The sequence below is a fragment of the Bidens hawaiensis genome, unplaced genomic scaffold (genome assembly GCF_021521415.1).
Source record: "Bidens hawaiensis isolate Kalapana, Puna unplaced genomic scaffold, B.hawaiensis_p1.1 tig00025597_1, whole genome shotgun sequence".
Lineage (NCBI taxonomy): Eukaryota > Viridiplantae > Streptophyta > Magnoliopsida > Asterales > Asteraceae > Bidens > Bidens hawaiensis.
In genome coordinates, this window is record NW_027494096.1 from 102,973 (window position 1) to 175,061 (window position 72,089).

Sequence of the window (72,089 nt, forward strand, 5' to 3'; positions counted from 1 at the left end):
AAACCGAACACTACTCGTTTTACCCGAAACGAACCAACTAACCCGTTTATTATCAAGTTTATTACTTTATCAATAATCATGACCCGATCTATCATCCTACCAATTTTCATGTAAATCTGTTAATGAAAAGTTAGCATTTTTAACAAAAACGTACATTTGAGATTTTTGTATAAATCACTCAAGATGCTCAAAACCATATCAAACGAACTCCGATTTGAGTAATTCAAGCGGCCACGGAACCGTCTCACCCCGATCTACAAATCCATCAGCTCACCTTCGCTGGAAACCGCTGCTACAGTTGCCGGAACAGCTGAACAGTTGCCCGAATCTTCACTTTTGAGCTGCTATGGTTTTGCTGATATAAATCGGGCTTCCCGACCTCTGATCGAAGATCTAATCGGTGGAAATCTTCATTTATATACCATGAACAATCAGTTAAAATTTGAGACCGATCCGACGGCTAGATCTCCGGGAATCTTTGTGTCTTTATGGGTGGTTTTCTCAAAAACGGGAATTGGGTTAAGTGTGTGTTTTGATGGTGTAGGCTATGGTGTAGAGATGTATGAAAATGGAAAAGATTAGGGTTTTAAGGGGTATTTATACTTCCTTAAGCCCATGGACCTTATGCACATCTTTCCTTTTTGATCTATAATTAATTGCATCTAATTAGCCTACTTATCCTTCCATCTTTATTATTTTACTATTTATCTATTAACTCAAGTAAACTTTTTCATCTTAAATAAATAATATATTAATTATTTATTCTTAGAAATTTCGGGATGTTACATAAAAACCCAAATCAATTACTCCTATTTCACGCATCCATCCTCTTCCACGGATCTCTACCTTCAATTCATTTATCCAGCAAAGTCCACCATCGATGAAGCTGTTCACCAGCCGGATGTTTTATCTACAATATATCGTCCTACATATGACTGTCTTCACAATCCATCAACGTTACTATCGGTTAATTAAATCATCATGTTTTATTTTTTGTATTTTGATTTAATTGAAAATATATTCTTTTTTTATTTCATACCGGTCAACATTACTACAGATTTAATTTTACTAAAATTGGTTTTAATTATATATTTATGAAATTTGGAAATAATTAAAATCATATAACAATTAAAATAAATATAAAACCCTATCGGAAAACCGTAATAACTTCACTATATCAATTCAATATTGGATTTTGATATAGAATCTAAAGATATTATAACAAAGTAATATAAAATACAAAACCTTACCGGAAAACGTTACCGAAAACCGTAATAACTTCCACATATCAATTCAATCTTGGATTTTGATTTAAAATCTAAAGAGATTATAAAAAAATCACATAAAATTAAAATAAATATAAAACATTAGTGGAAAACTTTACCGGAAAACAATAGAACCTTACCAGCAAAACATATAACAAAATCGGCCATTACCGGAATATAGGATACGGTGGAGGAATAAGCTGAAAGAGGGAGGAAACGATGATATATATATATATATATATATATATATATATAAATGGTTATGGTTTTCAACATTGAGATTTATATAATGTAAATGAGATGATTTAGTAAGTTTTTGAATTCTTATAATAATTAGAATAATTAATATCATAATTACATTAATAGGTTAATTATGATATTTGACCGGATTTTAAAAATATTTAATAATTATTAATAATCATTGATTGTCTAGTATTTTAATTTATTTTGAATTTTTTCACATGAACTATTAATAATCACTGATTGTCTAGTATTTTAATATATTTTAAAAAAAAATTATTCACATGAAAAATAGAGAAGTGGTAGATAAAAATAGAAAGTTTAAGAATATTCCAATAGGAAAAGGCCATGTTGAGTTAAAGTCTATTGTTTTAATAGTATAGTTAGATTTTCCCACAAGTAGGCAACGGCTGTAAATGGTGACAAAAGCATTCACATCAAGAAAGATTAGCAAATACAATCACCATTAAACATTTTAAAACTTAAATAACTAGAAGATACAAAGCAACTAATATCAAATTGGACATGGAATAATTAATTTTATGATACAAAATTCCAATTACAAATTACACCCGTTACAAAGAATATAAAGAACATAGCCATAAATAATCAGGCAGAAGTTGGTGGTAGATTAAGACTGTTTAATCCTGATTACATCCCCTTCACCTCCCAACTTACTTATAAATGCTCAGCTTCACCTCCCAATTGCACTCATATTTTCTTTCCATCCCTTCTTCCTCTGTAATATTCAAACACCCAAATGACAAGTCCGTCCGATGCTCAATCCGCCATTGAGGCAGTTAACACTTCAAAAAACATTCCGAATATCGTCGAAGCCATGAGAGCTTTGATCATTTTTCCATATGTTCACACAAGTAACACTTTTAGAAAGGTCAAATGCACTAACTTATTTAAATTAATTTTTTTTGGAACGACCAACTATTTTAAATTATGTTGAATTAAATTGAGTTCTCATCTTAGAAAATTTAAAACACTTTGAACTCGAGATTTCTATCTTTTTTTGAATGAAGTTACACAAAATCCGTTTTTGACCGAATCTTCAACCCGTGATCTTAAAGGGAGCAACACTACACTAGCACCTAACTCTAAAAAGTAAAAACTGGAATCGTCTCATGTGTAATTTCCATGTTTAAGTTCGAATCATTTGTTATTTTTATTTATTGTTTAAATCTTCCTATTCATTTATTTAGTCATGTTTATATATTTTTTTAATAACAGTGATTTTCATATATTTGCAATTAGTTATAGCATAATATATAGTTTTATGTTCTTTTAATCATAGCTATATATTATAGCAACTTACTATGTATTACATGGCATTTAGACTCACAACATAATCAAGCTTGAAATGTTAAACTTAAACTCGACCTTCTTTACTAAACGAGCTCGGCTTGTTTATAGTTTAAACTAGTCGATTTGAACCTTTACGCTCTGTCCCCGAGTTCAATATATAAGAGAAAATAAAAGAGAGGAAAAAAAATTCTTTTATTTTCTTCTCTTTTACCTTTCCTTTCTTCCTATTTTCTTTCCAAATTGAAAAGAAAACAATTCATTTCAATTTACTCTTTATTTCTCCTTATTTTCCTTCCATCTGTTTTCTTTTCTTTCATTTAATGAAACACGGGAACACAATTTTCTCTCATCTCCTTTCTTTTCCTTTTTTAAAAAAAAACCTCTGAACACGATAATTTTTTTCTTTCCCCTTATTTCATTTCTTTTCCATCAATAAATAACTCAGAAACACAACGTTAGTGAGTCAATTCTAAAAAGCCTATAAGTATAGCTTGGTGAGCAATAAATGTTACATTTATAACATCATTAATTGTTCATAAAACAATATTTCTTTTCATACTAAGGTAGCGTTTGGTATGTATGAATGGAGGGCGGAATGGATTGATGCATTGCGAGGGAATAAAGAAAAAGTGTGTTTTGTTGATTAAAGGAATGGAATGACCTATTACCTAGTCCATTCCATTCCTTCTAAAACACCCCAATTTCATTCCATCCATACCCCCATGTTTTTTTTCATTCATTCCCTCTTTCACCCTACATCACCTCCACCACCCTCCCGCCACCACCACCCACCACCTTCAACATCCACCACCACTTCCCACCACCACAACCACCACCAACCATCACAGTCGTTCACCGCCGCCGTTACTGCCACCACCAACCACCACAGTCGTTCACTGCCGCCGTTACCGCCACCACCAACCACCACAGTCGTTCACCGCCGCCGTTACCACCACCACTACTCACTGCCACCCGCCCGCCGCCACCATCAACCGTTGCCCTCACCACCACCACCCGCCGCCCACTCCCAACACCGCTTGCCACCTCCACCACTATCGCCACCACACACCCCCAACACCACCACCACCACCAACCACCATTATCTCCCGTCGCCCACTACCAACCACCAATGCCACGACCGCCACCTACCTCCCACCACCACCGCCACTCACTACCATTTTAATTTAATTTAATTTTTTTTCCTACCTATCAAACAATGCAAAGTAATCATTTCATTATCATGTGGTAACCAAACATCTCATTAGAATGGTAATAACCAATTCCATTCCTTTGTTCATTCCATTACCACGTTCATTCCATTCCATCATCCATTCTATTACCTCATACTAAACAGACCCTAATAAAAAAATCTAACTATACTATTAAACCAAAAGAGTTTAAGTCAACTTAGCATATTCCTATTGGTTGTTTTATAAAGTTTCCATGTATATCTATCACTTCTTTAATTTCCATATGAATAAAAAAATCAAAAACAGATTAAAATTATATACAATCAATTCTTTGTAATCTCTTTAATGATTAAAATTATTGATTCAAATGCAGTTTATAATTATTAATATCAATTTCTATTATTTATATTATTTCTATTATTCTGTATACAAAGTCATAGTTTAACTTAAAAACCCAAATCAATTATCTCCTCTTTCACGCATCCATCCTCTTCCACGGATCTCTACCTTCAATTCATTTATCCAGCAAAGTTCACCATCGATGAAGCTGTTCACCAGCCGGACGTTTTATCTACAATATATCGTCCTACATATGACTATCTTCACAATCCATCAACGTTACTACCGGTTAATTAAATCATCAGGTTTTATTTTTTGTATTTTGATTCAATTGAAAATATATTCTTTTTTTTTATTTCATACCGGTCAGCGTTACTACGGATTTAATTTTACTAAAATTGGTTTTAATTATATATTTATGAAATTTGGAAATAATAAAAATCATATAACGATTAAAATAAATATAAAACCCTATCGAAAAACCGTAATAACTTCACTATATCAATTCAATATTGGATTTTGTAGGTTCCTAGCCGGATCTACACGGAAGTATCTCGTATTACGTAGGTGCGGAATCCCTACGTACGATGATACGAGCGATAGATTCGATATACGTTAAAACCATGCACAAATACACGTTACAATACTCAAAAGACACGTTGTATTGCAACCCTTCAACACGTGATGTTCAATCACAATTACACGTTATCTCCAAAAAAACTGCTCAATACAACCCGTAACATATGTATATATATGTTACGACAACTTCGCCTAACAGACTAGGCGAAGTTGTCAATAACTTCGCTTGTCCACAAGTTCGCTTATATCAGGCGAACTTGTGAGACAACCTATCTAAATCAAACCAAAACAAACTAACACGATTACAGACACAAACATAACACTAGATACTGAACTACTGACATCATGTACCAACAGACTCCCCCTTGGCAGTAGCTTCATATCTCTATCTTTAATCACGTGTCTGGTAATCCCAAAATCTTGTATCTCCCGTCTTCAAGCATGAACTCCCTGTCTTACACAGACAGAGACAACTCTTTGGTATTTCTTGGCTTCTTCTTTCCATGTAGGAATATAGAATATCTTTTTCTCGTTCAGCACCTGCTAATCAGCTTTAGACAACTTCACCAAGTGCATAGGATCATACACTCTCAGCACCTCTTGTTCATCTTCATCCTCCATGACCGCTTCAGCTGTTTGACTATCGACATACCACCATTTCAGATTCTTTAAGACATCCTTGGGCATTTGTTTCATCGGCACTTCTTTTAAACACCGGATAGGCTTATACTTCATTACCATCCAAGGTTTGCCATCAGCTCTCATTCCTCTGTCTTTATCTTCAACAAGCTTCCCTTTCTGCGGCTTTAATAACTCGAACTTTTTCTCTTTTATACTTTCTTTCCACACGATCTTTCCAATAATCCTAGCCATATTATCATCACTCCTGTTTATCAACCCCAACTTGGCTAAATCCTTCACCTCACACTCCGGCAAGGTATTCAATGATCTCAACAACCTTTTGAAGTACTGAACTCCGTCAAAACGTTTAATCACAAACAGCCTCAACTGGTCATCATACAACCAGCATATTATCCCCTTCTTTGATTCAGCATACCCTTTGATATTATAACTCTTTTTAAACATAGTTGGAACCGCTGGCTTCTTTGTCTTTACGAACCATTGAGCGTAGCCTTCTTTCCATCTCGGCTGCTCTTCCCATTCAGTCTCATCGCTTCCCATATCTTGACCCACATTTGACTTATCAACTTCTGGAATTTCATGCTCAACATTATCCTCCACAATCTCTCCCTCTTCAACCTCACTGTCAATCACAATCTCAGCTCCTATTTTCTCAATCTCTTCAACCGGTAACACATCGTCGTCGCCCACGGTATCATCATCCAACATCTCCTCATCATCCACTACCACCACATCATCACCCCCTGATCCACCTGTTGCACTAGTTGACTCCCCCTGAGATGTGGAAGTCCCAAGAGTTTGTTCAGTTCTTGGAAACTCACCACCTGCACCTTTCGATGCATTGGGATCATCGTCTCTATCATTACTCTTCTTCATCCTCAACTCATCGCCCTTGCAGCTCGTCTCCCCCTGAGATGCTAAGAACTGTTTTAAAGCATCAAAAAGTTTACCGTGCTCAACGAGGAGGGACGACTGAATCTGATTTTCTGCAACAAGGCGCTGGATAGCGTGAGTCTGGATCAGGTTGATTCTTGACTGTTCTGCCACGACCCTTTCAAGAGCTGCTATCCTGTCTGAGTCAGATAAAGTTGCATCAAAATCAAACCTCATATGAGAAGTGTCTTGAGCATACGGGGGAGAAATTCCCAAGGTAGCCGGAACATCAGAAACAGGCTGAAAAGTAACCGCATGTGGTATTGTAACAGATAACCCTGCAGTGGCAACAAGTGTCGACTCAACGAATCTTGCAACAACCTCCGATGGAGTAAGTATAGGAGGTGGTAAGGAAACAATTTCTGGAGCCGAAAGCTGAAAGGTAGTGGGTGGAATGCCAAAGGAAGATGATGTAGTTATCACGGGAACACCCGAGGTGATCGGTCCTGTCACAATCATCGATGCAGGGACCATAGTCATACCCGATAAGGCGGGTGGAGAGAAACGAACCACCCTCGAGCTTTCACCAGCTCCCAATCCTTCACTAGTTCTAACCCTTTTAGATCGACAAATAAACCGATCTAACTCCTCCTCAAAATCAGATTCACTGTCATTTGTATCTTTCTTTCTTTTTCCATGAATCCTTTCTTGGGCGACCAGAATCTGTCTTGCTTCAGCAACATCATCGGCTGAGGAGTCAGAGTCTGTTCTCTCAGAATCAGCCACAGATGTAGCTACCATTGACACATCAACACCAGAAACCTCTGCTACTGAGACATGAATCTCTACCTCAGGATCAACTCGTTCCATATCAAAGAACCCTTGTCCACCAAACGCAGATTCAAGGTCTACTTGTTCCTCCGGTGCCACAACTGGAGCAGCAGGCAATGCTTGCTGTACCACTGGTGGTGGTTGAGAAACAACAGCCCGTTGCGGTGCCGGATCCCGAAACTCGTCTCCACGAGGAGCAACATACGCCGGGTTTATCAAATACCCAAATAACGGAGTATGCCGAGGACGGAGCTCTGGTTTACTTCGAGCACTCGACGCCCTGCGTTGTGCGAATATTCTCTTAATGACACTCTCTACATATCGAATGGGACGGCGCTGAGGTAGCGAAGGAGCCACATGATTCAGGATCATTTGTAAGAATCTTGGATACATCAAGAATCTTTCACGAGCTGCCACACGTCTCTGACGGTCTATTTCATAAAACACCATCTGACTGAAGCTGTAACGCTTGTTGTAAGTCAGTGCTGTCATTGCCGATTGCATCGTGGCACCCATACCGTCCGTACCAGCCTTACGACCCGACATGCATACGATCATCACATGCATGAGAAAACGCCATTGATCCAACAAAAATCCCTTACGCTTCTGAGTGTCACCCAATGGACCGGAATAGCCCATTCGTAAAAATGCACCATCTCTGAATGGAGCAGTAAAGTCTGTAGGATCATCTCTAGTTTCATTCCCGAACTGCAAGGCGACCCTTATCTGCTCAGATGAGAACTGCACCTCCTGATTGTTAACGGTGGCACGCATGACTGGGGGCTCGACTCTACAATCATACTCTACCGTTTGCCAGAAGTCTTCAATGTTCGGCAGAGATGGGCAGAGTTGTAGTAATAGCATGGAAGATACGCGAGCGAATAAGGAAAGTGATGATCTCGCGATAATCATCAACACCGCTAGCATCCGGATCCAGAGTGATGTACATATTGTGACCCGGAAAGAATTGACGGTTGTTATCACCACCTTCGTCACCACCAGCACCACCGGCTCCTGCTACAGCTGCCATATCTGCATAACAAACGGTCTAAGTTAGAAAATCGTCAAAGCAGATCACAACTTCGCCTATTACCATGAGTGAAGTTATGATAGCTTCTGGTGTATAGGCGAAGTTAGGGAAAGGGAGAAGTTGAGTACAACTTCGCCTTTACTATAACTTCGCCTGATAACAGATAAGCTTTTAAATAATATAAAGAACCAGGCGAAGTTAGGTATAAGGCGAAGTTAATGATAACTTCGCCTAACCATAACTTCGCCCCTTGAACAACTTCGCCCCTGATTAGTTAAAGATTAAAGCAGCAGGCGAAGTTAAGCCTAAAGCGAAGTTGAGAACAACTTCGCCTAAACCTAACTTCGCCTGAACTGAAACGGCGAATGTTCAGAAGGCCAGACGATGCTTGTTTGGTATTTGGTGATTGTGGACAATAAAAACATGTTACTAAAGAGATCTAGACGATCACATTGGTTACGAACACGTTAAAAGGAGTTTGAAAAGTGGGTGTTTAAAGGTTTGCATGAACGAGATCTCAAATCGGACCGAAACGACATCTGATTAACATCATTGACAAGAATTATAAGTCATCCCGACCCTACACACCTTTAACACGGATTGAAGCTGAGATTAATAACAAGGTTTGATTCGAGAGTTAACTTCGCTGAGGTTTATAAAGTAATAAGTTCGCTTAGTTTGAAAGAATATGCACAGTGTCTGACCAAAAATCTCTTTATATACGGTTTAAATTATACAGGCGAAGTTAGGGTTAACTTCGCTTACCCCGTAACTTCGCCTGTTAACAAGTTCGCCTCTTAGACAACTTCGCTTAGTATTAAAATTTACACAACAGTCCCTTATAATTTTGAACATTATGCAATTGTCTTTTAAAACTTCCGTTTAAGATTTAAACGTTACGATCAAAGAACCATGTAACCAAGTTTTCAACCATAAAACAAAATATGTAATGAAAAATTTTAGTACTTAAGTAAACGGGATCAAATTTCAGTCTTGACAGGGACTAGCATGTTTTAGAAAAGATCCGAACGGGAATCATACTAATTAAGTGACTGTCACATAGATCCATGTTCAGCGGTATTATGACATAAAGAAACAGGTTGTAAGCAGGTAAACAACTTAGTATGGTTTTCATCGCTTCTGTGATATGGATTAGGTTCAATTAAGCTCAAAATTTAAACAGACAAACATCAGAGATTGTGATGTCTCCCATCTATTCTCAAAGCTTATTTGACTTTCCCCGAGTCACCCCGAGTTGACCTCGACCCGTAGTGTCTGATTAAACAGTAAGAACATCTTGAACTTTAGAGTCTTCTTCCCGTTCTCTTTCTTGCCTCTTGATTGATAAGTATAACGTAATAGGCTTCAGAAGGCTTAACATCATCATCATTTTTTTTAAATAATAAAGATTTACATAGCTTCAAACAGTAGACTACTGCAAGTCCCGAATCTGGATCACTGCAGGTACTTGACATACTATCTTCTCGGAAATCAGAACACTCACGGGCTCGTGTATGACTGGGTAATCACTTTTCTGCCTATCATTCGGAAAGATGTATATGGAGACATACACAACTCTGAATGAGTCTCCACTTTAAATCGAGAAGATTTAGTTAGTATCACTTCTACCTTTACGCACCATAAAAAGCTACCATAACATACAATGACTGTTCTAGAGTCTTTTAGGCCTAATAACTTCACTAGTTAAGAACACAGAATTAGTTTGTGTATCACTTTCCAAGGTTGGATCAACTTTCTTAGAAACATTGTATTGAAACTTCTTACGAAGTTATAGACTTGAAAAATTATATCATCTCCCCAAAAAAAATTTAAATTCTATCGCCCCGATCAAGTCAAAGTCTTCAGGTAAACGGTTTTCCTGAAGATCCAATGGATCAGCTGGACCGACCACATACGAGTATGTGTCCTTCTAACTAAGTATGAACGACTGTTTTTCAGCGAAAGAACAAAACCCATCATAAACCGCCCCGGTCACTTTCAGTCATCTGGTCAATGGCTATCCTCATAATCTACTAGTAGAAGTAAGGACCAAACATATCCGAAGATGTGTCCTTCAAACTGAAGCAACCGACATAATTCTAAGCGATAGTGATGGTTTTTTTTTATTTGAAACGAGAAACACAGTTACTCGGGATTGATCATCCCATTAAGCTCACCGAGATTTTGAAAACGAGTTCGGTCAAACGCTTTAGTAAAAAAATCGGCGAAATTATCCAATGAATCAACCTTTTCTAGCACTATTAATTTCTTCTCGGCACAATCCCGTATAAAATGATGACGAATGTCAATGTGTTTAGTTTTGCTGTGTTTTACGGGATTGTTAGTTACTGAGATTGCAGCAATGTTATCAATGCAAATAAGAGTTTGAGTGAAATTCAGACCGTAATCGCGCAATTGCTGTTGTATCCAAAGAACCTGGGAGCAGCAGTTTGATGCTTCCATGTACTCTGCTTCACAAGTGGAAATGGCTACTGAGGTCTGCTTCTTGCACTGCCATGACACCAATCTTCCTCCCAGAAACTGACATCCACCGGTTGTCGACTTCCTGTTCTGATTGCAACCTCCGTAGTCAGAATCTGTGTAAGCGACCAAATCCAAGTCTCCCTCTTTCGTGTACCACAATCCCAGCTTAGGCTTGCCTTTGAGATACCGCAGTATTCTCTTCACTCCCTTCATGTGAGATTCCTTTGGGCTTGCCTGAAATCGAGCACAGAGACAAACTGCAAACATAATATCAGGTCTAGATGCAGTTAAATACATTAAAGAACCTATGATTGCTCGATATTGGGTGGGGTCCACGTCTTCATCACTGTCCGAATCAGCACCCAGTTTGTGGTTGACGCAAACCGGAGTATCAAATGGAGTGTTGTCCTCCATCTTGAAGCGTTTGAGAACGTCTTGGACATATTTAGTTTGATGGATAAACATCCCATCTTTCTTCTGATCAACCTGCAATCCTAAAAAGAAAGTTAATTCACCCATTGCACTCATTTCAAACCTCTTTTTCATGACTTCTTCAAACTCCTGACACATGACTTTTGATGCAACAAATATGATGTCGTCCACGTAGACTTGAACTAGTAGAAAATCTCGCCCTTTTCTCTTGACAAACAGCGTGTTGTCGATCTTTCCTCTTTCGAACCCATTCTCAAGTAAGTAATCAGATAAGGTTGCGTACCAGGCACGAGGGGCCTGATGTAGTCCATATAGTGCTTTACTCAGCTTGTACACATGATCAGGAAAGTCAGGGTCAGGAAAACCCGGAGGCTGTTCAACGTATACTACCTCATCGACTTTACCATTAAGAAAAGCACTTTTCACGTCTAATTGGAACACCTTCATTTCATTGTGTGCAGCAAATGCCAAAAATAGTCGAATCGCTTCCAATCTTGCCACAGGAGCAAACACTTCATTGTAGTCGATTCCTTCTTGCTGATTAGTAAAGTGCACTGTGTACTCTTTGTCACAAATCTGAGACACGCTCAACAAATTATGCTTCAACTCCTCAACAAAATTCACCTTCTGTAACTTCATTTTACCATTTGTCACAGTTCCAATACCAGTAATTCTACCACCACTCTCTCCAGCAAAACTTACCCTACCTCCTTGAACAGGTTTCCATTCGTGTAACAAATTCTTGTTACCTGTCATGTGCCGGGAACAGCCACTATCCACAACCCACAGAATGTTTACAGTTCCTGTCAAAGTTTCGATTAAAGAACCTGAATTTAGTAAAAGCGACCTCGAAAACACGGCCGACCCGAGGTAACCCGAGGTGAGCTCTACCTCGGGTCGTCCCACACGACTCCCCCTCTCTGTTTCTCTCTAGCTACTTGAACTGAACACACAATGCTCTAACTTTCTGGATACTAAACCCTAAACAAGACACACATATATATAGAAAACCAACTTCGCGGGCTTGGGCTTGGGCCAGTAGGCGAAGTTACGGCGAAGTTGTTCTAACTTCGCCTATGGCGTCTCCGCTGGTCTGAATTGCATAGCGACAGTCACAAAATGCACCAACAGACTCCCCTTTGACCGTTTCTCTCAATTCTAACAAACACAAAAGATCATCTGTTACAAAACATGCACCAACAGATTTTGATATAGAATCTAAAGATATTATAACAAAGTAATATAAAAAATAAAATAAATATAAAACCTTACCGGAAAACGTGACCGAAAACCGTAATAACTTCAACATATCAATTCAATCTTGGATTTTGATTTACAATCTAAAGAGATTATATAAAAATCACATAAAATTAAAGTAAATATAAAACATTACTGGAAAACCTTACCGGAAAACAATAGAACCTTACCAGCAAAACATAAAACAAAATCGGCCATTACCGGAATATAGGATACGGTGGAGGAATAATCTGAAAGATAGAGGAAACGATGGTATATATATATATGATATATATATATATATATAAATGGTTATGGTTTTCAACCTTTAGATTTATATAATGTGAATGAGGTGATTTAGTAAGTTTTTGAATTCTTATAATAATTAGAATAATTAATATCATAATTACATTAATAGGTTAATTATGATGTTTGACCAGATTTTAAAATTATTTAATAATTATTAATAATCATTGATTGTCTAGTATTTTAATTTATTTTAGAATTTTTATTGTTTACATGAACTATTAATAATCATTGATTGTCTAGTATTTTAATATATTTTTAAATTTTTTATTCACATGAAAAATAGAGAAGTGGTAGATAAAAATAGAATGTTTAAGAATAGGCCAATAGGAAAAAACCATGTTGAGTTAAAGTTTATTGTTTTAATAATATATTTAGATTTTTCCACAAGTATGGCATTAGCTGGAATGCAGATTAAATGGCGACAAAAGCATTCACATCAAGAAAAGAAAGATTAGCAAATACAATCACCATGAAACATTTTAAAACTTAAATAACTAGAAGATACAAAGCAACTAATATCAAGTTGGACATGGAATAATTAATTCTTGCTAATTTTAAGCAAAGTTAACAAAATTCCAATTACGAATTACACCCGTTACAAATAATATAAAGAATATAGCCATAAATGATAAGGCAGAAGTTGGTGGTAGATTAAGACTGTTTAATCCCGATTACATCCCCTCCACCTCCCAATTTACTTATAAATGCTCAGCTTCACCTCCCAATTGCACTCATATTTTCTGTCCATCCCTTCTTCCTCTGTAATATTCGAACACCCAAATGACAAGTCCGTCCGATGCTCAATCCGCTATTGAGGCACTTAACACTTCAAAAAACATTCCGAATATAGTCGGTTTGAACCTTTACGCTCTGTTCCTGAGTTCAATATATAAGAGAAAATAAAAGAGAGGAAAAAAAACTTTTATTTTCTTTTCTCTTTTACCTTTCCTTTCTTTCTTCCTATTTCTTTCCAGATTGAAAAGAAAACAACTCATACCAATTTACTCTTTATTTATCCTTATTTTCATTCCATATGTTTTCTTTTCTTTCATTTAATGAAACAAGGGAACACAATTTTCTCTCATCTCCTTTCTTTTCCTTTTTTTAAAAAAACCTATAGAACACAATAATTTTTTTATTTCCCCTTATTTCATTTCTTTTCCATCAATAAATTAACTCAAAAACACAGTGATAGTCCATTCTAAAAAGCCGACAAGTATAGCTTGGTGAGCATTAAATGTTACATTTATAACATCATTAATTGTTCATAAAACAATATTTCTTTTCATACTAATAAAAAAATCTAACTATACTATTAAGCCAAAAGAGTTTAAGTCAACTTGGCATATTCCTATTGGTTGTTGTATAAAGTTTCCATGTATATCTAGCACTTCTTTAATTTTCATATGAATAAAGATGGTTTAAAGATGCCCGGTATGCCTAATCAAAGATTGGTTCTAAAAGTTGATGTGCCAATAATGTTACTAAGGAACACTGATCAAAAGAACGATTTATGCAACGGAACCATCTTACAAGTAATTAAGTTGGGGAGACTTTTATCGAAGTACAGGTTATTTCAGGTACTAACATTGAGTTTCGCACTTATATAACTCGTAGTGGTCTAACTCATTCAGATAAGAAACTGCCATTCATATTTAAACGAAGACAGTTTCTTGTTACGGATTGTTTTGCAATGACCATTAATAAAAGTCAAGGCCAATCAATAGCAAAAGTTGACATATAACTTGCTTATTTGCTATTTGTTTGTTACAAAACAAAATGTGTTTAATAAAGCAACTCTAAAAGTTTCAAAATGAAGCTTTTCAAAAGTTACTTTTACTTTTTAAAAACAAAAAAGCAAATCAAAAACTTCCCCAAACACCCCCTTGCTCCCACTTATTTAAAAATTTGAATTAAATTTTATTTCCATAACCTTTACCCAAATTTAGAAAATAACCTTTACCCAAATATAGAAAAGAAAAAAAAGAAGACACCAATTTAATAATAATAAAATAAGAGAATAAAGCTAAAGAGTACAATCTATTAAAATAATATTATATTATTATTATATGTATTTAATAATTATTTAACGTAATTTATCCACAAAAAGTTATAAAAAAACTTGATGTGAAAGCTTTGGCTAATTACCTAAATGATATATATTAGGAATCAACTATATGTCAACTACACTTGAATGAGAATTAATTTGTTATTGAATATTGATTATGATTTTATTTTAAAGATCAATTAATTATAGTATTATGAAAGACTAAATTTATGTTTTTGATTGTCATATTGTTACCTACAACACTTTTTAAAATAAATATACCATTGCTTTTATAACTTTCAAGATTCATACATTATGCATTTAAAGAATCAAATATGCATATTATCTACTAGGTTATCTAGTGATTTTGGAATATGCGCAGAGTTCAAGAGATTTGGAGATCTTTGAGGATCTTGATGTTATCTTCTCACAAGTCAACATCCATCTAGAAGCTTAAAAAAAATAAATAAATATAAAAAAGTCATATTTTGTAAGTGTTGTACGGTGGCTACAAGAAGGGAAAAAGGGAAGTAGGATATGCTGCAAGAATTTAGTTAGTTTGTAAACTTGAGAAATTCTATCAAGATATACAAAGATTTGACTTGATATTATCTACTTTAGTTTCATTGCTTTTATGGCATTATTAAAGACATACTAAAAATAAGAGAAGTGAGTCGACATGCTATTATTCATTTACATGGGTGTATAATTTCATTATTATATTAAATTGATTATGTCAAATAAAATGATGTATTGCATAATTCTTATATGTTTAGATAATACTTATGCATCTATATTATTAGTAATTTATATTCCTGGCATTACCAGGTTTCACATGAGAAACGTGTCAGGCTAAATTAGTGGACTTTATGTTGTTAAGTATGTTAGTATAGTTTTCGAATTAACTTTTGTTTGATGAGTTTTGATATTTTGGGTTTGACCTATTTTGCTATAAGCCATCAGGCTTATCTTGAAACCAATTCATAAGCACTTTGTGAATCTTACGTCGTGTCTCATATTCCTATAGTGTTGTTTGTTTATAAGTTTGTAACATAGTGCAAAAAAAATTGCCCTAAAATTGGGGTTGTTAATATTAAATGTACAATTTTATATATATATATATAGAGAGAGAGAGAGAGAGCAAGGTTATAATAAGAAGTATATTTTTTTAAAAAAGTAAGAATTGATTTAACCATTAGATCTAAAGGACAAGATTGTAAACAACCTTGGCATGTTAATTATGGAATTTAATTATCCCGATCAAACACATTAAATATATATTTTATATTAATATAAACACACTAACCCGTATAAACACACTAATCCGGCTGTAACATTAACTACATATTCATACTTTTAAAAACACACAAATTTCAAATCTAACATAAACACACCAGTTTCAGATATGTGGGTGTATGAGGGGAGCGCTTTTTTTACTACTGATAGCGTCGAAAACTCAGTAAATATGACTGGAGAAAGTGGTGATGACCGGAAAAGGAAGAATGGTGGTGGTTAACGATGGTTCATAGTGGATGGTGGTGGTTTGTGGTAGGTTATGGAAGTGTTTTCTCTCTCACATGTGACTAATTAATTTGATTGTTTATTTTCAAATTTAATATAATACAGTAGAAGATAATTCCCATGGAGTGTTATAAAACAAGTACAAAAATAGAACACACATAAGAAAAACACTACAGTGAACCACAACTATTGGATCATCGATTCCAATGCTCCAGATCTCTTCATACACTTTTTAGAAACACATTACTTTTTAGTATAACCTCACCCTATATATATATATATATATATATATATATATCTTAGTCTAAGAATCTCATTATTACAATTATATAGTTTGACTTTCCTTATTTGTTAAAAAAATCAAATTTGAATAACTTTAATAGCTTAAATTCAAACTAAATCCATTTTAATGGAATATTTGTAACGAAAAACATTACAATGTTTTTTTTTTTTTTTTTTGCATTCATATTATTTACTTTTGAGAATAATTATGATGAAAAGTGATGATACTTCATATTGCATAAAGGGAGTAAATACAAGTATAAGGAGGCAACTAAATCTCATATTCTATTTGAGATATACACCATATCAATTATACATTAAATACAATATATTTCAATTAATATCATCTAATACCCCCCCCCCCCCTTCAATCTGCATGGTGGAGGACCGAGACGTAGCAGTGTCCGAAAAGACTCAAAAGAGGCACGCGGAAGACTTTTAGTAAAAATATACGCCACCTGAAGATTGGTCAAAACAAACTTGGTGTAAAGTTTGCCAGAACTAACCAGCTCGCGAATAAAGTGACAATCCAAATCAATATGCTTCGCCCGTTTATGAGATATTCTTATTCGCGAATAAAGCTGGTTTCCCTTCAAAATTGTACCAAAATTCATATTCTCTTGCACACACTTTGTAAAGGGTTAAGGGTCTCCGTAGAAATATTCTTAACATTGTACCAAAAGGTGTCTCATAGGTTAATAATGTAAATTCCTATAAAAAAATGAAGAAAATTATGTCTTCTTTGAAAGATCAAGCAAGTACAACAAACTTAAGTGATGACCTGAAGAATCTCAAATTAATGAACGATACTTTTAGGTTGATTGAATAGCCTCATATTACACTATCTTATTCTTGTCCTCACTTTGTGTCAGGAGCTTCTTAAAAAATGAAGGAAAACCGGATAGTGAATATTAGCTGTAAAAATTGTATAAGTTATTGTAGCAAACCAAATCAATAACATAAGAGAATACTAGCTGTCCGAAAAGACTCAAAAGAGGCACGCGGAAGACTTTTAGTAAAAATAATTGCCACCTGAAGATTGGTCGGAACAAACTTGGTGTAAAGTTTGCCAGAACTAACCAGCTCGCGAATAAAGTGATAATCCAAATCAATATGCTTCGCCCGTTTATGAGAAACAGGGTTTTGAGTCATGAACAATGCACTTTTATTATCACAAAGAAGAGTTGGCCTGTCTGGAGGTAACGCATAGAGCTCACGGAGCAGATGAGTGATCCATACAATCTCGGCTGCGGTATTTGCCATGGCACGATATACTGATTCACAGCTAGATCGCGAAACGGTAGGTTGCTTTTTTGCACTCCAAGAGACAAGATTTCCCCAGAAAAAAATAGAGTAACCATAAGTGGAACGTCTGGTGTCAATGCAACGAGCTCAATCAGCATCTGAGTAACCAAGAATCGAATTCTTCTTAGGGCGAGTAAAGTGAAGGCCAAATGAAACCGTGCCCTTGACATATCTAATAATCCGCTTGACTGACTGAAAATGCATCACGGTTGGAGCATGAAGAAACTGACTAACCTGATTCACAGCGTAGGATAAATCAGGTCGTGTGATAGTCAAGTACTGCAAGGCACCCACTAAAGACCGATATAAGGTTGTATCCGGGAAGGGATCACCATCGGCTGTGAAGGACTAGTGCGGAGCTAAGGGCGTAGCTGCCGGTTTAGAGTATAGAAGTCCTGCCCTCTTCAAGATATCAGTAGCATATTTCGATTGAGCCAAAAACAAACCATCATCAGTGTAAGGAACACTGATCAGGAGAACGATTTATGCAACGGAACCAGCTTACAAGTAATTAAGTTAGGGAGACTTTTATCAAAGTAAAGGTTATTTTAGGTACTAACATTGAGTTTCGCACTTATATAACTCGTAGTGGTCTAACTCATTCAGATAAGAAACTGCCATTCATATTTAAACAAAGACGGTTTCCTGTTGCGGATTGTTTTGCAATGATCATTAATAAAATTTAAGGCCAATCAATAGCAAGAGTTGACATATAACTTGCTTATTTGCTATTTGTTTGTTAAAAAGCAAAATGTGTTTAGTAAAGCAACTCTAAAAGTTTCAAAATGAAACTTTTTAAAAGTTACTTTTACTTTTTAAAAAACAGAAAAGCAAATAAAAAACTTCCCCAAACACCCCCTTGCTCCCACTTATTTAAAAATTTGAATTAAATTTTATTTCCATAACCTTTACCCAAATATAGAAAAGAAGAAAAAGAAGACACCAATTTAATAATAATAAAATAAGAGAATAAAGCTAAAGAGTACAATCTATTAAAACAATATTATATTATTATTATATGTATTTAATAATTATTTAACGTAATTTATTCACAAAAGAGTTATAAAAAAACTAGATGTGAAAGCTTTGGCTAATTTCCTAAATGATATATATTAGGAATCAACTATATGTCAACTACACTTAAATGAGAATTAATTTGTTATTGAATATTGATTATGATTTTATTTTAAAGATCAATTAATTATAGTATTATGAAAAGACTAAATTTATATTTTTGATTGTCATATTGTTACCTACAACACTTTTTAAAATAAATATACTATTGTTTTTATAACTTTCAAGATTCATACATTATGCATTTAAATAATCAAATATGCATATTATCTACTAGGTTATCTAGTGATTTTGGAATATGCGCAGAGTTCAAGGGATTTGGAGATCTTTGAGGATCTGATGTTATATTCTCACAAGTCAACATCCATCTAGAAGCTTAAAAAAATAAATAAATATAAAAAAATCATATTTTGTAAGTGTTGTACGGTGGCTACAAGAAGGGAAAAAGGGAAGTAGGATATGTTGCAAGAATTTAGTTAGTTTGTAAACTTGAGAAATTCTATCAAGATATACAAAGATTTGACTTGATTATCTACTTTAGTTTCATTGCTTTTATGGCATTATTAAAGACATACTAAAAATAAGAGAAGTGAGTCGACATGCTATTATTCATTTACATGGGTGTATAATTTCATTATTATATTAAATTGATTATGTCAAATAAAATGATGTATTGCATAATTCTTATATGTTTAGATAATACTTATGCATCTATATTATTAGTAATTTATATTCCTGGCATTACCAGGTTTCACATGAGAAACGTGTCAGGCTAAATTAGTGGACTTTATGTTGTTAAGTATGTTAGTATAGTTTTCGAATTAACTTTTGTTTGATGAGTTTTGATATTTTGGGTTTGACCTATTTTGCTATAAGACTTCAGACATATCTTGAAACCAATTCATTAGCACTTTGTAAATCTTACGTCGTGTCTCATATTCCTATAGTGTTGTTTGTTTATAAGTTTGTAACATAGTGCGAAAAAAATGGCCCTAAAATTGGGGTTGTTATAGAAAATGTATATATATATATACCCTAGTCTAAGAATCTCATTATTACAATTATATAGTTTGACTTTCCTTATTTGTTAAAAAAACCGAATTTGAATAACTTTAATAGATTAAATTCAAACTAAATCCATTTTAATGGAATATTTGTAACGAAAAACATTACAATGTTTTTTTTTTTTTGCATTCATATTATTTACTTTACATATATTGTTCACGACATTATTATTATTATTCAATATTAATGTAGATTTTTTTTTGCATTATTATTCGTTTAAGTTTTTATTCAATATTAATATAGACTATTTTCTCAAACATTAATATGTTGACCAAATCTCTATAATTTCTATAAATATAGATTACTGTTTTCCAAAATACATAATGATATTTTTAAAAACTTTCTATAATACACATCACCAACATTTAATACTATCAAATGTTAATCAATAATATTTATGAAAATATGGATCTAAACTAATGACACTTTAAATGTTAAAATAAAGGTGTATTATATTTGTAAAACTATCTAACGATATAAATTTTAATATATAATAAACAAGTTGAATATTTATTATATATTAACTTAATACATAATTCATAATTAAACATTTACTTAAATTTAATTTTATGTAAGAGATTTTTAAATAAATGACTTCTGACATTTCTATAATTCACAAATTAGATTCATTTATTAGTGTTGCGTAATATTGTTTCAAAACTAACTAACACGGTTTTTAAACTATATGAAATTACATCAGTTTGGGAATGTTATGTTTTGAAAGGAATATTTACTCCTCTTGGTCGACAACGATGTGTTTTATAATTGATAAGTTTGCTAATGATATATTGTTTCTGGAGTGTTTGGAACAGATATTTAACAACGAAGTGGTATTAGTAATATTACAAATGTTATCATATTATTTGTTTTATAGATTAAAATACTTGCTTATTTTTTGTTACTTGAATGGTTGAATGCCTGAATTAAACCAGGTTAGCAATGGTGATATCCAATCTTAAGACACCGTCAATGCAATATTGGAAACTTTTAATTTGTATGTTTAATATCTATGATATGGGACTGTGACTTCTGTATTTTTAACTTCTCTTTTGTTATGAAGGAGAGGATCTCCTTTGGTAAGAATAGTGCTACTCATATGAAAATTGTTGAGGCAAACTTTGTTAACAAATCTAAAGAGGAACATCGAGTAAATTTATGACAGTGTTGACGGTGCAGTTTCAAAATTAGTTACTAAGTCTAAGACAAAAGATGTTATAGGTGATGTTGGGATCGAAAATAAAATCTTATGAATCATTTTATATGTTATTATTATAACATATATGTTTATTTAAACTTTTGTAATTGTTTATAACATATGAATCCATTTTCTTTATAACATATTAATTATATTATAGTTGTACTTTTAATTTCAAATGATGAAATTACCATTTAACTAATATTCATGATGTAATACCTTATAATTCGAATTTGTAGCAACCAAGCAAGTCCAAAAGACTCACAATACAAAATTGATCATTCATTTCAAATTTCTTATTGTTTGAAAGAGATGAAGGTTGTGAGTTATAGTTTACTTTTAATTGTTAGTTTGGTACCATATTGTTCTTTTGTATTATTAGATTATAAATATGTTTTGGTATATTGTTAGTTCAAATACTAGCTAGATTATTATGGATTTGGAACTATGACCCGGGTTTGAAAAAATTAAATATATTTTTTACAAGTTCTTATGTTATTATTTTTATATTTTTAACCCGTGTGTAACATGAACTCTAATATATATATATATATAATTGTTCCCTTAAATATACTAAATGGTCTATGATATTAGGATGATATTGTTTTTTTTTTTTTATATTTTTAGGTGATGAAACAATTTGGAGATATATATTGTAGGATATAGTAGGGTGATAATAAATAAATAAAAATATGAAAATTATGTATGTATGATGACGAGGGACAACTATTAGAGTGAGCTAAATATGATGAAGATATTATAGAGTTTTATTAGTTGGGAAATAGAGATTAAAAAATATATAAAAAAATAAAAATGTAAGAAAAATAAAAGGTAGAAAATTAGTCGATGTCTCCATAATGCAGGAAGGGTTTTTGGTGCACAAAATGATTTGTGCAAATTATGTTAGTTCTAATATGTGACAATAATAATTATTTTTAGAATATATGAATGTATGATATCAACGGTTCCTAATTAGTGTTAAAAATTGTGAAATAATCGCAATAAATGAGCAAAAATGGCTAGGAATCATTACCAGGTGTTGCCACTGAAATAGACGGGTTTCAAGGTGCGTCCGAGATCAAAATATTATGTTAAAAACGTGAGAATGGTAGGGTAACAAATTTAGAGCAGAACCTTTCTAAACACTGCATGATCGATAGGCGAATATGAAGGTTTAACAAAGGTTCTCATGTTACCTTTCCGGTGATTCGTTCTAGGAGCTTGATGAGGGCTGGAGTGTGATGAGATTAAGCTTAGGGGCTACGAATTCTTTGTGTAAATTAGTTTGAGGAGGGTTAGAACTTAATTAAAAGAAACAAGCATAAAGATTCACAAGACATGACTAAGGTTTGTCTTACCGATCATGTGTATTGAGAACCAAGCTTGTGATATCAGATTTGAGGCTGATATCATTTCTTTTATTATGTGTATTCAATAACCGTTTAGCATAATTTATCCACAAAAGAGTTATAAAAAATAGATGAGAAAGTTTTGCCTAATTTCTTAAATGATATATATTAAGAATCAACTATATGTCAACTATACTTGAATGAAAATTAATATTATATTGAATACTAGTTTGAGCCCCGTGTATTACACGGGGAATTAATAAAATTTTAAAATTTGAACGTTAATCAAAATACGACAACACAATTATCATATATTGTTAATAAAATTACAATTTATATTAAAATTATAGGAATTACTAAAGAAACATTACGTAAATATTTACTAATAAGAAAAATTTTCCTTGTACACTACGTTTGCGGTTGTGTTGGTCAATATACCTAGTTTATCAATAATCAAAATTTTTAGTCAATGTCTGCTGTAAATCTTGACAAAGCGACCATAGATGTCCGTATGAAAACACGGGTTCTTTCAAGTACAAGCCAACCATAAATAATAAAACAATATTATATATTAAATCTAAATCTTAAATATGTATATAAGCGAAACCTCCTTAAATTCTCTCAAGCCATCAGATTGCTTTATTTGTAAATGAATGTTTCTCATGCATTCAAACCGAATTCACGGGTACGGGTATCACCAAACCCAGATAGCCTTTTAAACAGGTTATAACATCTCATTATATTAAAAATTAATCTCATCAAATATTTGATATCAAAATCCTCTAAAATAGATATATACTAAAAATTAGTATCCGTTTTTTAAGATATTATTTATAATTAAGAAACAATTTTATAGTAAAAAACGGGTCACGGGTCTCACCAAACCCATATAGCTTTTAACCGGGTTATAACATCTCATTTATTTGTGAACTCTTTCATCATCAAATCCTAAGTATATTAATAACTTCCTTACAATAAATAATATTAAAATCCAAAAAAATATATTAATATTATAAATGAATAGTATCTGTAATAAAAGCTAATTATATATATGATAGCTAAGAAAAGAACTTCATGTTTCTAGCTTTCCAAAATAAACCAAAAGAATAAATTTAAATGGTTAGTATATGGATAAACAAATTTATGAGAATGTAGTCAATATATATAATGAAAATTTAAAAGGAAGAAAGTATTTTAATTGTCTTTTATTTTACATTCCTGAAAATACTAAAAAAAATAATAATAAAGCAATCTTTCGACCACTTCTATCTCATTTGGCATTTTCTTTTTTATAGCTAAATTGTTTCATTTTATTACATTAAAATATAAAAAGAAAAAAAATAAATAAACAAACATTAACATTCTTGCTTTATACATACATAAGAATAAAGCTATTTTGGGTTGGGTAATGATCCACATGGGATCCAAATAACAAATGGGTTTAAAAAAGTGAGGATGATTGAGAGAGTGACAAATGACACATAATGATATTCTTTTATTAGAGTAGTAGATTGATTAAGACTTTATTTTGAAGATCTATTAATTAAAATATTATGAAAGACTACATTTATATTTTAGATTGTCATAACAGTTTGTTTTGTAACATATATTTAAAATATACTTATAAAAAAAAGAAATGTCTTAGATATTGTTCATCTTTTAACATTGATGTGCAACAAATATTTAAATTGATGTGTAAATAATCTTAGAGTAATAAACATTACGGTTGTTGATGTGTAACAAATGTCTTAGATAAAATTCATCTTTTGAATCAACATTGAGATAGACGTTTTGTTGATCAAAATTGTAAAATTGTTTTGTTGATTTAAAGATTAATTTCGTTGTTTGCTTATTATTGTACTCATGTTATAATTTATAAAATATTTTAATTTTTCATTTATCTTTGTTAGTTTTTGTATTTAATTCAAATAAGTTATGATGTCTTATAATTCATATAAAATTATCATTTATTTATAAATACAACATTTGCATTTTATAAATACAACAACGTCATTATAGGTATACCAAATGATCTTTTGATTGGTGATTCATCTGATCTGATTGATTTTGTATATCCAACATTATTGGAAAAATTTAACGATATTTCATATTTTCAAGAAAGGGTCATACTTGCACTTTTAAATGAGGTTGTCTAAGATATTAATGAAAAAATTTTGTCTTTGCTTCCCGGAGAAGAAGTTAAATATCTCAGTTCTGATAGTATAGACAAGCCTAATTTTGTGGATGGTCAAAGAAGGGATGGGGAAGGGCAATTTGGTAATTTGCAAGCAGGTGAGAATGATGTGGCAGATAGTTTGAATTCGGAAGTCTCGCTTGATGACGTGGCAGATTGTGAGATTGCATGGGAGGAAATTACCTTGGGTGAACGTATTGGATTAGGTACTACTGATCTATCTTGTTAATTTTGCATATTTTCACTGTTCTAAGGTACTGCATATTTTCTGGTCACTAATGTTAGAAAGTGTGACTCATAAAGTTTTAACGTTTGCAAACATGCCTCTTCAACTTAGAATATTTGTAAAATTTGGTTGTTAGTTAATGGTATTGCCTCCTAATTTTAATGAGTATTAATATTTTTTCAATGCTAGTGACAAAAAGTGTTATAAAACAAAGAGACCAAATTTTAATATTTGTAAAACTTGGTTGTTAGTTAATGGTATTGCCTCCTAAGAATAAGCCCATTAATAACTGTCTCTATGTTGCAGGATCGTATGGTGAGGTGTATCGTGGTGATTGGCATGGAACTGTAAGTTAATTTCATAATGGTTTCACGTGTGTTCGAATTTCGCTACCTTTTGTTTTGAATAGTTATTTAACATTTCTCACTATTGGGTCGTGTTATATTATGTGTGGATCATTTAAATTTTCAGGAAGTTGCTGTTAAAAGGTTTCTAGACCAACAAGTAACGGTTGAATCCCTTGAGGAATTCAGAAGTGAGGTATAATCTGCTCTCTCTAACGATTGCAATATATAAAGGCGTATTCGCATGTTAATTTAGTTTAATCAGTTTAATTCAATCAATGTGAGTATGCTAATTTAATTAAACCATATATGTCCTTACTGTTTGTTCTTTGATGTGAAGGTGGGCATCATTAAAAGAGTTAGGCATCCCAACGTGGTACTCTTCATGGGAGCTGTCACACGCGCTCCACATCTTTCAATTGTTACCGAATTTCTACCTAGGTAAACTGTAATATTATATTATATAATTTTCAAGATCATCTTGCATGTTTGTAGGCATGGTAATGAGACATATATTATTATCATCTTTTGCAGAGGTAGTTTGTATAGACTAATCCACCGGCCCAACAATCAACTTGACATTAGACGGCGTTTGAGGATAGCCCTTCATGCTGTATGCTATTTTCTGCAACCTTTTGATTTTTTTCTTGTATAAAATATAATATAATACTCTGTTGTGTATTTTGTAAAATTTAACTTTAAGGCCCGTGGCATGAATTATCTGCACCATTGCACGCCAGTTATAGTTCACCGTGATTTGAAGTCACCAAATCTCCTTGTTGATAAAAACTGGGTTGTAAAGGTACCATACCAGCCTTGTGATACTCGATTAAGACAGAATTTCTTATTTTAAATATATGTTATTATATTTTTTTTATCATTTCATCAGGTTGGTGATTTTGGGTTGTCAAGAATGAAGAGCAGCACGTTTCTCTCATCAAGGTCTACTGCAGGGACGGTATGTGTTTGTTGGATCATACTTCTTTAACGATTGTAATCATATTAACTAAATACGAACATAATTTTTTGTATTAAAGTTGCATGATTTATATTGACAATTCAATGTGGTTGCATATGATTTTTTCAGGCAGAATGGATGGCTCCGGAGGTCCTACGAAGCGAGCCTTCAGATGAAAAGTTGGTATTTTTTACTCTCTTATGTAAATAATTTATTTTCTTGTATAAGAAGGGAAAAAATGTATTTTGTTTTATTTTGTGTTATGATGATTGAGGCAATGCATTGCAGGTGTGATGTTTACAGCTTTGGAGTCATTTTATGGGAGCTATGCACGTTGCAACAACCGTGGGGTGGAATGAACCCGATGCAAGTTGGTGCTGTTGGGTTTCAGCATCACCATCTTGAAGTTCCTGATGGCGTGGGTCCCGCCATTGCTGATATTATTACAAGATGTTGGTAAACGTAAGTACTCCATTAATGGGTCAAACGGGTTGCATATCAGACACATTTACTTACAAATGGGTTAACTTGAATTGCATTTAGTTACATGTTGGTCACATGGGTCACGTAAAACAGGTTGAAACTTGCCCTTAAGTCTACTTTTTAATGCATGCAGTGATTTATTTAAGGGTTTAGACGATTATCAATCATAAGTAACACATTAGTTGCATATAAACTTATATTAAAGAAACATAAGTGTTTGCAGGTAATTAGGACTTATGAGAAGAGTTTTTATGACATGATTGACTGATTGTTGACTTTTTTTTTTTACTGATTTATAACCTGGATCTCGAAAGATATATAAAAGTTTATAATTAAGTGGATGACTTGGTACTGGTTGTTGATCTGAAAGATGACTACATCATTTGGCCCCATATGAAATCTATAGTTGGCGATTTTGTTGGCGAACGTGTGATGTCCCACCTGCACAACAATAAAACTATATATAGTTAAGTCTCACTATTGATGATTATAAATCAATAGGATTAGGGCTGTCCAAAAAGCTCCTGCTCGCTCGGAAAAAGCTTGCTTCAATTGGCTTGGTTTGAAACCGAGCTGGCTCGTTTTGTAAACGTGCCAAGCCTGAGCTGAGGGTGGCTCACTCATTAGTTCGACTCGGTTTGGCTTGCATTAATTTACGATTACTTTAGTTTATTATATATGTGTATATGTACGTATAAATAAGCCGTTTATGATATTTTGTTCAATGACTTTTAAATATTTTGTTGTTTCTAATGAGTTTATGTTATTTTGTTGATTCAAATCGGTTTCGATCGCTTTATCTTTTGTTGATAGAAGTCACAAATCGAATGTTTGAATACTGTATCTTCAGTTATGTTTTGATAAAATGATTTTTTAAACTGAGCCTGAGCTTGCCCTAGCTCAACTGTGAACAGCCTTATATTGACATTGTAACCTAATGTCTCACACTTTTTGATTTGATGCTACCAGCGCCTATCGGCGGGAACTGGGCTTGTCTTGGTTAGTAGTGCCCGCCCATTCTGTCTCGCCCGCCCGCCGACCCATGAATTCTTCAGAGCGGGCCGGCAGGCCGGGCGTACGGGAACCGTCGAAGAAGTGCCTCAACGCGGCGCAGCCGCTACTTCTCCTCCTTTAAGACAAATAAATACAATTGAATACGATTAACACAATAGAATCACTTTCAACCTCATTTGCATTATCAAAGGTATCTATTGGAATGCATATCGTATCAGGGTTTCTAGTATTGAGCCTACGGTGTCATTAGGTTTATTAAGGTTTCCTTGTAATGTCTATAGTAATGCAATAAAGAATTTTATAATGTTATCAATATCTGAGATGGGATATATAATAAAATGTGCGTACTTTTGTTGTTATGTTTACTCAGCTTGAAGCAGAGTTCTTCACAGAGTATGGTGAGGCAAGCAGGTACCAAGTTCAAGAAGTTATAGGCAAAGGAAGTTATGGTGTTGTGGCGTCTGCGATTGATATACAGGCGAAAAGGTTGCTATCAAGAAGATTAATGATGTTTTTGAACATGTATCTGATGCCACACGGATCCTTAGAGAAATCAAACTCCTTCGCTTGCTCAAACATCCTGATGTTGTACAAATTAAACATATCATGCTTCCGCCTTCTAGAAGAGAGTTTAAGGATAGTTATGTTGTTTTTGAACTAATGGAATGTGATCTTCACCAAGTTATCAAGGCCAATGATGATTTGACACCTCAGCATCATCGTTACTTCTTGTACAGGTCTTTTTCTTCATATGATTGTGTGCACGTTTCTAATAGTTATTAATATTATTACTTATATTATTGCATTTTGCAGCAAATGTGTTTCACCGAGATTTAAAACCCAAAAACATTCTTTTGGACGGTATGTCAAATTTCTTGTCTCGTGTAATTAGAGACCAATGGTTTATGCTCGTTCTAAATGACCTGAGATTGGTGCAGGATTATTATTGCAGTACACACCTGGCGTTGATATATGGAGCATTGGATGCATATTTGCTGAAATGCTTTTAGGAAGACCGATATTTCCCGGAAGGAAAGTGGTGCATCAACTGGATCTCATGACTGATTTGCTTGGCACTCCTTCCACTGAATCTATTGCACGGGTCAATTGACATACCCCTTTAACTTCTTACTGGTCAAAACGGGCTTAAAATCAAATCATTAATCTAATTATACAAATGGTGTTAATGCAGATTCGCAATGAAAAAGCTAGAAGATATCTTAATAATATGCGTAAGAAACCGCCTGTTCCTTTTACACACAAATTTCCTAATGCTGATCCATTGGCACTTAGCCTACTTGAACGCCTGCTATCGTTTGACCCAAAAGATCGTCCCTCAGCTGAAGAGGTATCTTGATTTTTTTTTCAAGATTGAGTTCCAATTGGTGTTTGTTGTTAATGATATGTTTTTACAGGTGCTGTCGGATCCTTACTTTCAAGGGTTGGCTAATGTGGAACAGGAACCATCAACTCACGCGATATCAAAACTTGAATTTGAATTTGAAAGGAAAAAACTGGCAAAAGATGATGTTAGGGAGTTGATATATCGAGAGGTATGCAGGCACATGATTAGGCTTTTATGCAATGCTTGTTAGTTGTTAACAATGGTCTTGTTATATATCAGATTCTAGAGTATCATCCTCAAATGCTTCAGGAATATTTACGTGGTGGAGAACAAACTAGCTTTTTGTACCCAAGGTGATAATAACTTCTATATTTACTGAAAACATATGATCTTTTATTTTTGCTAATGTGTAACATTTTCTGTTTAATATTCTCACTTAGTGATGTGTTTTCTTTTATAATGTTTAATAGTGGTGTTGACCGGTTTAAGCGACAATTTGCACATTTGGAGGAGAATTTTGGTAGAGGCGGAAAACGTAGCACCCCACCCCTGCAAAGGCAGCATGTCTCACTCCCAAGGTAAGTTGACTAATAAAATTACCAAAATGCCCATTGACTTTCTTGTTAACGAAAATCTAACGCAAAGGTACAATCAGACATGGCATGCTCTCATTGGATTGAATTGTTTGCAAAACTTAAAAGTCGATGACCATTCTGTTTTGGACATATTGCACATAGAAGAAAGTTATATATGTGTGTGTGTACATAACTATAATGATTTCTCTATAGGGAAAGAGTTCCTGCACCGAATTCCGGAGCATCTGCGGCTCAAGAAAATGATGCTGAAAACTTCGGATGCTACAACACACGATAGCCCAAAGGGCCAGTCAGAAAGTGAAGCTGACCAAGATGGACCCGCGAGTGCTCGTAGCTTATTAAAGAGTTCCAGTATCAGTGCCTCCAAATGTATAGGTAACCAAGGAACAACAAATTCCCAGGTAATTTTTATCTTTAATTATTATTTACTATTTAATTTTATCTACTGGTTCGACCCATTCAGGTATGCATGGGTCATGGAAAGTTATATTTTATCTCTAACCGCTTAAACGAGTAAAATAAAAGTAAAAGTATAGTAGAAGGAGATTTTGCAGTTGTAAATTGAAGTGCTAATTTGTGCAGGAAGAAGTGGAGGTTGATGGGTTAGCCCAAAAGATTGAAGTCCTAAAAGCCTAAAGAATGAAGAAGATAATGAGTTATTTCACCGTGTCTGTCGCTGAGTGAAAGCCCTGTGTTTTGTAGTGTTACTTGATTACGGTTTGCATGACTTATTGCTTCTAGTTCTTCTGACCATCATGATTTTGTTGTTATGAGCATGGATTAATTATTTGATGTTTCTTCTTCCTCTACTAGTGTACATATGGGATATTTTGATTATTTACATATTGATTTGTACGTTGTTTGTTACTTGAGAAAATCACAAGAATAATGATTTTTATCATTTATTTAACCAAAATAATAATGACCTTTTCAGTTTTTCAATCAAGCTAAACAAGTGTTCCCAGCACAAATGATTTTAACCAGTGGCGTAGCAAAACTGATCTCCTGCGGCAGATTCCTTTGTGTTGACAAATACATGTGGTGCAACACTCTATTTTGTTGCTCCGTGGGCCCAGTTGCGAACCAGTGAGATAGTTACAACTAGACAAAACACTAGAACCAATCATTTTTGTGAGATGTCAACGCTCAACATCATATACGGAAGTGAAAAGAAAAGCTTTTTGTATTTGTACATCGCTTGGTTTAAAAGAAGCTTTCACATTCTTTCGGAAACAAATTCTTTAGAATATTTACTTTTAAAATACTTATCAACATTATACCCTTATGTTATATTTATCAGTTCAAGTCAAAATGATATGAAAAGTTACATATATCTATCGGTATATATATACTTGGGGAAAGTTAACATACAAACTAAAAAAGTGAGCTAAGTGTGCGAATCAAGTAGTGTAACTATATAATTATGTAAGTAATTACACTATGTTTTAATTACACTATACTGTAATTACGCTATATTTTTATATAATTGCACTACTTAATTTGTACACTTAGAGCGTTAATTTAATTTGTATTTGATTAAAATCATATTTTCCTAATTCAATAGGGACGTGGCAAAAAAAAAACAAAAACGGTTAATAATCAGAGTATAAAAAGAGCCGTAATTCTTAACTTTTATCCCATACATACAACAAATCAATAAATTATACATATTACACTATATTTATACATGTTGCTTAATATATTTATGCAACCAACATTTTAAGTTCTAATATAAAACACATTAAAATTTTGTTACAAATATAAGCACACTAAAGGTGCTTTAAAGCTACAAATATATAGCCAAAAAATGCAAATCTATACAAAATAATATTTTTAACACCTAAAATTTCACCTTATAATTTTCTATATGTTTTTTCAGTTCTCTAAATTTCAGTTTCATGCGTGAATTTTAGTATTGTCATGTCAAATCATGAGAGTTAATTTACATATAGTGCATGTGTCTCAGTTTTTTATGAGTTTATCATTAAGCGTCAAGATTTCAATTTATGCCAACATCATTTTCTCAAGTTTGTATTAATATGTTTTTAAAGTTTTAACCAATCAACAAGCAAGCTCCATGTTTCTAAAGTCAAGCATGTCATTTTCACACATAATATTATCACATATGTTTCAAGAATTAAAAGATTAGGAATGTGTAAATTATAATTGGCTTAATTTTTGTTAAATACTTAAATACATTTGTTACCTCGTGACTTATTTCCATCATTCCATGTGTTCCTCTTTGATGACAAGGAAAATTATACTTGTTAATTGTTATTTATGTCTTGCACGTTGAATGTCGTTGCCATCAACTCTTCCTATTTAAAGCACGTACTTCAAGTAGTTCTAGATAATGGTTAGCATTAACGAAGCTTGGACGGCTTGGTTCAGCCCAACGGCGGACTCAAAATGTATTTTAAAAAATCTTAAACGAGGGGGGTGGGCTTAAAATTTCAACGAAAAACGGGTATTTGCACCATGTATACAAATTTTTGGATGAAAAAAAGTCACTTAACACTACTGCTCAAAAATAGGGAGGCCTGGGACACCCTGATCCTAAAGAGCTTTCCCCCTAATGGTTAGAATAATTATTTCTAAGGGAAATTCCTAAAATATTCCTCTTAGAGCATTCTCATCCGGATCTTCATCCCCATCTTTATAATTACACTACAAAACACTACATTTCTCTTTCCTGTTCAATTAAATAATATTACTTTATACCTTTATCATTACAGTTTTCTCTCCCATCTACTCACAACCAATTCAACAAATATTAAAAAATAAATAAGGACAAACAAAGTTTCCCCAAATTTACAAAAAATCACTACCTTTTCTCTTCACCCTATAACTTATACTCACAACCACTCAAACATTACCCTATAATTTACAAACTCTCCTCACAATTGTCACACCCCGAAAACTTAACTTAGCAGCGGAAGTCTTAATTAAGACGTTCGAGTGGTGACAGACGCCGATTAGCCATACAATATTTAAACACACGTCATTAATGTACAAGTTGGACATTTATTACTGAAAACACAAGTTTGTTTCAAGTTATCAGAGTACACATTATTTTAAAACATTATGTCCAGCTGTTGGGACCTAGAATCCCGCATTTTCCCACGTTTTCTTCACGAAGCGCCAAGTTTTCCTTTACCTGAAAAACACGTTTAAAATATACGTCAATGCAAAGGTTGGTGAGTTCTCAATAATATAAAATGTCCTTTTTCATTAAATTTCACTTTCTTCATTTCGAAACTATTTTGTCCATACAAATCAATATTTATATTTTACCCTGATCCCACGGGATCAAGGCCAACTTACACGAAAGTCGTTTAAAAATCATATAGTCGCCTCAACGACAAATCAAATGGACTCCTTTCGTATTACCACGATAGTTCTCGAAATAACATTTTATTCTTCAACATTTGTGATAGTTATAAACTAGCAAGGAATATAACAAATGTAATGCTACTAAACCTATAATCAAAGCGTATAATAATTCAAAACATTTGCCCCCAACATTTAACCAGTGCGACTGGTCGGTAGGCAGGGCGTCACCCGATAAATCTATCAATTTTTCTATGCCTTTTTACAGTTAATGATTATACAGCTGCGATCACCACAATTTCCTGGAATATTATTCAAGAGAATACTTATTCCCGTCAGCCCGACCATGCTTACCCACGTTGGCCAAATCTAAAGCCCTTACAATATCACAATTGTTAAGATAATAAAATGTGTTTTGACACAAACGTGTTTCCTCCCCGAAAACATTGATAAATCATTTAAAACAATTAAAAATGGTGGGGATTTATGAGAAACTCACCTTGACGGTTACTGTCGGTTTTCGTTCACTTCTCGTGTCCTATTCATTTAGTACACGTTTTTAATAATTTATTCCCACAATAGTCTTAAGTTGTTCTTTCAACTTAAAGTGTTCACACCACTAGTTTTTCCAAAAATGTTTAACTTGTTCATTAGTTTAAGCGTTCAACGACCCACTGACGGCTTTGGTTTGGTTAAGTCCATATTATATATATTCACTCAAGCACATAACATATATATCATAAGCACGTATATATATATACACACACACATATATTTTATATATATACTTATATGTTATTAGCATGTATATTTATATACACATTATTATCAATTATGCAAGCAAAACACTTAGGAAATTTTCTTAAAATTGTTTATTAATTATTAATTTAATATTTAAATGTAATTATAGTAGAACCTCTTTTTATTTTCTGAATTATTTAAGTCTTTCCAAAATTACAACACTCATGTTAATTTGTAATATTTTACCGGTTTTATCGGTTTAGCGTTTAACGATGAATTGTTCAATGTTCTTATTAAAAATTAATCTTTTTAAGTAAAAATGTAGTTTTTATAGCTATAGTAAATGTGTTTTATAATTTAGTTTGCAAAAATATATTTGTTGTCGGTTTAGTTTAAATGAAAATGGTCATTTTTAACGTTTTTGCGTCGTCTTTCGCGACGTGACTCGTTTATTGTCAAGTTTTATCATCTTGACAACTTTACACACATTATATGGTGTAATGTATATGAGTTTTTAAGTTTTAGGGGCTGTTTTATATCAGCTCCTAAAACCTTTGTCGGTTAGCTTTAAAAAGCCGATTTTTCGACTAGTTAAGTACTCGACACTCATTTTAAAGCAAATAAAGCATGTATATTATATATCACATCAAATCTAATTATTATAAACATGCAAAAACATAAAATTTCCAGAATTAATATTATGTCTTAAAAATCATATTTTATTAGTTAAAAACATGCGTTTATTTCATATCATAAGTTTATTATGTCACACATTATTAACCATACTTATGATATTAAATTCTAATGATTTATAACATTTAATATACTTCTGAAATTAGATTTTATTCCATTCCTTTTGTAGCCTATTTATTATTTTTATTGTTTATATCAAAATATTACTTTTCCAAGATTTATCCTAGCTTTTTATGATAACTTTTTGTATACTTTTACTTTCTTGTCTTTCAACAACCAATATTATTTTATTAATACATGTCAACCATTTTCAAAATCATATTAACAAGTTTACTAGTAACAATGCAAATTTAAACATAACAAATCTTAAGTAGATTACATGCATGTATAGTTTATGTGTTTCTATCAACAAGAATATATATCTAAGTTAATATTATTACCAATCTTGTATTATTTTCATATTAACATTTTTGTCAAGAATCATATATGTATTATTAAACTTTAACATGCATATCAATATTCAAGCATAATCATCTAAATACACATATGTATGTAACATTAAACATTTGTAAGTATACATATTCATACTCTCTCTCTAACTCACGGCTCTCTCTCTCTATATACTTCTTTATATTCTCATCTTTTAATCTCCTTTTTAATCTTTTAGATCTTAAAATCACCAAACCAAGCTTAACACTATGAATATGGAAGTGATATGCATGTGTGTGTATGTATATGTGGATTCGGGTTCCACATACACACACACATAACCCACGGGTCATACATGCATACATATACACTTTGAAATCTTCCATTTTCACATGAGTTTAAGGGTTTGGTTACTTGTGTGAACACTTTTAAGATGCAAGAACAAGTATATTGCATCCAAAACTTAAAGAATGAAACTAGGGTTTCGGATTTACCTTTGGGTTTAGAGGGAGGTGTAAGCAATGGCGTAGCTTTAGTTGGGGCCAGGGGTGGCCCCGGCCCCCTCCGTTTTTTCTCTCGATAGTGTAAAGTTATCCTTTTTCGGCCGAAATTTTTTATACATGGTGTAAATTTATCCATTTTCGATTGAAATTTGAGCCCAGCCCCCTCGGTTTTTTGCTCGGTAGTGTAAATTTATCCACTTTTTGCCCGAAAATTTTTATACATAATAAAAATTTACCCGTTTCCGATTGAAATTTTGAGTCCGGCCTCCTTTTTTCGCTCGACAGTGTAAACTTATCCTTTTCAGCCGAAAATTTTTATACATGGTATAAATTCACCCTTTTCCGACCGAAATTTTGAGCCCGTCCCCCTCTAGTCTATGAAATTTTTTATACATATTGAGCCCGACCCTCTCGACGTGTATGTCCAAGCTTCGCCACTGGGTGTAAGAAAGTAAGATTGATGGTCTCTTAGTGTATGCTCAAGGCTTGAATCTTCCTAACTTTGCTTCTAACCCATCTTTCTTGATTTGATTTTAGGGTTTTGATTATGTTATGGATAATAATATGAAAATGGGTGAGAGAGAAAGGTGTGGGGTTGGGGGTGGGGGTTCGGCCGCAAGAAGGAGGAAGGGAGGGAGAGAAAGGGGTGGTGGTGGAGTATTAATATGGTGATAACGTTGGGACAAGTGGAATTCTAGGTTTATGTGTTGTACATGCATGTATATAGAGTGATGAGAAAGCAAACATGGGTTAGGGTAGCGTGAAGGGGTGGACGGCTAGGGGGTATAGTGTAAATATTTTATTTTTTTGTTTAATTAATTAATAACATGTATTTTATTTACCCCATTGATCTTATTTTATAAAATACAACTAGTTATGATTAGTTTTATGTAAAACCAATTACATATCTGAATTCCTTGTAAAATTAGCTTCAAAACCATATAAAGATGTAAATTTTTGGAGTTGGTTGGTTTCGGGTCTTTACGTTGAGCGGTATTGGCTTCTACTCACTTATTTTCTAAATATCGCGAATCGAACATTCAAAATTATACTTATGACCTAATATTAATATATTTACTGAATTTATATTATTTTAGGTCATTCCCGACGTTTATGAATTTATTTGGACTTTTAACCTTACCCAGGTCGTTGTCAGTGTCAGTTTTGAGCAATATTCGATACGCGCCAAAACTTTACTTTTTGAACACCATAAAATATAATACTCATATTCAGAGTCTTTAGACTAAAATATTATTATTTTATTTTCCATAATACGAGATTACACAATAAACACGGATTACATTAGCACATGATTAGTCTTAAAAAGCTCGGTTGTCACAACAATAATATAGGGAATGGGTTGGGAATGCTCTTAAAGAGAAATAATCCTAGTTTGTCCTTTTTTTTAAAGATTTTATTAATGTCCTACAGAAACTCGTCACAAAATCATTTTTGAAATTAAGACATGTTTTGCCTCAAACTCGTCTTTGACGACATGTTTTGCCTCAAACTCGTCTTTGACAACTATTTTGGCCTCAAACTCGTCTTTCACGACAAGTTAGGCCACAAACTCGTCTTTCACGGCCTATTTGGTTTTTTGTTTGTTTGTTATATATTATATTATTATAATCAAACTTATAATTGGGTTTTATTTTATAACTTTTAATGTATAAAGTTTTATAAATTCCGAATATAAAGTTTTATAAATTCCGAATATACTTTTGACATGTGCTTATGTTTATCTATGTATTGACATAAAATTTACTTAAAATCGAGCCAGGTCAAATTTTATTAAATATTTCGAGATAAATTTGACCCGGCTAGGTTTTGAACAAAATTTATGTCGACGCGTAGATAAAAATAAGTACGTCTCAATGGTATATTCAGAATTTCATAAAACTTCACATTTTAAAAGTTATAAAAGAAAAACCAAATATGAGTAAAACTTAATTTTAATAATATAATAATCATGGCGAGTTTATAATAGATATTAATAGAATCTTTTAAAAAGGAGGGACAATGAGATTCTCTCTCTTTAAAAAAGACAATTTTAGAAGTTATCCCTATTTTATAATTAGATAGTAACATTAGCTTAGAAGTCACATAGCTAAACTCATATTAGCTAAGGACTTCATTTTAGAGCATATGCAAAGCCGAAAATAGTACCCAAGGTGTAACTATCATCAAATACAAGATACTATTAGTAATGCAAATATATATTAAAACAATATTCTACCAATACGTTACGTTGCGTGTGTTCCCATGATTTCCAGCAAATCCGCTATTTCAGAACAAGCATTTGGAACTAATGAGTTGTCAAACACATGTGTAGGTCGTTTGCCTAACACTTCTTTACCGATAGGACATGAATTCACTCTTCATTGAAATGGGATATTATGTATAAACCCTTTATAAGTGAATGTCTTAGTCTACTTATTTTGTGTAAGAGTTGTTAGAAAAAGTCATGGTGTAAATCATTAGTCTTTATTAGCTGTTAGGATTTATTTATATGATCGCGAAAGGAGTTCTTTAGATCTATCATTTGTATTTCCACTACAAAAACAAATTATGTAATTTGAGTTCTCTAAAGAATTTTGACTTATGAATTGTGTGTAATTATATAAATTAAACATTCAACTCCTCATTTATCCTCTTATATACTTATATTTATATTGTTTGCGTTGCGATCACGATATATGATATTTAGTTTTCTGTTCTTTTTAAACGTTGAATTTAAGTGTGGCAGTGACTTGAATTTATACGAAAGCAAGGAATAATGAGCAAATTTTGAACATACATCGACAAGAAATTCGTGATCGATCATCTATGTGGATCATAGGAGTATATTAGGAGCCATTATTAAAAAAAAAAGAAATTATAACCAATAGAAAAACTTTAGTTACCAAGTCGGATTAAAAGCAAATTATAATTATTAAAACCGATTAAAATTCTAAATACACCGATAACTTTTTATAAAAATGGCATTTTAAAAGGCATGGTAATAAGTTGACCTATTTAAGTGGTCATATTACTAAAAGTTAATATTTCGAGTATACATGAGTTCAATAAAATATAACGTGAATTTTATAACATATGCAGTCGTTTAAATATATCTTTTATGAAAATGAACTTCGACGTGACAGTTAATTTTTTTTATGTTAATTATTAAAACATTTTTTTTTCAATCACTTATAAAAAGTTATTATTATTTCTTCATTTTGATTATAAATATTTTAACGAACATAACTTTGAACTTATGATATTTGGAAACTATAATAGAAGCTTGTAAGTAAAAAAGAAGTTTGTTTAGAAAATTCATATTAAAATTTTATCAGATTATATTAGTGTCTACTTTATAATTAATTGTTATTCATTGATTATTAGAACTGAATGCAGATTTGAATATGAAATTTGAAATTTAGAATTTATAAATATTGTTATCAAAAATGAAAAGCATGACATGATTAAATTTTCATTAATATTAAAATAAAATGAATTTCAAAATTGGGAAATTTGACATGTTATATTTGTTATATGGAACCGAAAAATATCTTAAAATAAAATGTTGAGAATAAATGTGGTGGAGACAACCAAAAAAATTTCTACATGGATACTTAAAAAAGAGGTTGTGTAACACCCAACTTACTCATTTATCAATATAGGATAAGTTGTTATATGACAATCAAATTTAATATGTTAGTTGTGGCATAAAGTTAAAAATGGACGTTTTAAAAGTTAAAACACTTGATCAAATTTCCCATGTACAGAAGTAAGTTCGACAACAAAATATTTTTAACTTTACCATTTTTTCATATGTTCACAAAAGTAACACTTTTAAAAAGGTAGAACTTTCTAACTTTAATTTAATTAATTGTTACATATGTTGTGTAAGGCCCCGTTACCAGTAACCTTACTTTGGTGTTGGATTTACTCATAAACACAGTTCTAAATATCAGAGTTAACTAAAACTTTCGCGGAATAACATAAAACATCAACGGTCATTACAAACATTCATAACTTGTCTTTAAAACATAACTTAAACATGTCTTTTAGTTCAAAACATTAACAAATAGATCTTCAGATGTCAGCTTCTTTATTCCACCGCCATGTGTCCCCACTCAAGCCAGCTGTCTCATTCTACTAACCTGCGTGCATACTAAGAGTCAGCTACGCTGAGTGAGTTGTAGTTAATCACACATCATACAATACATACACTTACCTTCAATTATGCATCCGAAGATACATAATAATTACGTTACTATTTTACTTTCATTACATAACTTCATACATACACACAAACATACTTTATTAATTTCATACTATATATTTACCGTCCATTCCATCTCAGATATTATTAGGGTCTGATCCCTTCCTTTTCTATCTCATATATTATTAGGGTCTGATCCCTCTTTCCTTTGTCTATCTCAGATATTATTAGGGTCTGATCCCTCTTTACTTCTCTATCTCAGATATTATTAAGGTCTGATCCCTTTCTTGTCTATCTCAGATATTATTAGAGTCTGATCCCTTACTTCTTCATCTTCGTACATTCTGTCTTTACATACCCGTAACATACATAACATCTTTAATCCTTCCCACACATTCATACATATATCTATCATTCACATCCATCTATCATATACATACCTCCCTTGTCAATACGTGCAATATCCGAAGATCGTTCACGTACCGACAAGCTTTCAATCACATTCAAGATGTACATAATTAACATATAAATCATACATGGCATACACTTACCATTTAAGGTAAGTATATTAACTATCACATCGAGTATGCACACAGCCCCGAAAACATAAAGGAAATGGGGCTAGAAACTCACCTGAATGCGGTTACGTTCACCGTTAATGGTAATCCCTTTCTTCAGTTGTGCACGGCTGACTGTATAATAATTACACGTATCAATTAACTATCACTACTCATATCATCTTTCTAGTCTTAGTTATTACCCACAACGAACGGGGTCCGGGGGCAGCGCCCCTGGCAGCGGAGTTCTAGAGGCGGCAGCCCCTAGCAGGGTCCAAGGGGCAGAGCCCCTGGCTGGGGTCGAGTTGTCAGGTCAGCTTGGAAAAATTTTATTTACATTAACTGTCTTAACACATTTTTCACTAGGATTTTAATTCATTCCTCAGCGAACTTAGTATTAAGCGAATTTAACATTTAGCGAACTTATATACAAGCGAAGTCATATACAAGCGAACTTATATGAGGCGAACTTAATTGTTAGCGTACTTATATACAAGCGAAGTTATATACAAGCGAACTTAGCATGTAGCGAAGTTAGCCACCAGCAAACTTGCAGGTCGCGAAGTTAGCCACCAGCGAACTTATTCGGCGAACCCAGCTGCAGCGAACTTACCTGCAGCGAAGTTCCCCATCAGCAACTACAGTTCGCTCTAAACCCCTTAATCGTATCCGTTTCTTCGTGAAACCCTTTGATATGATACTAGCCAAACCCGTAAACTTTCTAATGTTCATTTTCGGATAAAACTTGACCCGAAAGCGCATAAAGTTTGGACCTTTAAGATTAAAACATTCAAAACTATATCTTAGGGTTCCATTTTAACGAGCCGTTTATCCTTACGGGTTCATTAGGTTCGTTTTATCATCAAGTTTGCTACTTTAATACTTGTTCATACTCAACCTACTCTAGGTTCAAGTTTCAAGACTAAACGTTTATAAAAACGTAAACTTTAAAGGTAAAACGGCTTACCTTTATGCGTTCTTCGGTCTCGGTTAGCTTGCTTATGGACTCTAGATCTTGTGTATGGCTCGTATAGCAAAGATCTACCAAAACTAACGTTCGCTCGATCCCGTTTCACCCCTTTCTCACTCGCGGCTGTATATGTGTGGTGGTGTGTGTGTTCTTGAGTGTGTAGGCAATATGGAAAGATGGAATTAGAATTAGGGTTTTAGGTTGGTTTAAGAGGGTATTTATATCCCTTAAAGCCATGGACCTAAGGCCCATTCCCTTTAATCCATCTTAATTAGTCCAAGTCCATGTTCTTTTCCTTATTAGATGCTAGTTAATATTATTTAACACACGACAATTTAACGCAACTTTCATTATTTATTATTAGAATATTTAGGATGTTACATGTTGAATTAAATTTGAGCTCTAAAGAATTTAAACCACCTTAAATTCGAGATTTTTATCTTTTTTTTAATGTCTAAGTTACACAAAATCCGTTTTTGACGGAATCTTGAACCCTTGACCTTAAAGGGAGCAACACCACACTAACACCTAACTTTAAAGACTGAAATTGTCTTGTCTATAATTTTCATGTTAAAGTTCGACTCATTTGCTATTTTATTAAATGTTTAAATATTTTTATTCATTTATTCAGTCATGTTTCTATCTTTTTTTAATAACTATTTACATATATTTGTAATTAATTATAACATAATATACATATATTTATCTATTTTTTTTATCATAACTATATATTATAGAAAGTTACTATATATTACAAGGCACTTAGACTCACTCACTCATAACATAATCAAGCTCGAAGTATTAAACCCAAACTCGACCTTCTTTACTAATCGAGCTCTGGCTTACTTAAACTAGTCGGCTTAAACCTTTAGTGAGCCGATTCTAAAAAGCCGATAAGTATGACTTGGTGAGTAATAAATGTTGCATTTATAACATCATTAATTGTTCATAAAACTATATTTCTTTTCATACTAATAAAAAAATAAATAATAAGAGGGGTGGGGGTGGTGCGTGATGGGGGCTCCATCACTCGTGATAGAGGGTGGAACACCGCCACCACCCACCCCATCACTCGTGATGAGAAATCGACGTGATGGTGATCACGGAATATGCCCATATACGTGATGGTGAACTCTCTTTCTCTCTCTCTCTCTCTATATATATATATATACCCCAAATACACTCCTTTCACTCACATAAAAACATATTTCTATACATATATAGAGAAAAGATCAAATAAGAAGTTTGATTTTTCTAAGAATGTTAGGAAGGAGGGTATTTTAGTCTATTACCTTAATATTGAAAACCCACTTAATTTAATTTCAAAAACCCACTTAATTAATCTTAAACACCCACTTAAATTTTCACTCATCTCCTACAATCACCACCGCCCACCGCCACCACCTTGCCGGAAAAGTCTTCGGAAATTTCGTCGGAAAATAAAACACAATGGAAAACACTATGAAAAAACACAATGAAAAAAACACAATGTAAAAATACAATGAAAAAAACACTATGAAAATAAAACACAATGACAAAAACACAATTAAATAACACAATGTGAAAAACATAATACAAAACACTATGAAAATAAAACACAATGACAAAAACACAATTAAATAACACAATGTGAAAAACATAATGCAAAAAACACTATGAAAATAAAACACAATGACAAAAACACAATTAAATAACACAATGTGAAAAACATAATGCAAAAAACACTATGAAAAAATAAAACACAATTGTATAACACAATTTTAGTAAAACACAATTTGTAAAAAACTCACGAAATTTTTTTAATTTTTATATAGCAATATGGTACTCATTTAAAAGATAACAAAACACTCGTTATCAAGGTGAAATTGTTTTAAAAAAAAGCGTCGTATAAAAAAGTTATGGGCGTTTTAAAATGATGGGGGAATTTGACATGTGCCTTGCATGTGGAGAGAGAAAGTCACAAATGTGTTTTCCCTATTATGCCCTTACCCTTGTTTTACACTTGATTTTTTCTCTAATCTAATCTCAACCATTCAAGTTTAAAATGAATGGACAAGATTATTTCTTATCATTCCTACAAAAACTAATCTTCTTATTATAACTCAACCCTACACACACACACACACATATATATATATATAATCCATCACAATACCACCACCATAACTAAATTTCATCACTAGTGATGGGGTGAGGTGACAAACCAACATTGGGTGTGGTGAGTGATGGAAATTGGACCACCCCCACCCCCTAAGGAGGTTGGTGACCTATTGACAAAGACAAAGACTTTACAACACCAAATGATTAGATCTTTGATTCAAGTTTCTCATACTACAAAAATTATTCGTTTAAATAATAATAACTGAATTTGGTAAGGAGGAGACTTGGTGTTCCATACGACCCAAGTCCAATTCCTACCCCTATCATTTAGTTTCGGCGGCGCCACGTAATAATGAGAGATGCGAGTAGGTGGAATTCACTAGTTGGATCACTGAATTGGACAATTTTTACCTCACCGTACTGTCATGCCTTCGGACGAGTGTTTATAGACGTCAACTTTAGGTCAGAGTTTTTGTCGTTAAAAAGTAGATGTATCCCGATATAATAAATTTAATGGGTGAAAAAAATAAGCAAAGGAAAACGCCAATTTAATAATAAGAGAGAATTAATAAAAGAAAAGTATTTTCAAAAAACATTTGTATTGTAGTATCCTGGAAAACCTCAAGTCAAGTGGGTCATCATCTTGCTCCCACTTGTTGCTCATACTTGTCTCTGCCATCCTCTTTACTACTTTTCATCTTATTATTATGTGCTTGCTAGCTATTGATCATCCGCAGGTACATCATACCTTTCAATTTCCTTTCTTTTACACCCTACAAATGTCTAAAAGTTTGCTAATTTAACCAAAATTAGCCAATTTCCTTGGTGGGTTCTTCAATTCTGGCATAATAAACCGTGGGTCTCTTTATAAATTTCATTTTGGTTACGAAATTGATGTTTGGGTTACGAAAATGGAGACGTTTATGGCATTATTATAATATTATCTGGTGGTGCCGGTGTTCTTTAGTATTGAATTATATCAGTTTTATATAATAAAATATATAATACATGTTTGGTTAGAGTGAAGTAAGATTAGATATGAAGAATCTGTTGAAAAAACTGCATATGATGCCGAATCAAGCATCGGATGTCGGCTCGGAAGGGTCTAATAAGGGTTCTTCAAAGGGTAATCAGAGTAGTGGGAATTTGAATGTGAAAGATGAAGATAATAAGAGTGAAGAAAGGATTGATTGTTCAATGGCGGCTGAGGGTTTGGGGGACCTGCGGGTGGAGGATGAGGGGTACCAGATTCAGTTGGCGTTGGAGTTGAGTGCGCGGGAGGATCCGGAAGCCGTGCAGATTGAAGCGGTTAAGCAGATCAGTTTGGGGTCTAGTTTGCAGCATAATACCCCTGCTCAAGTTCTTGCGTATCGATATCGGGTAATTTAAGTTACTTTCTCGCTTTTATAGTTATTAACATTATGCAAATTTATATGATTCCGTGTTTACTTGTTTTCTTATGACTTATGAGTATTGCTTACTGTAAGATGCTAAAATACTGCATTGATTGATTAGTGAAGGTTATAATACAGTATATAGAGCTCATAAGAAATCCTAGAAACCTAAACTGGGCCCGTAGGTTTGAACTAATAAGCCCTAAATAATAATATATTCAAATACTTAGTTTGTTGTGTTGCTAAATGAGTGAACAACATGCCCTTTCCTGCGTTGGTTTTAAAAGGTCTGCCTGAGTCGTGAGGCACTCGAGGCGATTGGGGAAACGCCTCAGGGTCTTGACTCTTGAGGCGGTGCTTCATGCACATATGGGTCGAGTTAGGGTCTATAGGAAGCTGATATGTAAAAAGTAAAAACTCTTTATAGTTTTGGCACATGCAAAACAGAAACGAATCTGGGAATTTGGTTTTTGAAAAAAACATAGAACCAGACCATCTGTTTGGTTGAATCTGTTATTTCGGTTCGCTTATATCGACTTCATGCACACCCATAACAGAAACAACCAAAGGGATGAAAAGATTATGCTTTTATCAAAGGTTGATATGTTATAGAGCTAGGGATGTACATGGGTCGGTTTTGGGCTCAAACCAAACCAAAAGCTGAAAATTCGGTTTTTGGTTTCTGTTTTGACTTTTGACTATGGGCTCTGCTCGGGTTTTTTATTTTGGTTTTACCATTTGAGCTTAAAATTTTTGGGCTGAAGAAAAGGGAATTTGGGCTTGAACATTTGTACCTAATTTTTTATTTTTTGCTAATTAATGATTAATTGATTATTAAACATTTAGGCCTGAATTTTGAGTACACTATTTTTTAATTTTTAATAACTTACTTGACATTTAAAAGTAAAAAATTATAATCCATAAATTTAATAATAAAAGTCGGTTTTTACGGGTTTGGTTTGGTTTTTTTCGGTTGTACATAGAGCAATGCCTCACACACATGAAGCTCTCACCTCGGCATTTCGGACCTAAATGCATCGGAGCGCCTTGTGCTTTTTAAAACCAAGTCGCCTGCCCACACACACACACTCGTCTTGCGATTATCCATGGCTTAATAGTTGATTCTGTCCATAAAGATTTATGCTTTTGTTGAGCTAGAATATTAAAATACATTCTATTCGGTTTGTCAAGGAATTAGAACTTCCTGGTATAATATTACCATTTTGGATTACTTATACTGTTCTTCACTCATGACTATTTGATAACTGCAACTTAGTTTGGTTTTAATGTTTAACATTTTGGATATGTTTATTGGGGTTTTGCCCTTTCTCATTTCCTAGAATCATTCATACTTAACAGAATTACAGTGCTCTTAGTTATGATGATAAGATCTTGGACGGATTCTATGATCTATACGAGGCTTCACCAACAGGTTTATTATCAGAAATGCCTTCTTTAACGGATTTGCAACAAACCCCCGTGTCGGATAATATTACCTGGGAAGCGGTTGTAGTTAACAAGGGTATGGATGATAAGTTGTTGCAGCTTGAAAAAAGTGCATTGGAGATTTGTATGAAGTCAAAGTCGAAGTCAACTTCAGAGTCAGATCAAGATGCGGTGCAGAGACTTGGTGTTTTAGTTTCTAATCACATGGGTGGGCCGGTTGCAGATCCGGATAAAATGTTGGTTGCATGGAACAGTTTCAGTTATAAGTTGAAGGTGACTCTTGGAAGCATGGTGTTGCCTCTTGGCTCATTGAAAGTTGGGATGGCACGTCATCGTGCATTGCTTTTTAAGGTAATCTTGTTCACATAATCATGTTTTATGCTTGTTGGTGCATTTGTTGTTGTTGTTGTGTTTTAAATAAGTTTTCTACTTTTGTGCTGTGAATGGGCTGATTCGGGTTGTATTATATATCTAATTGGTCAAATGGGTAAAAATGTAATATACAGAAGAATTAGTTTAAACGAAATGGGTCGAAAGTCTCCCACAAGATCATATCTAAGACAATATTTTGATCATAAAACCCCATAAACCAGTCTATATATAAAAAAAAATAAATCGCTGAAATAACGCTTTGATCATATCTAAGACAATATTTTTGTAAAAATTTCAAATTGTTGGACAAAGAGTTGGCGTATGTTTGACCTCTTACCCAAACCACCATTTTTGCTTAGGGGCGCATGCTAGGGATTCAGGCATTGCAAAACACACACACACAGATAATCTACAAGAGAAATAATAAACGAAGATGAACACGCGAGATTTACGTGGTTCGGTCGACCGACCTACGTCCACGGGCTGCAACCAGGATACTTTTATTATTGCTTTCTGCCTCACTTGTTATGAGGAATTACAAGCACAAAGCTAAATATAAATAGATACATGATTATAGTTTTCTACTTGTTCACCAAGAAAACTTATATGGGCTATAATTAAAACAAAACGGGCCAATCCATTTGATCATCTAATATTCTGCTCCATAGTTCTCTTGAACCGGGTCCAAAACAATCGAGCCTCCACATTAAACCCAACATGTTAGGCTCGAGCTCGTTTATTTAACAATCTTATTTTTAGGCTCGAGGTCATTTCAGCTCAGCTTGATTTGAGGTTTTAACGATCCGATCTTGAGTAGCTCATGAGCGGCTTGGCTTGTTTATACCCGTAAATTTTTGTAGCGTCCAATTTTGAACACAATAGTTCAGTTATCTTCTTTATGCATAGGTTCTGGCTGATAGCGTTGGTATCGCTTGCTGCTTGGTGAAAGGGAAACAATACACTGGATCTACTGATGTGGCGATGAACTTCATAAAGATTGATGATGGAAGGTATTAAACTTGTTTATCATTTTGATGCTAATTACACTTAACTGAAAAACTGATAATGTGAACCCCAGGGAATACATTATTGACCTAATGGCTGACCCGGGAACACTTATTCCATCCCACATTGACCATAACGAATCTTCCTCCTCATCAAGCCCATGGTCTCGAGACGATGACACGTCTCGGTCTCGTGTAACTTCTTCCCAAAGTGGTCAAACTACTTCATCTGAAGAATGCTTAGACTTTGAGGCCCACCAGAACAAAATTGGTGAATTACCTATAAAGTCTTATAATTATAGTCATGCAAGATCACCTTCGTGGACCGAAGGTGTTAGTTCACCTGCTGCACGGAAAATGAAGGTCAAAGATGTTTCACAATACATGATTGATGCTGCAAAAGAAAACCCTCATTTAGCACAGAAACTTCATGATGTGTTGCTTGAAAGCGGCGTTGTTGCTCCCCCGAATCTGTTTAATGTAGTTTATGATGAACACGAGGATAGGACTATGGGTCAAAGTCAGTTTGATCGTCCTCCTCGGTTCTTGCCTAGTTTACCCTTGTCACAATCAAAGGTTCCAGTGGCGGCTGCCGCGGCAGCCGCGGCGGTTGTGGCATCGTCGATGGTGGTTGCCGCTACAAGAAGTACGAATGATCCAAATGTAGATCTGCCTGTGGCGGCTGCAGCCACGGTGACGGCTGCAGCAGTGGTGGCAACTGGTTTGCCAAATTTTATGGATGGTCAAAGAAGGGATGGGGAAGGGCAATTTGGTAATTTGCAATCAGGTGAGAATGATGTGGCAGATAGTTTGAATTCGGAAGTCTCGCTTGATGACGTGGCAGATTGTGAGATTGCATGGGAGGAAATTACCTTGGGTGAACGTATTGGATTAGGTACTACTGGTATAAGGGGGCACTGCCATTTAATAATAACAAAATATGGAAAATGTTCTAGTTTGGTTACCAAGCAAACCATTTGTGTTTTTCTGGTCACTAATATGTTAGAAAGTGTGACTCATTGTTTTATGATTATATTAAAGTAAAGAAAATGACTATAACACTTTAAGTTTTAACGTTTGCAAACATGCCTCTTCAACTTATACTAAAGGTCAAAATGGTCTGTATTTTTTCAAAGCTAGTGACAAAAAGTGTTATAAAACAAAGAGACCAAATTAGAATATTTGTAAAACTTGGTTGTTAGTTAATGCTATTGCCTCCTAATTCTAATGAGTATTAATAAGCCAATTAATAACTGTCTCTATGTTGCAGGATCGTATGGTGAGGTGTATCGTGGTGATTGGCATGGAACTGTAAGTTAATTTCATAATGGTTTCACGTGTTTTCGAATTTCACTACCTTTTGTTTTAAATAGTTATTTAACATTTCTCATTGTTGGGTCGTGTTATATTATGCGTGGATCATTTAAATTTTCAGGAAGTTGCTGTTAAAAGGTTTCTAGACCAACAAGTAACGGTTGAATCCCTTGAGGAATTCAGAAGTGAGGTATAATCTGCTCTCTCTAACGATTGCAATATATTAAGGCGTATTCGCATGTTAATTTAGTTGAATCAGTTTAATTCAATCAGTTTGTTCTTTGATGTGAAGGTGGGCATCATGAAAAGAGTTAGGCATCCCAACGTCGTACTCTTCATGGGGGCTGTCACACGCGCTCCGCATCTTTCAATCGTTACCGAATTTCTGCCTAGGTAAAATGTAATATTATGTTATATAATATTTCAAGATCATCTTGCATGTTTGTAGGCATGGTAATGAGACATATATTGTTATCATCTTTTGCAGAGGTAGTTTATATAGACTAATCCACCGGCCCAACAATCAACTTGACATTAGACGGCGTTTGAGGATAGCCCTACATGCTGTATGCTATATTCTTCAACCTTTTCATCTTGATTATAAAATATAATATAATATAATATCCTGTTGTGTATTTTGTAAAATTTTAATTTTTAGGCCCGTGGTATGAATTATTTGCACAATTGCACACCAGTTATTGTTCACCGTGATTTGAAGTCACCAAACCTCCTTGTTGATAAAAACTGGGTTGTAAAGGTACCATACCAACTTTGTGATACTAAACTGAGACGGGATTTCTTATTTTAAATATATGTTATTATATTTTTATTATCATTTCATCAGGTTGGTGATTTTGGGTTGTCAAGAATGAAGCACAGCACGTTTCTCTCATCAAGGTCTACTGCAGGGACGGTATGTGTTTGTTGGATCATACAATCATATTCACTAAATATGAACATAACCTTTTGTATTATAGTTGCATGATTTATATTGACAATTCAATGTGGTTACATATGATTTTTTTTTCAGGCAGAATGGATGGCTCCGGAGGTCCTACGAAACGAACCTTCAGATGAAAAGTTGGTATTTTTTACTCTCTTATGTAAATATTTTATCTTCATGTAAATAAAAGGAAAAATATATGTATGTTATTTTACTTTTTGTCATGATGATTGAGGCGATGCATTGCAGGTGTGATGTTTACAGCTTTGGAGTAATTTTATGGGAGCTATGCACGTTGCAACAACCGTGGGATGGAATGAACCCGATGCAAGTTGTTGGTGCTGTCGGGTTCCAGCATCGCCGTCTTGAAGTTCCTGATGACATTGATCCTGCCATTGCTGATATTATCACAAGATGTTGGCAAACGTAAGTCTTCATTAATGGGTCAAACGGGTTGAATATCACACACATTTACTTATAAATGGGTTCATTTGGGTTTGGTTTAACTACATGTTGGTCACCTAAAACAGCTTGAAAATCGCCCTAAGTACGTATTAAAGAAACATAAGTGTTTGCAGGTAATTAAGGCTATTGAAAAGAATGTAAAAATCATGTTTCCTAACTTGTACAGGGATCCAAAATTACGGCCTACATTTGCTGACATCATAGCGGCGTTGAAGCCTCTTCAAAAGCCGATCAATAGTTCAAGAACCGCAGGGGACTAGACAACTTGGGGGTTGATGCTTTAGTCTAAATTTGAGATGATAGATGATTCCTTCTTTATGCTTTTAGCTTGCCTGTTTGAATTGTAAATAAAACTAACAAATGTAAAAAATATTTCTAGCACTTATAAGATTTTAGCATTTTTCTACCCTATGCATTGCATGGTTGTGCATTTAGTTTAGGCAGTGTTTGATGGAGGACGGTATGTTAAAAGTTATAATAGAAAAATAAATCATGCAAAACAGAAAAGAAATAAAACATAGATGGTCATGTCAAGGCACACCTGGTAAATTTTAGAGTGTAACTATCAAGATACTTTGAACGAATCTTGAAATCGTAAGGTGGGGCACGAAAACAACCAACAAAACTTTGATGTGCTTTTAGCGGTTTGGAATCATTTGCTAGCAGCGTGTGCCTATCAGCATATACGATGTAAGTGAATGTAACTGACAAGTTAAGTTTTTATCAAGTTATTTGAGCTAGACTCGATTTGATCCTTTGAATTCTAGCATTGGCGCGGTTACATTGTATCTGGTACATAATGTCAAGCGAGCGTTTGAATCAAATAAGCAAATTGTTTTGGGATTGTTACATTTGAAACTCCCTTGGAATTGGATTAGAGGTGAAAATGGAGTATAAGTTAAGTTTGTGTCGGGTCCGAGTTGTACAGAACTAAAATTACACTTGATCTACAGCTGCAGACTTGCACTTGCTGTGTAGAACTTGGATAAACATAATGAAGTTGAAATGTTAAACCTATGAAACAACTTTTTAAACTTCAGAATTGTGCAGAGGCCGCGCGAACGCAGGCCTCCACTGCCACAAATTATGATGTAGGCTCGATCACTTGGACCGACCTTAGGGTAGCACCCCTCCTAAGTGCAATGGAGGTCACTAACCTAGGCCATGGGCCTTGTTGATCACCCATTGACCCCATCCAGGTAAGTAAGGTTTCCTCTTGCCTCTTTTTCATTTTATCCAATTCCCCTTGTCTTCACTTTCTTCTCTCCACCAATGTGGGATACCTCTAAAATGTACATCAATTCTACCACTATTATTATTATAATTATTATCTATTTAATCACATGATTTGATTTTTTATTTATTAAGCCTATATGGCTATATTGCTATATATGTTGATAGAATGGACTCTTGAATAATTCTTACACATCAAAATAAAGATTACCGAAAGAAAGACGAGCATTATCTAAACGAGCAAAAAATTATTAAAATTCGTGTTCTACTCACTGAATTACATGCAAAATAAAAACTTACTGACTGGCCACATGGATCACTTGCTTGCCAACATTCTTGCCAGAAAACAACCCGACCAAGGCAGCAGGACCACTTTCAAGACCTTCATTCATGTTTTCAATATACACAATCTTCCCTTGCTTGTAGTAACCGGAAACATCTTCCAAAAACCGAGGGTATAACTGTAAAAAGTCACTTTGAAGGAACCCCTTAATCGTTATCCGCTTTGATATAAGACCAAACATGTTCCTAAAACTTTGTGTGTCGGTTCTACTGTTTTGAGAAACCATCCCACAAATGGCTACACGACCATGAACCCTCATGTTTCCGAGTGCTGCATCAAGCATCGGTCCACCCACGTTATCAAAGTATATGTCAATTCCTTGAGGAAAGTACCTGTTATGGTGAAATTACCGAACTACTCTCTGTTAGCTCACATGACAACTAGTTTTAACTACAATGAGAAGTTCATAAAGTTATTACCTGGCCAAGGCTGCTTCAAGGTCTGACTCTTCTTTGTAGTTGAAAGCTTCATCAAATCCAAGCTTATTTTTTAAAAGTTCTACCTAATTATGTTACCAAATATAAATAAAAGAATAAATAAGATCAAGCAATAAAAAGACTCTTGTTTCATAATACGTACTTTCTGGCTCGTGCCAGCGCTTCCGACCACATAACATCCATGTAACTTGGCAAGTTGACCAACGAGTTGACCAACCGCTCCAGAAGCTGCAGATACATAAACATATTCTCCTTTCTTAGGAGCACAAACCTCATAAAAACCAGCATACGCTGTAAATCCTGGCATGCCTGCATTATTTAGCCATATTTTATCCGCGAACTATTTATAAAAAGTGTTGTAAGTTTCGCATAATAGAGAGATGTCACGCACCGAGCAAGCCAACATGGTAAGACAGAGGGATGACATCATCTTGTTGTATTTTCCTCAATTGAGCAGTGTTGAGGATTAAAGTGTATTCTTCCCAATTTGTAAGGCCTGCTACAAACTCTCCTTTTTTGAAATTAGGGTCATCAGAATCCACCACTTTTGACACCCCAAATCCCTCTGTTGCCTACAACACATTTGTAAACAATACATACTATCATAGTATCATCAAAAGGGTGTTATACGAGCCGTGCTCGCAGGTCAAACCCAAAATGAACGTGAACATGAACATGACACGTGTATTCGCAGGTTGACACACGTAACACTTAAAAATTACAAATTTAAGGTGGATGTGTATCGTATAATCACGTTAAGCTATAAAACATGTTAAACCGATCAACAATCCAAACCCATAAATTTCGTGATGGGTTCATACCATATTGTTTTTTAGTGTCATAAATTCATATCCCATAAGATCATCTATTGTGGTTTAATTAAAAAGTTCATAATGCCATGTCACTGTATTTGTCACGTAGACAATGTTAACTACTATGTTGTGGTTTAACAAAAAATTAAATTAAAAAAAACAGAAAAGAAAAAAGCAGATTGGTTGATATGGGGTGGATCCCATCTCATTGGTTCCTTACGAACGGTAATGGGATGACAAAAGGTGATGGTGTGGCTTTGGCGCCTATAGATTTAACGCCCACAGCATGTAGTCTAGAGTCTAGACAAATATCCGGCCGACACCATGTTTGCTCAAATATGATAAAAAAAGGTTACAAATAGCAACTAACATGAATTATGTCTAAAAATACCTAACAAACAATTTGTGAATTGTAACCCATAAAAGTCAAAAATCTGTTTTTTATGATAAAAATAGATAATAATTTTATAAGCTCAATGTGTTTATCCTAGAATAAAATAATCATATTTACATCAACTAATAAGTTTATTTAAGTTTGGACCCTCCAATAAGTCTATTGGAATTAGCTCTTCTGTATCAATGAAATCTCATCATCCATACATAACGAATTGATGTGGTATATTCATATCATAATATATGAACAGTAAGAATTAGTAGTCTTATTGAGACTAGAACTCATAGGGAATCAAATTGATTTATGGATGGAATCAGGTATGCAGTATTTACAGACAAAAGTAAAGTCCTGGCCGGCAAAACCGACCTCCCATGCGGCCATGCATTATACAGTTGTACAGTACAACACCCAGCAGCACAAACAAATTAAGGAAACAGAAAACATCCTTACAGATCCAGGGGTAAAAGGAGGGATGTAAGAGCCATGAAAGTCAAGCATCCGACCACGCATGTATGGATCACACGACAAGTACAGGTTCTTTACTAATACCCCTTTTGATCCTTTCGGAGCCTCCAATGTTATACGGTTTCCAACCTTCAACTCCATGTTTGTTTCCGATATAGATGATCCATTAATAATGTAGGATTTCAGCACGATTTGCTTGTTATCGGCTGTTTTTGTTCCTGCTTCCATTTTACTTCAGTTTTGATCTCGCTGAGACTGTTGGTTGGTTAATAACATAATATGAATTCATATGCATAGTGGTCAAAGGAGGTAGTAGGTATATCGAGTGTACCCAATTCATTTGGTCTATTAATTGTAGTATATGATCACTAGACCGGATTATGTCTTCACACAATCCGAACCCGGTTCAAATTTAAAGTCAAAGTCAAAGTCAAAGTGGGTTGACTTGTAAACCATATGTTAGAAGATTGGGTTCACGTGTTAACAAAGACAAAATGAAAATAATAATAATAATAATAATATTATTATTATTATTAGAAAAATATAAACATAACAAAGACCAAAAAATAACGTACATTCTAAAGTGGCCGAAGAGATAAGGTGAACCTTTTCTTTAGATAAAAAATAAGATGAAATCCGAAACCTTGATTGGCCTTTATGATGTACTCTCATTTTGTAACCTCTTAGCTTGAATAGCTTTGAGCTGTTGTTTCGTGTCTCGTGATCTCCTTAGCTCCTTGTATCTTTTCTGAACTAGTCTGTTTCTTATTAGTTATTAGTTCGGTTTATAGTAACAAAAATTGGTTATTTAGATGCAAACTTTCATGTGATAAATCGTTGAAGAGATGCTTTAAAAGACTTTAAAAGTATTATGTTAATTCATCCTTCCATTAACATATAAAAATGAATAGGTTTTTTTAACGCCTACAGACGTATCTATGCACAACCATGTACTTCTACTCCGGCTCCTAAACTATTCTAACAACCATGTACTCTCTAGCAACATGTCTAGCGTCAGGGTTTAAACTCTGATCTTCATTCCAAAAGACAAGAGACTTTACCACTCAGTCAAAACTGAAATGAAAAAAAATGATGTGTGAAATTAGTACGAACTATGGTGTGTGAAACGTGTTTACTTGTACATGTTAGTTATATCGTAAAACAAGTAATATATAAGTAAATTTTCTTCTAATCTAATACACCATATTTCCACCATCACAATATTTTATTTTTCTCATTAAAAAAAAACAAGTAAATATGTATGGAACTTTGTATCAAATGAATTGGTATTTAAGACTAGAAAATTTCTTCTAATCTAATACATCAATACACCATATTCCTTCGTTACTACAAAACTCTAGTGGATGATCACAATATTTTATTATTTTTAAAGAGGAAAAAATATCAAGTAAATATGTATAATTTAAATGAGCCCTATTTTATGTTTAAACCTATATCAATATAATTACTTATAACTTAAACGAGCCCTGTTTTATGTTTAAACCTATATCAATATAACTACTTATGTATTTATTTTGAAGCAATGAGAGAGAAAACACGCATAATTGGGAACCATCTACGGCTTGAACACTCCTTGCTCCGTCTTGATAGTGCATCTTTAATCAATTAAGCTTGTTAGTAACAGTATAACATGACTTATATGTTATGTATCAACCAATGAATTATGTTTCAAATTATGTTTTAATTTTTTTTATGTTTTAATTTTTTCACGCATTTCATTTTATTCCTCTAATTCTTAAAAAGAAGGCAACTTGTTCTTGAGTGGGGTGCAATTCGGGTTTCATCCAAGGCATTACAACAGGAAGAGGCAGCTATACTTTCGGCTAGGGGCCTAACGTTTGCTGGCCTCGCCTAACATTAGCTGGTCAATCTCTCGAGTTCGGGTTGGAATTCATTTTGACACATGAGAACAAATATAAACAAACTTAATAAATAAACTACAAAAACAACAAATTCATGAACATAAATGAACGAAAGGTGACGTCCGTCCATGTTCAATCCATTAACGTAACTAAATGTACACAAAGTTTTATTCATGGCCTGTCCGGTTAAATAGATTTCACACCCAAACCATGACATGCAGTTGCAATCATGAATTCATGACAAATTTGAGGAACCAACATCACCACTTTTGTACATCCACAAATAGTACATCAAGCACTTTAACTTTAAAACAACCATGCAATCCTTTTGACACAAGTAATAACACACCAAATCCCAAAATCATAAAATAAAAAATGAAATACAACTCCCCTTAAATCTCAAAACTTATTAAAGAAAAGAAAGTAGACTTTAACTGATCAAGTTATAAAAGTAGGTTTTGGCCTAATCTCAATCCCTTGAATTACAATCCCACCCTTCCAATTCCTCCCTTTCACTTCTTTCATGCTCATTACAAGTTCACCACCCTCTTCACCTTCCTTAACAAAATACTCACCAAGCTCAATCTCCATCCACCCATCTTTCCTTTGCTTAGGCACCTTACCATTTGAACTCCCCACAACCAGGACCGGGACCGGGCTCCTGTTTGGGCTTGGTCTCAGATTCGGGTTTGCTTCACGAACTCGGTGGAACATTCCCATTCGGGTTCTGGGCACGACCGGATAACGCCTAATTGTCGCTTCACCCCCTTCGGGCTCGAGAAACACTGTATGGGTCTGGCCCTCGAGCCCACTTAACCCAACCGAAACTTCGGCCGGTTGGGAATCGAACCCGTGAGTTTCGGATGTTGATTTGAACACCATGAATGCTACATAAACCGTGTTTGGTGATAGCATTGAAGTACAAATCCTACCATGCACTTCTAACCAACAAACACTAATGAGCTCCGCCACCTCGGCAAACCTACATTTTGCAACCAAAATCTTAAATTTATCTATTCAATTTAAGCGATTATATATGAACAAGAATCGAGACATTAAATGATTACCGTGACTCGGGTAATGAAATCCATCTCCAATAACGTGGAGTATCGCCCCACACGATCGATAGATCCCTTGCCGCCAACATGTAGCATTTCTTACCAGTGTGTTTATCCAGAAAGAAGATCTTGTGAATTCCAACAAAAGTGTCAGTTTCATAGCAAACGCCTTATTGATTATGAAGATTCAAACTTCAAAAGTTGAAAATGTAGTAAAATATTGCTTATGGATCCCAAATTTTTGAGCAATGAACAAGTACACACCAATCTGATGTAATTTTCTGACTTAATAGACACAAACCAACAAGAACACACATAAAGATTTGAAGATACGATCTTTTATACGAAAATGACTGTTAATTACTAGAATTAAATATTAGAAAATTATTATTATTATTATTATTTAGTTATTCACTATTTAAAATATTGTTTAAATAGATCCCAATTTTTATGCCATGACCAAGAACATCAATTTAATATAACTAAATGATCTATAGAGACAAACCAACAAGAATGCACATAAAGATTCGATCTTTTATATGAGAATGAGTGTAAATTACTAGGATTAAATATTAGATCATTATTATTATTATTATTATTATTATTATTATTATTTAGTTATTTACTATTATTAGAATTGAAATTGTTTACGTCTCAATAGATTTTATTTGAAACCATCTCGTTATCTCAATACTATACCATAATAATAACGGATTATAACTAAATAATAATAATAATAATAATAATAATAATAATAATAATAATAATAATAATAATAATAATAATAAGAAACTTGTATGAAATGAATGATTAATGAAATATTTTAAAACTTAACCTTATTGCCACCATCAATAACGATGGGATGATCACAAAGCCGAAGAAACAACTGCTTCTTGGAAGAACAACCACCGTCTTCCACCGTAACAATCTTCGGGTAATCCGACGGCAAGAAACTCTCCCAGACGTCGTCCCAAGCCGCCGCGGACCTAAATATGGAACAAACCGACGACAACCTACATGCATCTCGTGGGCTAGTGAGTGACACAGCCTTGGACACAAAGCCTTCGGGTATGGACCCAAAGAAGTCATCTACAAACCCATGTTCATGATCCATGTTCAACCGCCGACTTCTCATAGTTAATTTGCTAGTGTTTTTTTAAGGTTAAGGTTATTGAAGTTGTTGCAAGTGTGTGTGTATTTATATATACGTGGCAGAAAGCTTAGGAGTTAAGGTTTTTGGTGTTAAAATAATATGAAGCGGTGTTGGCGGATTTAAGAGGTTTGATGTCACGAGATTTCCAAAAAAGTGTACCGATCATTTTAGGTAATTACACGTGTACATTTGTTGCAGATAAGTTCATGGCCGGTATTATGATTTCAGTTTTAGATTCGGTTTCAAAATATTATAAACTTCTATTATTCTATTACTAGGGTATATACCCGCGTGACACGCGGGTGAAATAACATGTCACTAAACATAATCAACTTAAACATCAATTTAAACGAACATAATATTTCTTTAACTATTAAAACTTGATAGATTTACATTGTCACTAAACGCATCACCATACCAACCAAAAAGTTATAGATTTACATTATCTTAATATTAAAACTTCTAAATTACAGGAAGTTAATTCGAACATAACAACCAAAACACATTAACAAAATAACTAATAATGTTCTTTGCTATTAAACCATCATCAATATATTGAAAACTTCAACTAAAAGAAAATGTTTTTTCCTAACACACCTGAAAATTGTTACAACACAATAGTATAATATATAAAATATAAACCAAACAAACCCAGGTAGAAAATAGACCCACGTGACACGCGGGTGGAAAATTTTCATAATCACTTTCATAGTTACAACATTGTTCTAACCATTTGACCTCCAAACTCACTTCCGCTTTCAAATCGAGATGTGCAACTTCTTTTCTTGCATTAGATAACTTCAACATGTCAAGCTCTTTCAGCATAATCAAATCATCACATGACAATAGTTGTTTAAGCTTAAAATTCTTATACTGTCATTCTCAAACATGATCACAACCTTGTTTTGATAAGGGTAAAAAAACCCCTCCGTTACATGTTCATAAGGTATAGCCCGTGTTACACGGGTGGAAAAACATGTCAACAAACATAATAAATTTAAACAACAAATTCAAGCAACACAATACTTTTTTAAACTTTCAGACTAAAACGTGAACAATTTACATTGTCTAGATCTTAAAAGTTACAATAATTTAATGTATATCGAACAACCAAAAAACATCAACAAAAGACACAACCATGCTCTTTCATATTAAACCACCATCAACTTCTTCAAATATTCAACCAAAAAAAACTCATTTTGCTTCACCACCTAAAAATATATAAAACAATATCATCCAAATTAAATATACCATAATAACATATTTAATAATGAGTAACATTTGAACATTAATAAAGTTGTTTTTATTAAATTTTTGTTTTTATTAGAATAAAATAACATACAACAACAAATAAAGTAAAATGATAACATAAAACATCTTTCTAACTTAAATCATTTTGAAATATTTTATACCTAACAAATTTAATACTCTTTTAAAACAACCTGTTTTGAAATATTTTCAAAATAGTTTTAAAATATTAAAAAATGGGAATTAGTCAACTTTAAAAAATTATGAATTTTTTTTTTTGATTTATGACCAATATTGCCACAAACTTTTAAATCACTGACATTAATATTTTGTTAAACTTGGAAAACTTAAAAACGTTTTACAATAAACGAATTTTCAAATAACTTTGGAAATATTAAAAAATTTTATGTTGACTTTAAAAATAATTAAATGTGAAAAAATATGATACAAAATCAAGGAAAACAAAATATAAACCTAGAGGAAATAAATTATCAAATATTTTTAATATTCTTTGAAAACATTATGAAGACTTAGACTATCAAATTGTTTGGATGTTATAATTAGAAGATTTATATTATGTTTAAAAAACTTTTTAGTTAAAATGGATAAAAATATAATACGTGTTTATTATACATTATTGAGAAATTTAGTGACATTAATATTTTGTGAACACAAATTAAAAAAAATAAACATACATAACCAAATTTAAAACGTTGAATATAAAAAGAAAATTATGTTTCGGGTGTGGAATCTCATAATCAATTGAATCTACTATAAAGAATAACAATAAGAAATTAATATGTGATTAATTTAATTTCTGAAAAACAAAGTGAAATGTATATTAATAATTCGCTAAAAAAATTACATGGTTTAGCGAAAATATTGAAATTTGGATGTAGTTATGATGGAATATCAATGAAGAATACGATATCGAATGGTAAACTTATAAGTGACCGAAATTTAAGTTTAAATTTGGTCTTCCATGTAAAGATAGAAATAATTTGAAATATCTTGATTCATGGGAATAATAATATTAATAAATTATGAAAAGTTGTAATGTTTAATAATATTCACTAAATCATATCTGCTAAATAATATTTGAAAATGATGATAAAACGGTTATTTAATTTATGATATATTAAGTATTGATTATTAGAAATTATGTCAATTTGAATATTGTGTTCTAAAATAACGCGGTTATTATTTTAGTATTAATTAATAACTAATATTCACGTAAATTAAAGTAAAATTACATTACAATTATGATAAGTATTTTTAGTTTAACAATCAGTTTTTTGAATATTAAAATGATAACTTATTCTAGTTAATGACAAATCACAAAAATTAAAATCAAATCGGTTTTAATTTTACTAATATAACTAATTAATTTAGAAATAATTACAAAATTGAAAATCAAATCGGTTAATTTGAAAACTTCAAAAAATTATGGAAAGATTTTGAAATGAGTTTAAAATTATGGAGAGTATTAAAACCTTTAAAATTTGTTGAAAGATTGGTCAATTTCCGAATTTAAAAGGAGTTTAAATATGTTAATTAAAAAGGAGTATAAATTTTGTAGTTTTAAGTTTAAATTTGGTCATCTATATAAAGATAGAAATAATTTGAAATATCTTGATTCATGAAAATAATAATGTTAATAAATTATGAAAAGTTGTCATGTTTAATAATATTCAATAAATCATATGTGCCGAATATATTTATAAATGATGATAAAACAGTTATTTAATTTATGATATATTAAGTATTGATTATTAGAAATTATGTCAATTTGAATATTGTGTTCTAAAATAACGCGGTTATTATTTTAGTATTAATTAATAATTAATATTCACTTAAATTAAAGTAAGATTACATTACAATTATGACAAGTATTTTTAGTTTAACAATCAGTTTTTTGAATATTAAAATGATAACTTATTCTAGTTAATGCCCAATCACAAAAATTAAAATCAAATATGTTTTAATTTTACTAATATGACTAATTAATTTAGAAATAATTACAAAAATGAAAATCAAATCGGTTAATTTGAAAACTTCAAAAAATATGAAAAGATTTTGAAATGAGTTAAAATTATGGAGAGTATTAAAACCTTAAAACTTTGTTGAAAGATTGGTTAAATTTCGAATTTAAAAAGAGTTTAAATATGTTAATTAAATTGTATTAAAACCATTAATACAATTTATTGAGTTTGACTATCCTTATTTGTTATTTTAACAAATAAGGATAGTCAAATTCAATAAATTGTATTAATTGGATACTTAAATGTGTAATTTATGTATATTAAAGCACGCCGGAAAAAAAATATACATCAAGGTATCTCTGATATACATCAATATATTATTTTATCTACAAATAATGAATATAATTGAATATTAAAAAAGAAATACACATCAATATAGAAAAATAAATTTTATAAGATAATGCTCAATCCATGAAAATTAGCTTGTATCAGTCGGGACATTAACCTGAAATTATAAAGTAGAATATTAATGTTTATCTTATGGAAAATTTGATATTTAATTTATAACCAGAAAAATTGAATGTCTTATCGAAAAAAACAATATAATGATAATAACCATGATATCTCAGATTTTGATTTAGAAGGTAAACTGAAATATTCCGTAAATCAATCGGGTAAATAATCTGAAATAATAAAGTTTCGTTATAACATTGATATTATGGAAGATTATAATTATAATTTATAACCGGATAATTTAAATGTGTCTTACCGGAAATATGAAATAATGATATTGTCCATGGATGAAGGTGATTTTTATTTAGAACCTAGAAGAACAACATGTAAAACAAAAAAACAGGAAAGAAAAATATAAAACTTCAAATAAATATAAAACAACCATTGTTATAGGTTTAACAAATAACCGAAAAAACTTACCGGAAAAACGTAAATACGTCCACATATTAGCTTCATCGCCGTTTTTGATTTACAACCTAAACTGATTTTAATTAAATCAGTTAACAATGAAAATAAAGATAAAAATGTTAGAGGAAAAAATAACCGGAAGAAAATATAATGTTGTCGGAAATACATGTATCAACAATCGGAAGTTTATTATAAAATATAAACTTACTGGAAAATGATTAATACAAATCTAGATCTAGATTAGCCGGAATATATGAGAGAAAAGAAAAATATAAAACTACAAATAAATATAAAACAACAATTGTTATTAGTATAAAGTTGAGAAATTCAGTCATTGCCATAATTACTAAAACCTTCTATTTACAATGGTTCTTTCAATGTATAGGATTTGTTTTCAACTAATTGAACATCAGTAGTCATTGGTTGGTTGGCCATTGTTGCATTTGTTAAGTTTCCATCTCGGTTTTGTGCCAGGGTTCGATTCCCATCATTAACATCATTTTTGATTTAATAATATATAAGATAGGAAACGAAATAGATGACTTGGCATTGATGTGGAGAGGCTAGTTGAATGACATGTGGACAATTGATGTGGAGAGGCTAGTTGAATGATATGTGGACAATATGTATTGCTTTAATAGTATTGTTTGATTGTATTGTTCACGTATTTATCAGTTAACTACTCGTCATGTCATATACTATTGTTAGAAGATAACCTTTAGGATTTCCAAGTACAACCTTTTATTGTTATTATATAACTTTTTTTTGCCAGCTTTAGAAAGTTAAAATACAACTTACATGCATATTATCAGCATAGAATGTTTAGAATATTTGAGATATGTGATTTTACTAAAAGCGATTCATGCTTTAGAGCATATAAAATATGAATAATATCATCACATAGGATATTATAATTTAAATCGTTTTGCCTTTTGAGTTCAGAAAACGTCAAATATTGGAGTCTTCATTTTTATTTAACATTAAAATTAGTATAAAAACTATGTAACAACATTATAAGTATTGTTAATCTGTATACGAAAGCACTTAGCATCAAATTAGGGGATGTAGTTCAAATGGTAGAGCGCTCGCTTTGCATAATGAAACTAGAATTTACTACTTAACTCAAATGGCTTTAGCTTGGAACACGGACTGGGCTACAAATGTTAATAATGAAACTAGAATTTACTACTTAGTCGTTCATTGATAGTTGAATTAAAAGGTTTAAAGATGGAAAAACCCACCCATTTGATCAAAAATCAAAATAGCGAAGTTTGTGTGTGCACGTGCGATGGCAATGGCGGGAGTGAAGGAAAGAAGAATTGTGGGGGTTTAACTCATTGATTTTTTTCGTAGCGAAAGATTGAGAAATTGAAGGTCTATGATTTAAAAAGCATGAAAAGTAACATCATAAATGAAATTGATCGTTCATGCTTGTTTATGATTGTAGATGATAAGATTCATGCTTATGATTGTCAAATCTCATTTAATTTGAGTCTTAAATTGGGAATTTATAATGAATCTTGTTGATTGGAGTTGAGTATGTTACTTATATAAATATTAGTAAATGGGAGTGATTGTACTGAAGTTGGATGAAAAGTTAATGTTTTGGCCTAACGTATGTGACTAGTTCTAAAAATGGCAGCTAACTTCAAAAAATAGGCTACCAAGGTGTTGTGAATTGTGATAAGGTAAAGTATTTTTAAAGTGGAAGTTCAATTATGGACAAAATAATTTAAAATTAGGAGTATGTTAGGACTCCTCATCTTGGTTTGTATAGTAGATTAGTAGTTAGCAGTTTGTTACAAAATTTTCGTCAAAACTGGTTGAAGCCAACTAAACTTGCAAGTTGCTAGAAATAAGAAAAGGGCAACCAAAATTTTATAACATTCCAACTAAAATTAAAAATTGTGGGTTCAACTACCCCATCAGAGTTGGTCAATTCCTATAGGTTCATCGAATTGTTTTTTCAAAAAATTCGGACATAATTTTAAGAGTAAGCTGTTATAATTTAAAATGAAACTATAGTGTATTCTTTATTCAGAAGACAAAATATATACTTTGAATGAAAATAGCAATAATAATCAAATCACATAGACGAAAATGACAGTTTCTGATTTAAGATTAAAAGATCTTTTATTGTTTTTTGAAAGTCAAACTCATCTAACTATATATAGAAGATTAAACCTTCATTGTTATCAAATCCATTGGAACTATGGAATATCAGCTACAAAAAAGTGGTTTGCTACGGCTACAAAAGCATTCTAACTTGTTTATTTTAACAAACATTTCCATCAGGGTTTAAGGTTTATGCATTATAGCTTGCAAAGCGGAACATGTATATTGAAACTGTTAGATGTCGATTCTTTCATCTCCTAAACTCGTGGAGTCACCTCCAGATATCATATTCATAAATGTTTTACCAGCATGGCCCACAGCCCGGGAAGTCTTCTTGGCCACGTCAGCAACAACCGGCTGTATTGAGATCACAGGAAGGTTTGCTCGTTCCTCAATCATTGCTAGATACGGCACATGTCAAAAGTTATCGAATGTCTATTGTAACAATATTTTCTCACAAATTAATGATATGAGTAGAATGCATACACATAGTTTTTTGTCGAGCCAACGAACCAATTTGTTTGACTCCAGCTTCTGCTGCTTGCACAGCTTGAGCTGACTTGTTTACACCATCAGATATCTCTTGGCTGAGTTCATAAGTTAACATGATGCATTAACTCAGGCTCTCAAGGTTAACAATGAAACATGTGTATGACTGTTATTGAAATATGTAAAATACCAATAAACAAAAGAGAGAATGATAACCTCAAGTCACTGAGCTCGAGGGTAAGATCACTGATTTCCATGCCAGAAAGCCTGATTGCAGCCATGGTACTAGGAAGCTCCTCACGAGCGGTATCTGCTAACTTTGCAACAGCAATTGCAGTTCTACTCATTGCCTGTCGCAAATCACAGTTATGTTTGTTTGACCAAAATACCCCTGGATCTTAGTTTAGTTCCTAATATAATGTGGTTGCAACAAACATAATTATGTGGTGCATTTTTCTATGGTGATAAGCAAAACTAAGTGGGAAAGAAATGACATATGCGGTGCATTTTGCTATGGTGAAGTGGTGATTAAGCAAAATTAAGCGGGCAAGAAATGACATACTTTCATGCAACATCAGTATACAGAAATGAAAACAATGTTATCACCAAACATAGCTGTTAATAGTTATTGTTTTGACATACAACTAGAATACTACAAATGGGTTAAAGATTGTTACAGGGCACTTCATGATAACTCAAATATATGAGGAAAACTAAGATATTAAAGAAATGACACGTGGACATCTAAAACTGTATCAGAGAGTGGCCTGTTTGATGCAAATAGTTAATACAGCTTCATGATATAAATTAATGTATTACCATAAAGTTGGCGGAGTTAACCTCTGTCAGCCACAGCACTGTTACCATAAAGTTTCATGATCACATGCAATAATCGCTATTATTGACACCTAAACCTGGTGCAAATACTTGTATTCTTCCTAATTTCTCCAGAAAACAACGGTTAACATATTACATCATCAAAGAAAGGTCATTTATGAAGGATGTTTGGTCAATGAACTTTTATGCTCAGACTAAACCAATAAAAGCATGCTCTGCTGACAAAGTCCAACAAAAGAAAAGTAAAAAAAGTAAAAAAGAAGTTATCTTTGTGACAAGTCAAACCAAGTCCGTATAACGATTTACATATCTCTTCATAACAAAAGATTGTAAGATGAATGAACCCCTAAATACTACTTAACATTGATTCTACTTGTATTAATAAGCTGCAATCAACCACACATTTAGATGCAACAAAATAGAAACACAAAATGAGCTGTTAACAACTAGAATGCAGCAAACAATTGAGGTATATTGATGAGTGAATATAAAGAATGAAAGGCAAAAACAACTTACATATAGCGCTGGAACAGCTGCCATGACAAAACCTAGAAACGATGCTGTAGCCTGCATACATCAAAATCCAGTTGATTTAATAATTTGTTTCAACATAATAAAAAAATAAAAAAATAAATAATAATTAGTATAAAGGATGAGGCGATGAATGTTAAAAGGAAAAAGGCCTGATGGCTTGAGCTTAATTTCACCGGCAACGGAAACCTAGGGTTTCTAACTTCAACCACAAAATTCTCCGTCTCGTCTTTAGCAGCAGTAGCATTTACACTCTTTGGAAGAGAATTGCAACCAACGCCAAATAAGCCACGGAGCGGTGGTAATTGTGATGTAGCTGTAGATAATAGAGAGAGAGGATGAGTCCGGCGGAGAAAACGAAACTGAGTCGGAATATAATGAGGATACAAGCAGTGGGATTCATTATTGATTTATTTGTAGAAGAGTGGTGTGGTGGTGGTGGTGTTGGTGGTGGATTCAAGATCTAGCTGTGGCTTATTTGAAACATTTTTAAGTTTATTTTTATACGAAAGTCTTAGGCTGAGGGGTGTGGGGGGCGCGAGAGGGGGCGCGAGTGGGGGCGCCAGCCAATAATATTGTGACGTGTGGCAGAGAGAGAAACTTGATAAGATGGGTGTTGGTAGTGGTGCTCGCGCCCCGGGGCATGGTGTGGAGGGGCGCGAGAGGGGGCGCGAGCGGTTTTTTTTTTATTTTTTTATAAATGTATTAAAAAAACGTATTATTAAAAAAACTCATAAATTATTTAAAAAAACACACATTAATTAAAAAAACACATTAATATCTAAAAAAAAATAAAGTACTAAAAAAAACATTATTCTTATTCTTCGGCTTGGTCCTCTTCGATCAACCTCTTCCGGATACGTTCCTTTTGTTTTTCCATCAGCATTTGGTCGACCGGATTTAGGTTACTGAAGTCTCTTGTAAGGAATTCCAAATCTCTCATTCTTTTTTTTTCCTTTTTGTCATTAGAGACCACCTCCATGGTTTTGTTGAATTTATTGAGGGATTCAACAAGATCGTTGATGTTTACGGATTCCCCCTCAGCCGGTTTTTTGCCCCTGGCGTCCCTTCCCAATGGCCGCCTCCTCGGCGGTGAAGACGTTTCCTCCCCCGCAACGTTTAGGTCGAATCCAACCCGGCAATCCGACCCGGCGGAAGTGCTATACGCTCCAGACGAACTAGTTTTAGTCCGTTTCGGCCCTACTTCCGCATCAAGGTCCGGCGCCACCAGCTCAACCCACTTAGAACACCTTCTCAACCTCTCCCACACCTTTACACCGTCCCACGTCTTCACCGTCCCATACCTCCGCAGGCACTCCTGCTTCCACTCTTCGACAGTGAAATTATAAACCGCCAAATCGTCACTGCCACTTGGTCTCATACGACCGGCGTTCCTGTTGAACAGATTAGTAAACAAGCCGACAAATTTTCTGATTTCGGTCCATCGACCCGAAATCATATCGGCGTTCCGCTCTGTACTCCCAACGAGCGAATAGAACGTCTCCCTAACCTTTGTCCAAAAGACCTTGCTCTTTTGGTAGTCCGCTGCAAAATGCATAAATAAATTTGTAAGTCATTTAACTTTTTTATTTAACTTTTTTATTAAAAATCATTTTTAAAAACGTTAAAACAATTACCGCAACGCCGATCCTCAGAAGTGACTATCCAAGCCCGACACAGGGCTTCCTTCTCATCCGATGACCACGGAGTGATTTTCCGTTTCGTCCTTCCGGTCGAAGCCGAACCCGACCCGTCCGTTGCAACTTGTTTTTTCCGGTGGACGCGTCTTCTTTGTCCCGCAGCTTCACCTTCTGGTTCTTGTGTCTCCGGAACTACAAAGTTAGGAGACGGTTGTATGTTGGATGGTTGAAAGCCGGATGATTGTTGCGACCCCGAATAAAACATCGCTTGGTCCGGTGCCGACCATAAATCGTCGTAACTGTAATCTGAATCTAGGTTTGGGTACCAATTTCCAGCCATGTTTTTAAAAAAAGGTTTGGAAGATGGGGTGATTTTGGGTTTTGGGTGTGGTATGTGATATTGGTATGTGATATTGGTGTTGGTTTGGGTTTGATATAGGTTTGATATAGGTTTAATCTGAATATTGTTGTGGGTTTGTGTTGGATATAGGTTATTATATAGAGAAAAATTGTATGTTAAAATTTTTTTTTTTAATAAAAAACGAGCCCAACGGCTCTATTCACGCAACCCAAGAAACCTTCACGCCATTCTCAGCCGCTAGCCCATCCGCGCCTGCCTCTTTTTCCGCGCTCGCGCCCCTCTCGCGCCCCTCTCGCGCCTCGGTGGTGTGGTGCTCGCGCCCCGAGGTGCGAGCGGAATGGCTTTCGCGCCCCTTCTAGCGCTCCGCACCCCTCAGCCTTATACACAACTCAAATTATAACCATCATTAAAGATTAAATTGTTTAAACCTCACCAATTATTCATTTTAGTTGTCCTAAAATAATTTCGACAATAACCTAAAAGATTTTTCGCCTTTTTAACAACTATTGATCCACTTACATTCGATAAAGCACTTCACGCAAACAAAGTCAAAAAATTGTTGTTGTCTTTTCACATGTGGTCCATATACGTATACGTTTACACACTTTTATGTGTACAAGTCAGAATATGTGGTCTGTGGATGGCTTTTCACTTAGTACTAGAACATATTTATCAAAACAAAGATTATACGAACAAGATACCAGTCACCACGTAAAAGTGTATATCTTAGTTTAAGTCATATAGACATGAAATTCTCTAAATTCTTAAATTTATTTTTATATTAACTAAACTCCAATATTAATTTTATAATAAACCATATAGACATGAAAGTCTCTAAATTATTAATTTGATTTAATGTACACTTTTAATTTGAATAGTTAGTAATTTAAGTATATACACAAAACATAAATTGTTGTTTTCATATAATTAGAATATCTCATCAAAACAATTTGATTCACTTCTTATTTCTTAACATGATCTATCCCATCAAAGTAAACTCATGCATCATTACACTTGTTGTTCTTATGACTAAATTTTAAAAAATACTAAAATTGGTTTTTGTTTTATGGGTGAAGAGGTAGGTCCCAGCAGAGCCCAGTTGGACCCGTAAGACTCACCTTCAACAGGGACGTCTGCGCGGTTGGACCCGCAAGACTCACCTTAAACAGGGACGTCTGCGCAGTTGGACCCGCAACTCACCTCGAAGGACGTCTGCGCAGTTGAACTCACAGAGGGACGTCTGCGCAAAGACCAACTGGATCCGCAAGACCAACCATGCTCAGAGACATGACGTCCTTACGCGCAGTACGCAAGATGTTTCCGCAGGAAAAGCCTCCCAATGGTCGACGTACTCCGCCTGTTCCCGCAGCTGCGGATACTAGCCATCAGGGAAGGCTACCCGCGCAGCAAGGCTACACGCACAAGGCACTAACTCTTAAATAATTCAGTAATGTCACCTAAAGAAAGAATGAGCAAGCCGGGAACTCTCCCGCCCAAATGAGCCAGTCCGTACGCTACTGAAGGACCTTTTGTACTATACCTGCCAAGGTATGGACAAAAGATCTGACCAAAGCTGCGACAGCTCACTGACAACAGTACGACGAGCAACACGCTCTACTACTTAATGTCACTATCAGCCGCTGCCTACTCACCAACCCCTGTCGGGGCACGTCCATAGCCTGCAATTGGTGGAAAAGGAATAGTACACAGCCGGCCTGGTCACTATCAGCCGCTGCCTACCCACTAACCATCAGCATGGCACGTGCGTAGCCCACAGTTGGTAGAACAGGAATACTATTCAGCCGGCTATACCTGCTTGGAAACCTACCTTCGGCTATAAATACTCCAACACCTTGGAACGGTATTATCATATCTCATGATCTTATATCTCCATATATTATCTGATATCTGCTCTAGTCATTTCTCTTAATATACACTTATATTCAAGAGCAATCTAGTCTGATTCTCACGCCGGAGGGTGGTCACAAGGAGGTACCCCCCCCCCTTTCTGAGTGACGAGCTCACGGTGTCTGTTTTGCAGGTCATCAGAAGAATAACCATCTTGCCGGACATAACCCTCGTGGGAAACATCTATTTAACCCCCAGATTATCTGTAATCTGCCCGGGGTCGATTAGTGTTTCTTCATTGGCGCCATCCGTGCATAAAAGCTAGAACTTATTCTCAGTTTTTTCAAACTTCTGGAAATATGGTTAAGGTTACTCCGTTGTCAAGACCAACGAGCGACCAAGAAACTCTGGTAACCACAACCCCAGCTACTGGGGGGAACACCGGCGAGTACACAAATTTTACGAACACTACCCCGGTTACCTAAGCCAGGGCAAGTGCAGTAAATTTTACGAACACTACCCCGGTTACCCAAGCCGGGGCAAGTGCAGTAAACAATCATCCCCTGGGATTCATTAATACCCAGGCGGAAAGGCAACAGACGAGGCTCCCCCGCCAAACACTTGAACAAGTTAAAGCGTGGGCGGAAGCACGTCAGAAGGAATTCCAAGCTGAGTTGGACGAACGCTTACGTTCCATCCAACAGGCTGACGAATTTGGAAGCACTCGACAACAGCTCAACATGAGCAGTGAGTGCGAGTACTCGGACGTTGATCGGGAGGAATCCGACACCGACGCAAACCCTCGCCATAGGGCGAAAGGGTAGCGTAAGGAAACGGACTTCCAACCGAGAAGGAACTTCGAAGAAACCTTCAAACCAAGGAACGCGGGGGGAAACCCACGTGACTTCTCCAAAACCTTTAGACCAACTGCTGCAAATGCGGGAACGTCCAAGTTTGCAAGGGACATTGCAGAAGCAATCGCCCCGAGAAGTGCCAAACAAATGTCCAACATCGGCACTTATGATGGTATATCCGACCCAGACGATCATTTGAACAGATTCATAGCGGGGGCAACCGTCAGCAACTGGACGGAACCCACGTGGTGTTATATGTTCCAGATGACGCTGGTTGGAGCAGCCAGAGCGTGGTTTGACCGTCTACCGGTCCACCACATCTACGATTGGGCAGACTTCCAACAGAAGTTCAGCCAACACTTCAGTCAACAAAGAAAGTACACTGAAGAGCAATGGACGATCCTCAACTGCATCCGAGAGGAAGATGAATATTTGCTAGACTTCATCACTCGCTTCAACTCAAAAAAGCTGAGTCTGGGCGCTATTAGCGAAGATCTTGTTCGAGCTGCTTTCATCCAGGGCGCGAAAGATCCAGAGCTCATCCGCACCTTAACGGGTAAAGACGGCATGCCATCCACATGGGATGCCATCATGACAGCAGCTAAACGCTTCGCGGAAACGGAAAAGCAACTGGGTAGAGATCTTCCCCAAAGCACAAACCTCTACACCCAGAAAACAAGAGAAAACAACGTCCTTACCGCCCGACTAAACAAAAAGAGGAAGCTAGGTATTTGGCAGTCAAGGGTAAACTTTGACACCTCATCCGGCTCGCACCCTCGGTTAGGCGGAAAGGACAACATGCAGTCGTCGAACCGGAATTCCAGATGAACGCCACTCACTAAAAGCGTCACCGAGATATTCGCCACTGAGAGGCTCCCATGGCCAGAGGCTCCAATTATCCGACATCGTCCAAACGCTGATCAAAGCAAATTCTGTGACTTCCACAGGACAAGAGGCCACACCACCGAGGAATGCTTAAACTTGAAGGACATCGTTGAAGCATTTGTCAGATATGGGACGCTCACGCACCTCGTGGCGTAATGAACGCTGAGCAGGCTAATGCGTGTTGAACCCCAGTTGGGAAAAACAAGAATGAAGCTGCATCTTCAATGTTGGAGACTACATACTGCGTAAACAACGAGATTCCGAACCAAGTGCATATCGGCTCGAAAGGCTCGATGACACTCCTATCCCAAGAACATGGAAGGGAGCTCAATTACACAGGCTGCATGTAGATCAATTCCACACTTGTAAA

General features: G+C 34.0%; 5 protein-coding genes, 1 non-coding gene and 1 pseudogene across 8 annotated transcripts; 3 read left to right on the plus strand and 4 right to left on the minus strand.

The window, feature by feature from the left end:
* The first annotated feature begins 25,202 nt into the window (after positions 1 to 25,202).
* LOC143571870 (putative serine/threonine-protein kinase SIS8) lies at positions 25,203 to 26,677 on the plus strand. Its single transcript, XM_077057183.1, has 8 exons — positions 25,203 to 25,369; positions 25,494 to 25,562; positions 25,707 to 25,807; positions 25,901 to 25,979; positions 26,070 to 26,168; positions 26,256 to 26,324; positions 26,454 to 26,507; positions 26,613 to 26,677. The coding sequence occupies exons 1-8, from the start codon at positions 25,277 to 25,279 to the stop codon at positions 26,616 to 26,618; spliced, it is 570 nt and encodes a 189-aa protein (XP_076913298.1). The 5' UTR covers positions 25,203 to 25,276; the 3' UTR covers positions 26,619 to 26,677.
* Positions 26,678 to 28,179: 1,502 nt separating this feature from the next.
* Positions 28,180 to 30,416, plus strand: LOC143571875 (mitogen-activated protein kinase 9-like; annotated as a pseudogene). The gene is made up of 8 exons (XR_013142172.1): positions 28,180 to 28,596; positions 28,635 to 28,923; positions 29,014 to 29,169; positions 29,237 to 29,374; positions 29,446 to 29,519; positions 29,637 to 29,744; positions 29,955 to 30,163; positions 30,345 to 30,416. The product of XR_013142172.1 is annotated as a mitogen-activated protein kinase 9-like (transcript).
* Positions 30,417 to 43,975: 13,559 nt separating this feature from the next.
* LOC143571866 (putative serine/threonine-protein kinase SIS8) lies at positions 43,976 to 50,627 on the plus strand. 2 transcript variants are annotated; one of them, XM_077057179.1, is made up of 13 exons: positions 43,976 to 44,672; positions 46,046 to 46,483; positions 47,411 to 47,514; positions 47,583 to 48,403; positions 48,779 to 48,819; positions 48,944 to 49,012; positions 49,115 to 49,215; positions 49,310 to 49,388; positions 49,481 to 49,579; positions 49,667 to 49,735; positions 49,853 to 49,902; positions 50,015 to 50,191; positions 50,397 to 50,627. In XM_077057179.1, the coding sequence occupies exons 1-13, from the start codon at positions 44,331 to 44,333 to the stop codon at positions 50,488 to 50,490; spliced, it is 2,484 nt and encodes an 827-aa protein (XP_076913294.1). In that variant the 5' UTR covers positions 43,976 to 44,330; the 3' UTR covers positions 50,491 to 50,627. The 2 variants fall into 2 exon arrangements, with proteins under 2 accessions (XP_076913294.1, XP_076913295.1); XM_077057180.1 differs by lacking the exon at positions 50,397 to 50,627 and having other exon boundaries at positions 49,853 to 49,906; positions 50,015 to 50,104.
* Positions 50,628 to 51,276: 649 nt separating this feature from the next.
* Positions 51,277 to 51,437, minus strand: LOC143571878 (U1 spliceosomal RNA). Its single transcript, XR_013142173.1, has one exon. It is a non-coding gene; the product is annotated as a U1 spliceosomal RNA (small nuclear RNA).
* A 317-nt stretch (positions 51,438 to 51,754) lies between these two features.
* LOC143571867 (2-alkenal reductase (NADP(+)-dependent)-like) lies at positions 51,755 to 54,251 on the minus strand. The gene is made up of 5 exons (XM_077057181.1): positions 53,900 to 54,251; positions 52,635 to 52,815; positions 52,386 to 52,552; positions 52,226 to 52,308; positions 51,755 to 52,138 (listed from the first exon to the last, which is right to left on the minus strand). Exons 1-5 carry the CDS (start codon positions 54,140 to 54,142, stop codon positions 51,760 to 51,762), a joined length of 1,053 nt encoding a protein of 350 aa, XP_076913296.1. The 5' UTR covers positions 54,143 to 54,251; the 3' UTR covers positions 51,755 to 51,759.
* Positions 54,252 to 56,112: 1,861 nt separating this feature from the next.
* On the minus strand, positions 56,113 to 58,260 carry LOC143571869 (F-box protein PP2-B11-like). The gene is made up of 3 exons (XM_077057182.1): positions 57,691 to 58,260; positions 56,865 to 56,983; positions 56,113 to 56,779 (listed from the first exon to the last, which is right to left on the minus strand). Exons 1-3 carry the CDS (start codon positions 57,988 to 57,990, stop codon positions 56,236 to 56,238), a joined length of 963 nt encoding a protein of 320 aa, XP_076913297.1. The 5' UTR covers positions 57,991 to 58,260; the 3' UTR covers positions 56,113 to 56,235.
* Positions 58,261 to 64,274: 6,014 nt separating this feature from the next.
* LOC143571856 (uncharacterized) lies at positions 64,275 to 66,162 on the minus strand. The gene is made up of 4 exons (XM_077057174.1): positions 66,117 to 66,162; positions 64,980 to 65,113; positions 64,761 to 64,861; positions 64,275 to 64,675 (listed from the first exon to the last, which is right to left on the minus strand). Exons 1-4 carry the CDS (start codon positions 66,138 to 66,140, stop codon positions 64,509 to 64,511), a joined length of 426 nt encoding a protein of 141 aa, XP_076913289.1. The 5' UTR covers positions 66,141 to 66,162; the 3' UTR covers positions 64,275 to 64,508.
* Positions 66,163 to 72,089: the final 5,927 nt, after the last annotated feature.

What these genes read in the sequence shown, in the direction of transcription:
- LOC143571869 (XM_077057182.1), bottom strand. Translation starts at nt 57,990, where the DNA reads ATGAGAAGTCGGCGGTTGAACATGGATCATGAACATGGGTTTGTAGAT. An exon ending in TTATTGATGGTGGCAATAAG is followed by an intron (nt 56,984 to 57,690) that starts GTTAAGTTTTAA and finishes GGAATTCACAAG; the next exon opens with ATCTTCTTTCTGGATAAACA. An exon ending in ATTTCATTACCCGAGTCACG is followed by an intron (nt 56,780 to 56,864) that starts GTAATCATTTAA and finishes TGCAAAATGTAG; the next exon opens with GTTTGCCGAGGTGGCGGAGC.
- LOC143571866 (XM_077057179.1), top strand. Translation starts at nt 44,331, where the DNA reads ATGAAGAATCTGTTGAAAAAACTGCATATGATGCCGAATCAAGCATCG. An exon ending in GTGGTGATTGGCATGGAACT is followed by an intron (nt 48,820 to 48,943) that starts GTAAGTTAATTT and finishes TTAAATTTTCAG; the next exon opens with GAAGTTGCTGTTAAAAGGTT. An exon ending in ATCACAAGATGTTGGCAAAC is followed by an intron (nt 50,192 to 50,396) that starts GTAAGTCTTCAT and finishes TAACTTGTACAG; the next exon opens with GGATCCAAAATTACGGCCTA.
- LOC143571867 (XM_077057181.1), bottom strand. Translation starts at nt 54,142, where the DNA reads ATGGAAGCAGGAACAAAAACAGCCGATAACAAGCAAATCGTGCTGAAA. An exon ending in TTACCATGTTGGCTTGCTCG is followed by an intron (nt 52,553 to 52,634) that starts GTGCGTGACATC and finishes TAAATAATGCAG; the next exon opens with GCATGCCAGGATTTACAGCG. An exon ending in GCGCTGGCACGAGCCAGAAA is followed by an intron (nt 52,309 to 52,385) that starts GTACGTATTATG and finishes TAACATAATTAG; the next exon opens with GTAGAACTTTTAAAAAATAA.
- LOC143571856 (XM_077057174.1), bottom strand. Translation starts at nt 66,140, where the DNA reads ATGGCAGCTGTTCCAGCGCTATAT. An exon ending in CAGCTGTTCCAGCGCTATAT is followed by an intron (nt 65,114 to 66,116) that starts GTAAGTTGTTTT and finishes GATTTGCGACAG; the next exon opens with GCAATGAGTAGAACTGCAAT. An exon ending in CTCGAGCTCAGTGACTTGAG is followed by an intron (nt 64,862 to 64,979) that starts GTTATCATTCTC and finishes TTATGAACTCAG; the next exon opens with CCAAGAGATATCTGATGGTG.
- LOC143571870 (XM_077057183.1), top strand. Translation starts at nt 25,277, where the DNA reads ATGGTATTGCCTCCTAAGAATAAGCCCATTAATAACTGTCTCTATGTT. An exon ending in TGAGGATAGCCCTTCATGCT is followed by an intron (nt 25,980 to 26,069) that starts GTATGCTATTTT and finishes TTTAACTTTAAG; the next exon opens with GCCCGTGGCATGAATTATCT. An exon ending in CAAGGTCTACTGCAGGGACG is followed by an intron (nt 26,325 to 26,453) that starts GTATGTGTTTGT and finishes TGATTTTTTCAG; the next exon opens with GCAGAATGGATGGCTCCGGA.